A 72,089-nucleotide genomic window follows, 5' to 3' on the forward strand; every position below is an offset into this window, starting at 1 on the left:
ATGTGGAGGACACGGCCTAACACACGAGTGTGTGCCTTGGCCATGTGCCTTTAATTGGTTTATGACGTTAGAAACAGAATGTTATGGTTTTTGTACACGGGATAAGACACGAGTGTGTCATGGCCGTGTGAAAGACACGGACCATGGAAACAGATGTGTGCCAAGCCGTGTGAAAACCCCTATAGGATCGAATCAAAAAATAAACTTGCACGGGCTAAAGACACGAGCGTGTCTCGATATGTTCAGGCCATTTGAGTCACACGGGCCTTCAACATGGCCATGTTAAGAAGACACACGAGCGTGTCACCCTTCCACACGGGCGTGTGCACCTATTAGTTGGAAATTTTACAAAGTTTTTCTAAAGTGCACCAATTAATCCCAAATCAATTCCAAAGTGTGTTCGGGGCCTCGTAAGCCTATAGTAGGGACATTAAGATATTATGAAAATTTTTAATTTGGAGCGAAATTTCATATCTAGGAAATTTATGTTTGTATGTGTTTAAGTCAGAGAACACATTGTATCTTGTTCCGGCGTTGAACTCGGGTAAGGGGTGTTACATTTAGTGGTATCAAAGCTATGGTTTAGTCGATTCTCGGACTAACCTAGCATGAGTACGAGTCTAGCTATACATGCCATAAATATATTGTGATAGTGTGACGACTCCTGAAAAATGTAAATTGTGTTTTCATATAGTAAACGGATCCTGACGGAGCTATGGTGGATGATGTAGAAAGTAATGAGCTGGCTCTCACTGAAGGGACCATGCCAGTCGAAAGTGGGCCTATGACATTGAGTCAAGACGGAGGAGCTAGAGAAGCCTACCTCCATAAGATGGATGCTTGGTACTCAGAGTTCATTCGTACAAATCCGAACACTCCGCCTCCTCCACGTCTTTCGATTCCTCAGCCTACTCATATGGCTTCCAAAGAGTAGAAGTGGTTAAGAGAGAAAAACCTTCGGTAGATAGAATTCGTAAGCACAGGGCCGAGAAATTTCGGTCTAAAATTGATGATGACCCAGAGAGTGTAGAGTTCTGGTTTGAAAATACAATTAAGGTATTCGATGAATTGTCTCGCAACCCTGAGGAGTGCATGAAGTGTGTTGTGTCACTCCTACAAGACCCAGCCTACAAATGGTGGAACACCCTTGCGTCAGTTGTACCAAGGAAAATGATTACATGAGATTTTTTCCAAGAAGAATTCTGAAAAAAGTATATTAGTCAGAGGTTTATAGACCAGAAGAGGAAAGAATTTCTAGAATTGAAGCAAGGTCGAATGACGGTAACAGAGTATGAGCATGAGTTTGTGAGACTCAGCAAATACGCTAGGGAGTGCGTATGTACTGAAGCCACTATGTGCAGGAGGTTTGAGGATGGTTTGAACGAAGACATCCGATTGTTGGTTGGCATTTTAGAGTTAAGAAAATTTGTAGTACTTGTTGAGAGAGTGTGTAAGGCCGAAGAATTGGCCGAAGAGAAAAGGAGAGCTGATATTGAGTCACGTGGCTCCAAGAAAAGACAAATGGGAAGATCATTTCAGACCTCATCCAAGAAATCGAGGGAGTTTCCTACGCGAACAAATGCATCAACATGATTCTCGAGCAGAAATAAGAATAAGCAGTATTCGGCTTCTAAAGCTCAGACCACTTCCATTGCGAGCGTTGGAAGTGCTCGACCAAATAGACCGAAGTGTTCACAGTGTGGTAGACGACACTTCGGTGAGTGCCGAAGTAATGATAGAGGCTACGTCAAGTGTGGTTCACTAGACCACTTTATTCGAAACTGTCCTGAGATGGAGAAGAAAGGCAAAAAGGAAGATGTGAGAGCGAGTAATGCTCTCTCGAGGGGTAGACCATAGAAGAACCCTAGGAGTGGGGCTGGCAGTAGAGGTACGCTTAGAGATTTTACTGTAAGGTTCAAGGGTAGAGCGCCTGCAAGGACATACACCATTCGCGCCCGCGAAGATGCCGTGTCTCCCGATGTGATTACGAGTACCTTTTCTATCTATGATATTTCTGTAGTTGCTTTAATTGACCCGGGGTCTACCCACTTTTATATTTTCATAAAATTGGTACCTAGTATGAATATGCTTATGCTAGTGGAGTCTACTGAATTTGTGGTAGTTGACAAAGTGTGTAGAAAATGTCCTTTAATGATTAGAGGCCACTATTTTTCGGCTAACCTCATGCTACTACTGTTTGATGAATTTAACCTAATTCTTGGCATGGATTGGCTGACTGTTCATAACGTGTTAGTAAACTATGTAGTAAATTTATTAAATTGAGATGTGAAAATGGGGAAATTATTCAGGTTGAATCAGGTGAATCGGATAGTTTTCCTGTACTGATTTCTTCTATGACTACTGAGAAATATATGAGAAAAGGGTATGAGTCCTATCTTGCATTTGTGTTGAATACCCAAGAGTCGGGAGTAAAGATTGAGTCAGTGCCAGTGGTATGTGAGTACCCGGATGTGTTTCCGGAAGAGTTGCTCGGATTACCTCCAACTAGGAAAGTTGAGTTTGGTATCGAGTTAGTTCTGGGCACGGTACTTATCTCGATTGCTCCGTATAGGATGGCTCTGACGGAGTTAAAGGAGTTAAAAGTACAGTTACAAGAATTAACGGACAAGGGTTTTGCGAGATCGAGCTATTCCCCGTGGGGTGCTCCGGTACTTTTTGTGAAAAAGAAAGATGGGTCGATGAGATTATGTATAGACTACAGACAGCTCAATAAGGTGACGGTGAAGAACAAGTATCCCTTGCTGAGGATTGATGATTTGTTTGATCAATTAAAGGGAGCCACTGTGTTTTTTAAGATAAACTTGAGATCCGGCTATTAAGCTAAGAGTTAAAGAGCAAGATGCGCCGAAAATTGCGTTTCGAATGAGATACGAGCACTATGAGTTCCTTGTCATGCCCTTTGGCTTAACCAATGCTCCCGTCGTGTTTATGGACTTGATGAATTGTGTTTTCTAACTGTACTTGGATAAGTTCGTGGTTGTTTTTATCAATGATATATTAATTTATTCTTGTGATGAGAGTGAGCACACAGAGCATTTAAAAACCACTTTAAAGACATTACGAGATAAGCAACTATATGCCAAGTTTAGTAAAAGTGAGTTTTGGCTCCGAGAGGTTGGATTCTTGGGACACATCGTGTCGAGTGATGGGATTAGAGTTGACTCGAGTAAGATATCGGCTATTTTTGAGAGGAAACCACTGAGGAATGTATCGAAGATTAAAAGCTTTCTAGTCTTAGCGGGTTACTATAGAAGATTCGTTAAAGGATTTTCCACGATTGCTACTCTAATGACAAGATTGCTACAGAAGGATGTCAAGTTCGAGTGGAGGGAAAAATACCAACAAAGTTTTGAAAAACTTAAGGCATTGTTGACTGAAGCCCCAGTTTTAATGCAGCTAGAATCGGGAAAAGAATTCATAGTGTATAACGATGCATCCTTAAATAGATTAGGATGCATGCTCATGTAAGAAGCCAAGGTGATAGCATATGCCTCGAGACAACTGAAGTCGCATGAGAAAAATTTTTCGACTGACCACTTAGAGTTAGCAGCCATAGTGTTCGCATTGAAGATTTGGAAACACCACTTGTATGGTGAGAAATGTAGGGTATTCATTGACCATAAAAGCTTAAAATATTTGATGACTCAAAAGGACTTGAATTTAAGGCAACGAAGGTGGCTGGAGTTGATTAAAGATAACGAGTTAGTAATTGACTATCACTCGGGAAAGGCAAACATGGTCGCTGATGCATTAAGTAGGAAGTCATTGTTTGCCTTGAGAGCTATGAATACTCAATTGTTTGTAATCGAAGATGGTTCGATTCTAGCAAAGTTGAGAGCTAGAAATATGTTTCTCCAAGAGATTTGTGAGGCTCAGAAGAGTGATAAAGATTTGCAAGCCAAGATGACTCGGTGTGAGATAGTTGAAGATCCGAATTTTGGATTAGTACCGACGGTTGTTTGATGTTTCGAGATAGGGTCAGTGTACCTAGAAATGATAAGCTTATTGGGAAAACTCTTCATGAGGCACATAGTAGTTTTATGTCAATCCATCTGGGTAGTACTAAGATGTATAATGACTTGAAGAGATTGTCTTGGTGGTCGGGCATGAAAAGAGACATCTCAAAGTTTGTGTCGAAATGTTTAATTTGTCAGCAAGTGAAAGTCGAGGACCAAGTACCTTCGGGTTTACTTCAGCCTGTGATGGTTCCTGAGTGGAAATCGGATCGAATTACCATAGACTTGTGACAGGATTATTATTGTCACTGAGAAAGAAAGATGCGGTTTGGGTCGTAGTTGATTGATTAACGAAGTCGACTTATTTTATCCCAGTACGTACAGACTACTCACTTGATAAACTAGCTGAGTTGTATGTTTCCGAAATTGTAAGACTTCACGGAGTGCCCTTGTCGATTATTTCAGATAGGGATTCGAGGTTTACTTCACGGTTTTAGAAAAAGTTACAATAAGCTTTGGGGACAAAGTTGAATTTTAGCATGGCTTTCCATCCGTAAACCGACGGCCAATCGGAGAGAGTAATTTTAATTCTTGAGGACATGTTGCAGTGTTGTGTTCTTGAATACCAAGGTAGTTGGGAAAAGTATTTACCGTTGGTAGAGTTTGCCTACAACAATAGCTATTAGTCGAGTTAGAAAATGGCACCTTTTGAGGCTTTAAATGGGCGTAAATGCCGAATGCCCTTGTTTTGGACTGAACTCAGAGAAGATGAAATTCACGGGGTCGATTTAGTTAAAGACACCGAAGAGAAAGTTAAGGTAATTCGTGATTGTTTGAAGGCCGCTTCAGATAGACAAAAATCCTACGCTGATTTGAAACGAAAGAAAATTGAGTTTCAAGTCCTGATAAGGTGTTTTTAAAAGTATCCTCGTGGAAGAAAGTCCTCAGATTTGGTAAGAAAGGAAAATTAAGTCCACGTTTTATTGGGCCCTATGAGGTGACAGGGAGAATTGGATCGGCAGCTTACCGACTAGCCTTGCCATCCGAGTTAGAAAAGATCCATGATGTTTTCCATGTGTCGATGCTGCGACTATTCTGACCCTTCGCACGTTCTTTCGCCAACAGAGGTTGAGATTCAATCAGACATGACTTATGGCGAAGAACCGGTTAAGATCTTAGCCCGAGAGGTCAAACAATTGATAAATATAAGTATAACACTCGTGAAAGTACTATGGCATTGACATAGGGTTGAAAAGGACACATGGGAACCCGAGGAGACTATGAGAGATCAATACCCTAACCTTTTCACTGGTAAGAATTTTGGGGACGAAAATCCATAATAGGGAGAATTGTAACAACCCGATTTTGGGCCTAGTCAGAATAGTGGTTTCGAAAACACTAACCCAAGGTCAGAGAAATTATTTTTAATACTATTTTATGTGTTGTAGCATGATTATATGACTGCATGAAAATTTTGGTGAAATTATTTTAGCGATTGCATGCTCAATTGCGAAAAAGGACTAAATCGCATTAAGGGAAAAAGTTTTGTTTTTCTAACAAATGGTGTTAAATAGCTAAAGAATCATAATTTGGGGTCTTTAAGGGGCAAATAGACCCATTGCAATTGAATAAAAAAATAAAAAACAAAAAGGGGTCATCTTTCTTCTCTATCTTTTCCACCGAAAATTGAAGTGAAAAACCCCCATGGGAGCTTGAAAATTTTCAGCACAATAAACCCTTACATGTAAGTCATTTTGATGGTTATTTTTGTTGATTTTTGTACTTTTGGGACTCTTGTAGCTTAATTTAGCTAATGGAGAGACTATTTTACAAAATGGTTGAAAGTCTAAGGTTTTTCCATGAGAGTGTTCATGTTGTTTGCTGAATTTTTATGGAAGAAAATGAATCATGGTTGTTAAACAAACAACTTTTGTGAAGTAGTTTTCATGAAAACCCTAACTAAGGACCATTTTGCATAAGTTATAAATTATGGGGTAAATGTGTGAAATAATGGGAATTTTGAAGAATTCGACTAGGCTTGGTTAGTGTGAAAATTCGATAAAAATCAATTTACGAGTATATGGGTAAAATAGTAATTTTGTGAAAGTCTAAGTGCAAAATGGTCATTTTGCCAAAATACGAATTATAAAATGCATTGATTAATATGATAATTAAATTAGTGAATTTTTATCATTTTAGATCAAGAAATACAAAATTTGGACCTAGACCGGAGAAAGGCCAAACAAGTAAACTAAATCCAACTAGTCGCTCACTTTTTGTATACCGACGTAAGTTGTACGTAAGTAAGGTAACTTTATCATTATTATGTGTTGAATGATTAATTTTGCATAATATGGCTAAAATTTCTTATGAATAATGCATGATGAAATTCAATGTAGTAGAGTCCTAATTGAACCTAGGAATAGATTGGATATCCATGCTATGATATTTGGGTGATATGTGTGCTAATATAAGACCATGTCTAGGACATGGCGTCGGCCATGATATGAGAGCCAGTGTAAAACCATGTCTGGGACATGGCAACGGCATTGATATGTGTGCTAGGGTAAGACCATGTCTGGGACATGGCATCGGCCATATCATAAGAGCCAGTGTAAGATCATGTCTAGGACATGGTATCGCGTTGATATGTGCGCTAGTGTAAGACCATGTCTGGGACATGGCATTGACATTGAGACGAGAGCTAGTGTGAAACCATGTCTGGGACATGGCATCGACCTTGACATGTGAGGCAGTGTAAGACCATGTTTTGAACATGGCATCGGCAATTCACCCTCTTATGTAAAGCTTATCAGATATCCTTTAGTATTCCAAATGGTTTCATGGGTTATTTTAAAAGCTTATGACAATGATATGGAATGATATAATCATGTTGTGAGTGGTACATGTTCTTATTTGAAACTCATGAAATATGAGTCTAGTTATGTTTCCTTGATTGTAAGAATGACATGAGTAAGTTCTAGCTATGAAAATGATGTTGGGACAATATTGAAATCTTTGGTTCATACTTGCGATATATATAAGCATGTAATGATATTTAATTATGTTCACTCAAGAATGTTATGTGGATTTATGATATGCATGGTTGATGTAGTTACTTATTTATATGCAACTTACTAAGCTTTATGCTTACTCCCTCTCCTTTCCATTTTCTTATAGTGCCACCAAGCTAGTATCGGGGATCAAGGGACGCCGGAGGCATCGATCACACTATCACCTGAAGCTTTGGTATAGTTAGTTTAACATTTGATTTTGGCATGTATAGGGACTTGAATCTTTTGTTTAGTGTCTTGTTAGTTTAGCCACAAGGGTTGGCTCATATGATGGTTGTGATATTCATTTTGTATAGGTCATTAATGTTGGCTAATATTGATTATTATTAAATACATTTGATACAAATTTCTCATGGTTGTGGTTGATTTGGTTATATGTGTTATGCTTGGATTGGTTTTGGTTGATATTTTGTAGGTTGGTGCAAGTAAGGGTGGGAAAAATGCTTGGTAGATAGCCTTATTTTGTCCATACGGGCAGACACGCGGGCGTGTGTCTAAGTCGTGTGTGACATACGGTCTGCCCCACGGGCATGTAGTCTGGCTGTGTGTCCCCTGCGCCTTAAATTTATCCAGTTAATATGCATGGTAGTAAACACACGAGCAGAGACTGTAACGCCTCGTACCCGAGACCGTTTCCGGAGTCGAACACGAGGTGTTAATGGACTTAATTCATTACTTAAACAGCTCATACAATTCATTTTAAAATTTCCAGACAAGCTGGCTAATTGCATCACAGTCGCTTTAAAAATCATATCTCGAGTTCCGAAACTCAAAATCCAATTCCGTAAATTTTTCCTGAAACTAGACTCATATATCTATCTACTAATTGTTTTCTAGAATTTTTGGTTAGGCCAATTAGTACAGTTTATTAGTTAAAGTCTCCCCTGTTTCAGAGTTTGACTACTCTAACCTCTGTGTATTACGAATCAGATATCTCCTTGTACAGAGCTTCAATGACTATTCTTTTTGTCTCTAATAAAACTAGACTCAATAAGGAATCTGTACATATAAATCATGACTTCTAATTATCTTTTTAAAATTTATGGTAAATTTCCAAAGTCATAACAGGGGATCCAGAAATCGCTCTAGACCTGTTTCACAAAAATTTAAACATCTCATAAAATATAGCCATATACCTGTTTTTCTTCTTCCATATGAAAATAGACTCATCAAGCTTCGATTCCATAACTTATTCATTATTTAATTCTATTTCTACTATTTTTAGTAATTTTTCAAATTCACGTCACTATTGCTGTCTGAATCTATTTTATGGTCAATTTTACCTATTTCATGGTTTCCATGGATTAGCTAGCAATTTGACATACATAACACCAAATATGATCATGATTAGCCATTCCAATGGCTAATCATTACCAAGCATTTCCATACCACTCAATAACCATATCATAAGACCATATATACAAAATGATTATAATGCTATACATGCCATACTCAAAATATAAAAGCCATTATGCCAAGATGGTATACGGATAGTGTGAGCGAGCCTCCGACCGTTCCCGATTTCCGAGCTGGCTTGTCAAAACTCGTATACGAAAATGGCTACTTTTACCATTTCGTCCACAACTTGGTATTTTCCCCATTTTAGCCCGAATTTTAGTTTTCCTTGCTAATCGAGCTTGGAAGCTTGAAAAACCCTAGCCATGGTTTCTCCTTGCTATATTCGGCCATGGGGTTGAAGATGAGCAAAATTGGCTTTTAATTTTGTATTTTAATTCATTTTACCCTAAATGACCAAAATGCCCTTACTACTAAACTTTCCAAAAATTCCATCCATGTCCAATTTTTGTCCATAGACTTAGAAATTGGTAAAATTTCTATTTAAGACCTCCTAATTAATATTTCAAAACAATTTCATACTAGAAACTTCTAGAATGCAAGTTTTGCAAATTATTCGATTTAGTCCTTAATTTCAATTTAAGTACTTTATGCATAAAATTTCTTCACGAAATTTTCACACAATCATGCAATCATATCATAGACCTTAAAATAATCATAAAATAATTATTTCTATCTCGGATTTTGTGGTCACGAAACCACTATTCCGACTAGGCCCAAAATCAGGATATTACAACTCTCCCCTTTTAGGGATTTTCGTCCCCGAAAATCTTACCAGAAAAGTGGTCTTCACTTTTAATCTCATATTCGTGCCAAAGAACTTTCACTTAGACTGTACCTCCAATACATCTCTTTAATTTCTCATATGATCTCAAAGCTTACAGCCTCAACTCTCAACTGTTCTTAAATTTTCAACCCTTCTCGCTTCCCATGATATCATGACATAAAACCCGGATCTTAACTTGATTAATGGAGACCGAATTCCAAGAAATCCAACAATCAAAGAGACCTGAAATTCCATGAATCTGATAAGTAGGAATTCATTCAATATAGATATGATTTATAGATCTCGCCAAACATTTAGCAATAGGATACATCACATTTTCCTCTTTCCGCTATAGAAATAATTCTGATATGGCCTCAAGAATAATCCTTCTCATTTCCATCCCAATATCAACATTGACAAGGATAATTTTGATAGATCCCAATGCTCGGCTTTAACCCCTTTAACAACTCCAATTTTATGTAACATCGGATGCTCTAAACTATCACATTACTTCACTGTCTTGAAACACATCACAATTCATACAACAGTACATTACTGAAAGTCAGGAAGTCTTTACTCAATGTAGACTAGTCTAGTTCAGACGCTTCGGTTACCAATATTCTCATCTATCCGAACTCTGTCAACATGTAATAAACTTTTCAGCTTTCACAAGACGAAAACCTTATCATTCGTAGTAACTTTAACTAATATCAAACTCTTTCTAATAAATATACACTTCTCGTTCAGACTATTTACTCTTTTATTCGTACAAAATGAAATTCTATTATCGACTTGGGAAAATAATCACGAAATAATTGTCACATGAAATCTTTCAAATAGATAATTCACCATACCAACTGAAACTCGCTTTTATCACTTATGCCTTTATTGATGTCAAATCCTTACGTAAATTAGAAAAACCCCAATACTAAAATCACCACATTACCAAGATCAAATTAGAAGTATAGTCATATTTGACATGATTATCACGAGCTGAAGAACGCACTTCGAACACGAGTCAATAAGGAATCTGTACATATAAATCATGACTTCTAATTATCTTTGTAAAATTTATGGTGAATTTCCAAAGTCGTAACAGGGGATCCGAAATCGCCTGGACCTGTTTCACAAAAATTTAAACATCTCATAAAATATAGCTCATATACCTGTTTTGCTTCTTCCATATGAAAATAGACTCATCAAGATTCGATTCCATAACTTATTCATTATTTAATTCCATTTCTACTATTTTTAGTGATTTTTCAAATTCACGTCACTACTGCTGTCTGAATCTATTTTATGGTCAATTTTACCTATTTCATGGTTTCCATGGATTAGCTAGCAATTTGACATACAAAACACCAAATATGATCATGATTAGCCATTCCAATGGCTAATCATTACCAAGCATTTCCATACCACTCAATAACCATATCATAAGACCATATATACAAAATGATTATAATGCTATACATGCCATACTCAAAATATACAAGCCATTATGCCAAGATGGTATACGGATAGTATGAGCGAGCCTCCGAACGTTCCCGATTTCTGAGCTGGCTTGTCAAAACTCGTATACAAAAATGGCTACTTTTACCATTTCGTCCACAACTTGGTATTTTCCCCATTTTAGCCCGAATTTTAGTTTTCCTTGCTAATCGAGCTTGGAAGCTTGAAAAACCCTAGCCATGGTTTCTCCTTGCTATATTCGGCCATGGGGTTGAAGATGAGCAAAATTGGCTTTTAATTTTGTATTTTAATTCATTTTACCCCTAAATGACCAAAATGCCCTTACTACTAAACTTTCCAAAAATTCCATCCATGTCCAATTTTTGTCCATAGACTTAGAAATTGGTAAAATTTCTATTTAAGACCTCCTAATTAATATTTCAAAACAATTTCATACTAGAAACTTCTAGAATGCAAGTTTTGCAAATTATTCGATTTAGTCCCTAATTTCAATTTAAGTACTTTATGCATAAAATTTCTTCACGAAATTTTCACACAATCATGCAATCATATCATAGACCTTAAAATAATCATAAAATAATTATTTCTATCTCGAATTTTGTGGTCACGAAACCACTATTCCGACTAGGCCCAAAATCAGGATATTACAGAGACACGGCCGTGTGTCTCAGCCGTGTGGAGGACACGGCCTAACACATGGATGTGTGCCTTGGCTGTGTGCCCTTAATTGGTTGATGACGTCAGAAAAAAAATGTCAAGGTTTTTGTACACGGGCTAACACGGGCGTGTCATGGCTTTATGAAAGACACGAGCTATGGACACGGGCGTGTGCCAAGCCGCGTGAAAACCCTTGTAGGTTCGAATCGAAAAAAAGTCGTACGGGCTAAGGACACAGGCATGTCTCGATATGTTCAGGTCGTGTGAGTCACACGGGCCTTCAACATGGCCATGTTAAGAAGACACACGAGCATGTCGCCCTTCCACACTGGCGTGTACCCTTGTCAACTGGAAATTTTACAAAGTTTTTCTAGAGTGCAGTGATTAATCCCGAATCAATTGCAAAGTGTGTTCGGGGCCTCGTAAGCCTATAGTAGGGACATTAAGGTATTATGAAAAGTTTTAATTTGGAGCAAAATTTCATATCTAGGAAATGTATGTTTATATGTGTTTAAGTCCGGTAACACCTTGTATCCTGTTCCGACGTCCAACTCGGGTAAGGGGTGTTACAGCCTTTGTGGCGAACTCTGAAAGAATAGCCTGTGTGGCAAACTCTAAAAAAGAATGCCTTGGTGGCATACTCTATGTGGTTGCTTGTGTGGCATGTTATGTTTGGCCTATGTGGCGTAAATTGTCAAGGATGTCTAGTAAGATCTGAATCTGAATGTTTATCTTTATTGTAATGTATGAGTAAATTCTTTTACTTATGTAATAAGTAAAGTTAAGGTGAAGCATTGATATGTTCTGGGTTATAAGCGACTAAGTCTTAAGGGTTTTTCCGTGAAAAAAAGATGTGTATATCTATTTCAAGAAAGGTATCTGTTATGATGATCTATAAATATAGAAAGTGAGGGGTATTGTATCTTCTTCTAAAATTATTCTGAACTAGAGTTAATGTTATCTTGAATTATAGTATTTTGATATATTACGCCATGGAATTCGTCAGAGTGGCCTATGCAGTGAATTATCAGTATGGATATGTGTATATAACTGATTCAAGGTGTGTCTGAATGCGAACTAATAGTATGAAATTCTGTGTAAGTATCGGCCATATATATGTATTCTCCCAAGATAATGTCAGTGAATAATTGTTTGAAATAAAAGTATGAGTTAAGGTATGGAATGTTGGAAGTGGTTTCTAATGGTATGTTCTATTAAGTAAGTATTATGGGACAAGAGAATTTATGAAATGCTTGGAAAGACTCCTCAAATATCAAGATATGGAAGATTAAGTATGATTAAGGTATGATAACTGGCTTATAAAGGAATAACAACACTGTGATGGTATCAACTGAAGTAAATGGTGCAGAAAATGGTTGACTCATGGTAATTCATATAAGATTGCAAAGTATCCATAAAGGTATGGTTATAGTGAGTTCACTAAGTACTCGTGTACTTATAAGGTTTGTTATTGCCTTTCAGATATGTTGAGTAGAGGCTTCGCTTGGAGGGACAATGCCAAGAGTATGCCAGGTTGGTGCCAGAGTGGGTTACTATGCATACAATGGATTTGTCGCATAGTCTTGAATACACCCTTTGACTCTATCTTAAAATAATTTATAACTTGTAAATATATGTATCAAATCTAATATAACAAGTTATTTATCATATATTTTACTTTAAATTTCCAAATGTTAAGTTTTCTTTTGGAACTACAAATAATAGTTTTAAAATAATTGAGAAATTGTAAACTATTTTTGTTAAATGTTTTGTGTCGTGTAGTAACACCTAAATCCAAACCTGGTGAATCAAATCGGGTTGAGGGTGTTGCATTTACCTTTGAACGTCGATTCTTCTTCTCAAAGACACTCCTTTCTTAGGATTCAAAATTCAAGTGGTTGGATAGTTTTAAGGTTAAACATTGGTCCTTTTAAAGAGATTTAAAACTTGACGGGTCGTTTCTTTAGAAGACAAAACCCAATTGATTTTTTACAGTTATATTCTCATACCGCGTGGTATGAGGTATATAATAAGTCCTATACAAAAGGCGTATGCAGTAAGTTTCAATTCAAAGATCCCACGTTTCGCTTCTACAAGCTCTAAGAAGAGCCACTTTGTATCTCTTCTTTAACTAGACGGGGGACAAATTGTTATAGTGTTCCGTTGTTTCCCATTCTTGAACCGACTCGCTACCTGGCCAAGTTTAGCCCATCTCTTCTTACTTCAATAGGTATGTAGTTCGCTATCGTGTAGTTTGCCACTTTGGTTCGCTTATGCACTTCGCCACCATGCATGCGAACTCATACTAGGAGGATACGTGCTAATTCTAAGAAAGGATACAGTTAACATACATGGGGCCTATCTGATCTTAGTACATCACATCAAAGAACGGTACCTTAAAAATATAAAAATGGAATAGAAAAATAAAATAAACACTCAACAATGTAATATTAAAAAAAATATATATATATATTTAGGTTTAAAAAGTTTTCTTCTACCAAAACTCAACTTATTTGTTACACGCTTTCTTGCCAGAAAAAGAAACTCAATTCCTTTCAACTCTTTCAAATAAAAAAAAAAACAAACAAAACTCCAATTTCCAAAGGAATAATTTAGTAATGTATTTTATGAAGATTCCTAAGCTACCATGTATGATGGTTTTTCTGGATTCTATAGCATCTGATTCAACATGACCAATATAATATATCAACTTAGAAGAATTCAAAAGTCAATTGGTTATGTTCCAATAAATAAATAATTAAATGAATATATTGGCCATTTGGACTAAGTCCATGATTGAGATATGCAACTCAGAAGTTTCAACTTTTCTCAAGAGAGAAAATAATAAAGGAAAGTGAATGATGAATTCCCAAGCAAATTCAAAGAAAAAGTTAAAATGATGATAAGTTTGGTGTTATTTGATTGGGAAATGCTAGCTTGTAAGAAAGTCAAGACACCGTCAAAATGTAAGAAAAACTTGTCCAAAATCTAGTCTACTCTAAATTATTTTGACCGCAAATTTAATGTTCACCGCTTTATATCTAATTCAGTCCAAAGGTTTATGTGTCCGGTAAATTTAGATTGGAGTTAAAAAGTATTGTTAAATTTAAGTATGATATGAATATGTTTTATGTTTAGATTTAAAAATTTTAATTTTTTTTTAAATTTTAAGCGGGCATTCCAATTTTGATTGATAACTTGACCTTTGGATAAATTTTGACATAATTATAATGTGAATGAAAAAATTATATATTAAGTAACAAACAAATAAGGCTTTGTCGTAAAGTTATAATATTAATAGTTGTGTTTTAAGTTTAAATCTCATTATATATATTTTGTATAAAATATAAAATAATAAAAATATCCTCACAATAATGTTTATTTTTTTATAATAAAACTAGACTCACATATCCACAATGTGGATGAAAAATTGTATAACAAATATATTTACAAGAATTTCATATTTTTTAAGCTTTAAAAATTATGTTGGCTTGTGTCATATTTTATTACGTGCTAATTTAAATTTATAGATTTTATATAAAATATAAAAATAAAATATTTTTAAAATAATATTTAGGGTAAAATAAGAATAGTCACTTAACTATTCAATTCATTCTATTTTTGGTCATTCAACTAGTAACTTTTTTTTATTTTAGTCACTCAACTTTTTCAAAATTAAATATTGGGTAAACTATAAAAATAGTCATCTAATTATTAGCATGTTTCTGGTTTGGTCACTTAGGCTTAAAATTTCTACTTTAGTCTCTAATGTTGTTGGAATTTAATATTTTGCTCATGTAACACTCCCTAACCCCGAACCGTCGCCGGAATAGAGTTACGAGGCATTACCGGACGTACCAGACAACTTATGAATAATTCACAAATAAAATAACATTCATAGCATAATTTAATTACTAAATCCCTATATTGAACTCTCAAGTCTAAAACATACATTTAAGTGAAACGGGACTCGTTTAAGTACTCTAATTTTTTTTATTTTTCTTTATAAATTTCGACAGTATTTCTACTTATTTCTACATAAATCCCCCTGCAATTAAAACCATATCCATTTCAAGCATAACCAATTCAACCAATTTATTTCACACATTCATTTTCTATTCTAAATACCTTTTAATCAACTTAATCAATATAATATCAATTTAAATTTATCATTATACTAATTAAATTGAAATGGATAAACTTTTTCATTATAATTTTTAGACTTGTAATACTAATATTTTAAACCATTTATAGTCAAAACATAATAACCTTTATACACATCCTATTTACATGCCACATTACCAAAAGAAAATATACATCACCAAAAAGTTTATCAAGTCGGTCCGGCTTTGGATCTTTGGTTCAAGATTTGACTTTTACAACTGCAGACGGAAACAACCGTACGCTGAGTATGCATATACTCAGTGGTATCACTATAATTCAGTTTATAATTAAATACATTAAATCACACACATACTTTTACATTACAATTATCATCACTTAATGAACAATTCAATCTTTTTATGTTATCATTCGATTATATATATATCATTCTTATTTCTTTATTTCAATTCTCAATTTTCACATATGCTATATCATTCAAATTTAGTTTTATTAGTAGATTTATTTCATTTGTCCCTATTAACTTGACTCAGACTCAGCGGATACACGGATTCCAACCAACACACCAGTACGGCACAATGTACCTTAACGGTATACGATACCTAATCAAGAATCGATAATGGTAGCGATAGCGATAGCAAGAATAAGAATAAAGATTCAACACACAAAGTGCTGAATCTGTAATAATAACGGTAACAGTATTCAACATACAAAGTGTCGAATCGGTAACAATAATGGTAACAGTATTCAACATACAAAGTGTTGAATCGAATAATGATAATGGTAACGATAATAGTAGCCGTGACATAAGTGCTCGATCGAAGAAGCAAAAACCGTACTCTTCCATATCCTATGGCATACCAACTATATCCGACTAGCCCGACTAGTTAATAGAGTATTTAAATCATTTTTCAATATAATTTCCATTTCGATTCAATATTAATTATAATTTATTATTTTGATCAATTTTCACAGTAATACAGTAATTCACTTCATTAGAAATTTTACAGTTCAATGCAATATATGTAACATTATTCAGTAATTTTACAGTTCAATTCGGTATTCAAAACAATATTCAATATCCCATAATTCAGTTCAGTATCAATCTCAATTTTAATACCAAATCACAAATTTTATCAGTTCATTAAATACTTACCTTAAAATACTCACCACACATTCATATTAAATTAAACACATATTAATTACAAAGCTTGAGTTATAGTGATACAAACCAGAATTCTCTTCGGATTTAATCCTCGACGATATTTCCTTTTCCTTTTTGGGCCGATGCTTCAGGCTCGATATTAGCAATTAAACTTCAAGCTTTAAAACCTTAATTTTCCATTTCTTCTTTCTTTCCTTTTTCTTTCCTGCTCTGTTTCGAAATGTCCTCTGTTTCTTTTTTTTTTTACTTTGTTTTATTTCTTTATTTATTTCATTTCTTTTATTCTTTTATTTTATTAACTTTATAATAATAATAATAATAATAATAATAATAATAATAATAAATATCTTATTTAATAACAAATATATATATTACAATTGGACACACATATATTTTACACTTGCCTATTATCATCACCATCCAATTGTCCTTATTTTATTTGGTTTATATAATTTAATATTTAATATGATAAAATCTTTTTTTACTTAAATAAAAAGTAATTAAATAAATATATTACAAATGTATAAATATATGCATTACACTTGTATAATTTAATCACCATACATTTGTCTTTATTTTAATTTATTTTAATAATAATAATCATAATTTAATAATATAAATTATTATTTAATAGAATAATAATAAATAGTAAATATCTATATACTTAAATAAAGAGTAATTAATAATTAAATTATATATATTTACATAATTAAAATCTAAAAATATCTTAGATTTTAACATGTTTGTCGCCTCAACTTATGCTAAATGGCTTAATTCCCATTTTAGCCCTTTTTACTTTCTTTTAATCTATAATTAGAGTTTCACTCTTTATTCAATTTAATCTTTTTGCTAATTACTCTAAATTAAGCTAAATTTACTTAATTAAAACCTAATTAGACACACCACTAGGCTCATAAATATTTTTAATAATTATTTTCGAACTTATTTCACTAGGACGGAGGCCCAATAATACACTCTTTCCGGTGCCCACGAATTTTGGGTCTTTACATTTCTTTCCCCCTTAAAAAAAAATTAGTCCTCGAAATTTTACCTGAAAATAAGTGAGGATACTGTGATCTCATAGTTTCCTCCGGTTCCCATGTTGCTTCTTCTACACTATGGCTTCTCCACAATACTTTTAGCAGGGGGACTTGTTTGTTTCTTAATTCTTTCACTTCTCGAGCTAGTATTTGAACTGGCTCCTCTTCATATGACAAATCTGGTCTAATCTCAATGTTTTCAGTAGAGATAATATGAGATAGATCCGATCGATACCTTCGTAACATGGAAACATGAAAAACATCATGAATTTGTTGTAATTCCGGAGGTAAAGCCAATCTGTAAGCAACTAGTCCAACTCTCTCTATAACATCATATGGTCTGATAAACCGAGGACTTAGCTTTCCTTTTCGGCCAAATCTTAGTACTTTCTTCCAAGGAGAAACTTTGAGAAACACTTTATCCCCAACTGAGTATTCAATGTCTCGACGTTTCAGATCAGCATAAGATTTTTGTCTGTCAAAAGCTGCTTTTAATCTCTATTGAATCTTCTTGACTGTTTCTTCTGTTTCACGAATCAATTCAAGTCCAATTATCTTCTTTTCATTTAATTTTGTCCAACATACAAGTGATCGACATTTTCTACCATATAGAGCTTCATACGGAGCCATCTGAATACTGGACTGAAAACTGTTATTATAAATAATTCAGCTAACGGCAAGTAACGTTCCCAACCAGATTCAAAATCAATAACACAAGCTCGAAGCATGTCTTCCAAAATTTGAATTACTCGCTCAGATTGCCCATCAGTCTGTGGATGAAATGCTGTACTGAAATTAAGTTTAGTACCTAAAGACTCATGTAAGTGTTTCCAGAATCTCGATGTAAACCGAAGATCTCGATCAGAAATTATAGAAGCCGATATACCATGCAACCTTATAATTTCCTGAATATAGACCTCTGCAAGTTTCTGAAGTGACCAATCCGTTCTGACAACTATAAAATGAGCCGATTTTGTTAGTCGATCAACTACTACCCATATAGCATTTTTCTTACCTACAGACAATGGCAATCCCCTAATGAAATCTATCGTAACACGATCTCGTTTCCATCCTGGAATAGTAATCGGCTGTAATAATCCAGTAGGAACCTGATGCTCTGCTTTCACCCGCTGACAAACCAAGCATTTATTGACATATTCAATTATATCTTTTTTCATTCCTGGCCACCAGTACAATTCCCGTAAATCACTGTACATTTTTGTGCCTCCAGGGTGTAAAGCAAATGGACTGTCATGTGCTTCTCAGAGAATTAATTCTTTAATCTCTGAATTGATTGGAATACAAATCCGATCTCGGTATTTCAAACAATCATGCTTATCAATACTAAAATTCCCTGCTGTGTCGCTCTGAACCATTTGTTTTTTCTTCATTAGCTTATCATCTTCTAAATGAGCTGACTTGATTAGTTCAAACATCACTGGTTTAATTCTTAATTCAGCCAATAAACCTCCATCATCACTAATACTGAGCTGTGCAAACATCGCTCGCAATTCAATTGCTTCTTTCCTACTCAATGCATCAGCTACCACGTTAGCTTTACCTGGATGGTAATCAATAACACAATCATAATCTTTTAAAAGTTCTATCCATCGACGCTACCTCAAATTCAACTCTTTCTGTGATAGAAGATACTTGAGACTTTTATAATCTGTATAAATGTAACATTTTTCACCGTATAAATAATGTCTCCATATTTTCAAAGCAAAGATCACAGCTGCTAATTCCAGATCATGTGTTGGATAAGCTATCACTTTCCCATTTTGCATCAGTACACATCCGAGCCCATTTAAAGAAGCATCACTATACACAATAAAATCTTTTCCTAATTCTGGTAAAGTCAAAACTGGTGCCTCTGTCAACATCTGCTTCAATTTCATAAAGCTTTCTTGACATTGATCATTCCAGACAAACGGAACATTCTATAATTTTGTCATCGGTAAAGCTATTTTTGAAAATCCATTCACAAACCTTCGATAATACCCAGCTAATCCAAGAAAACTACGTACCTCTGACACATTTTTGAGAGTTTTCCACTAAACAATTGCTTCAATCTTCTTTGGATCCACTCTAATTCCATCTCCTGATACCACGTGACCAAGAAATATCACCTCTGATAACCAAAATTCGCATTTACTCAGTTTTCCATACAACTGTTTCTCTCGTAACGTTTGCAAAACAATTCGGAGATGCTGCTCGTGTTCAGATCCGTACCTTGAATATACCAAAATGTCATCAATAAAACTACCACGAACTGATCCAAGTACGGCTGAAAAATTCGATTCATAAGATCCATAAAAGCAGCTGGGGCATTTGTTAACCCAAATGGCATCACTAAGAACTCGTAATGACCATATCTTGTACGAAATGTTGTCTTCGGTACATCACTTTCTTTCACCTTTAACTGATAGTAGCCCGATCTTAAATCAATCTTTGAAAATACTGAAGCTCCTTTCAATTGATTAAATAAATCATCAATACGTGGTAATGGATATTTATTTTTGATTGTCACCTTGTTCAATTGTCGATAATCAATACACAATCGCATCGAACCATCTTTCTTTTTAACAAATAACACTGGAGCTCCCCACGATGAGGTACTAGGTCGTATAAAACCTAGTTCTAGTAAATCTTGCAGTTGTACCTTCAACTCCTTCAATTCAGTAGGTGACATACGATATGGAGGTATCGACACTGAATCTGTACCCTGGTATACTTCAATTGCAAATTCTAATTCTCTGTCAGGTGGTAATCCCGGTAACTCTTCAGGGAATACATCTGGAAATTCACATACAGTTCTAATCTGACTACACTGACTTCCAATTGAATCAGAATTAATAACATATGCCAGATATGCTGTACAACCCTGATGAAGCAACTTATTAACTTTAATTGCTGATATGATTCGAGCTAACCCACTGGTACGAATTCCATTTACCTCAACACTATCACCATCTTCAGTCTGAACGTTAAATTTCTTTTTATAATAGTACAAAATTACCCCATGTTCAGCTACCTAGTTCATACCCAGTATCATATCAAAATCCCCAAAAGGCATTATTAATAAATCCACCGGAAAAGTTTTATCATATATCATTAGCGGGTATCTCAGGCACACCTGATTAACTAATATTGTTTGCCCTAATGGACTTGATACTTCTATTGGGACTTTAGACATTTTCATTTTTAATTTCCCCGACTCTATTAATTTTGAATTAATATATGAGTGTAAAGATCCAAGATCAATCAAAGTATAAATAGGCTTAGAATACAGTAAAAATATACCTGTCACAACATCGTGAGCATTGCCTTCTTCCCGGGTTCTGACTACATAAGCTCTAGCTGGAGCTCTGACTTCAGATTGCTGTGTAGCTATATCACTGCTTCTACCAACTCCTCCTCTCCTCGAAACAGAACCTCCTCTGGACATTCCTCTACCTCTAGCAGTCGATACCGGTCTTTGAGATGTGGCAGGTGTACTACTTTGAGTTCTCGGACAATCTTTAACAAAGTGTTCAGTAGAGCCACAGCGGAAACATCCTCCGATTTTCTTCTAGCATTCACCAAAATGTCTTTTCCCACAATAATCGCATTCAAGATTTTCAATTTCTCGAGGCGAAGCTTTTACACTACCGGTAGAGATAGCAATCTATTTTTCTCTGCTTCTGGCACCCCTATCAGACCGAAAGCTTGATCTCCAACCACTTCTTGATTCTCTGAATCTCTTCGGTAATGGATTAGAATTGGTAGTTCCCATACATTTCCCAGCTGATTTACCAATTTCTAACTTTTTATCCCGGCCTAATACTTGTTCTATCATTTTTGCTCGCTCAACCAGATCAACAAGTTCAGTAATTCTTAGACTTACCAATTGAATCTTGATTTCATCTCGCAGTCCCCGTAGAAATCGTTTACAACTATCAGCCTCGGTTAGAACATATTCTAAAGCATACCTGCTTAGTCTAGAGAACTCTCGCTCATAATTCAGTACTGACATATTACCCTGTTTCAGCACTAAAAACTCTTACTTTTTCTCTTCGATGTACAATTCCCCAATATACTTCTTCCGAAATTCTTTTGAAACAAGTCCTGTGTTACTCGATCATCAAGCAAATGCCTAACCACGATTCCCACCGAGATACACTTCTCCTTGTACAGTTGATACAAAGACATATCAGACTCTCTCGGGGGTGCAATCTAATTGTTGCAAAACTCTTTTTGTTGTTTCCATCCAATTTTCAGCAACGGATGGATCAACTCCTTTTAATCCCTGAAATTTCGTGGCACCATATTTGTAGCTCTTTAATCGGGGCCCGTCTGACAGTAAGTACAGATGTAGTAGCAGGTATAGTTCCCGCTATATGCTGTAATGCATCGGCTATATCTCTTAATAGTTGTGAGGCATCTCTTTCACTTCCTACGTTAGGAGGTTGATTATCTAACGGATTCAAACTAGGTGTAGCAGATTCAGTTTCTTCAAATTCTCGACCCCAGTGTATATTTCCTGTTCAACGTTATCCATTCTTTCATCTGACATTTTATCTATAAAACAAAATCAAATAAATATGTTAGCATAAAAAAACCCGACTCAGTTTCGACTTAAATGTGGCATGTACTTCTAGACTCATTTACGAGCTTGATTTAGTTTGAGAATCAGCTAAACCTTAGCTCTGATACCAATAATTGTAACACCCCCTAATCCCGAACCGTTGCCGAAATAGAGTTACGAGGCATTACCGGACGTACCAAACAACTTATGAATAATTCACAAATAAAATAACATTCATAGCATAATTTAATTACTAAATCCCTATGTTGAACTCTCAAGTCTAAAACATACATTTAAGTGAAACGGGACTCGTTTAAGTACTCTAATTTTTTTTTATTTTTCTTTATAAATTTGGACAGCATTTCTGCTTATTTCTACATAAATCCCCCTGCAATTAAAACCATATCTATTTCAAGCATAACCAATTCAACCATTTATTTCACACATTCATTTTCTATTCTAAATACCTTCTAATCAACTTAATCAATATAATATCAATTTAAATTTATCATTGTACTAATTAAATTGAAATGGATAAACTTTTTCATTATAATTCTTAGACTTGTAATACTAATATTTTAAACCATTTATGTTCAAAACATAATAACCTTTATACACATCCTATGTACATGCCACATTACCAAAAGAAAATATACATCACCAAAAAGTTTACTGAAGTCGGGTCTAGCTTTGGATCTTTGGTTCAAGATTTGACTTCTACAACTCGCATTAACGGAAACAACCGTACGCTGAGTATGCATATACTCAGTGGTATCACTATAATTCAGTTTATAATTAAATACATTAAATCACACACATACTTTTACATTACAATTATCATCACTTAATGAACAATTCAATCTTTTTATGTTATCATTCGATTATATATATATATCATTCTTATTTCTTTATTTCAATTCTCAATTTTCACATATGCTATACCATTCAAATTTAGTTTTATCAGTAGATTTATTTCATTTGTCCCTATTAACTTGACTCGGACTTGGTGGATACACGGATTCCAACAAACACACCAGTACGGCACAATGTGCCTTAACGGTACATGAGACCTAACCAAGAATCGAGAATGGTAGCAATAGCGAGAATAAATAATAGTATTCAACACACAAAATGCTGAATCTGTAATAGTAACGGTAACAGTATTCAACATACAAAGTGTAACAGCCCTAATTTGACCCTAGTCGGGATGTGGTTTCGGGACCACAAAACCGAGTCATAAAATTTAGTTAAAATTTTATTTGCATACCTTATATATGTGGTAGTACTTGTATAAAAATTTGATGATTCAATTTTTATCTTAGGAATGTGAATCTTGCTCGAAAGGATTTAGTTGAGAGACTTAGAAAATTTGATAGGTAAATAAGTGAGGACCAAATAGTATGGAATTATGAAAAGTTGGGTTTGCATGTCAAAATGCCCCAAACTAAGTTGAGTGGCCGGCCAAGCATGGCTTCATCTTTCCAAGATCATGTTGTTATTATTATTTAATGTTGGTAAGATATTAAAATAGAGGAAATAAAGATTAATGATAAGAAAATGAACAAAAAAAAATAGGTGTTCATCCTTGCTACCCTTAGCGAAAAACCAAGTGAAAGAAAAGAGAAAAGCTTTGGAGAAGTCGGCCATACTAGTATCTAAGTTGAGGTATGTTGAAGTTATTCCTTTAAATTCGTGTATATTGTTGGTTGTTAGTTTGAATTCTATCTATCCCATGGTGGGATTTGGGGTTGTTGGAGAGTTGGAATTTGACAAGAAGCTTAAAAAAAAAAATTTTAGTAGATACCTTGATGCTATTGACATGTTAGTTGTGTGGATGAACTAAGTTGCTTGTTATGTTAGCATGAAAGTGAAGATGTTAAGTCATTTTGTTGGAGGTGCCAAAGTTGGGACTAAGAAGGGGAGGAGTATTCGGCTAACATAGTTGAAAGGGATGTTGCCGATATTTAGAATTGGGTTAGGGAGTGGCTATAATGGGCATAGAGATGTTGAACCTAAGAAATGTAGCAACATGCAAATTTATATGATATCGAAATGGAGGTGAAGCTATGCTAGATTGGGAAAAAGGTTGGTCAAGTGTGCATTAGAAGAATTTAGGTGTTTAGATGATGTTATAGATGACACTATACATATATATATATTCGGCCATCAAAGGGAGTATGTAGGTGATGTTGAGTCAAATTTTTGGTGCACAATCGGGTATGTATATATATATATATATAAGTATGCCCATTCATGATGTTACCTTTAATCATGTGTATAATCGACTAAATGAGTAATTAGTAAGAGGGGTTGCGAATATACAAATATACATATGCATGTGTAATTGAACTATAAATGTATAGCAAGATGATTGAACTAGTTTATTTATCTATTAAGCCCGAGAAGTTAAAGAAGGAGAAACAAGCAAGGGCAAAGCCAAGGACATCGAGTAGCCGGGTCGGAACCGTTATACTCAACGCAAGGTAAGTCCTTAAGCACTTGTTGTGAGAACTCCTTGGATAGATATTATTCGGAGTGATTCTCCTATTTATTAATATGACCATATGTACAATTTGAATTTAGTAAATTGCTTTACCATGATGAATTGACATAGGGCACAATGTGTGCAAAGATTATGTGGCACTATGTGTGCCGATTGGGAGGTTGAGGCATGAGGCTATCTCAAATGCACTATGTGTGCAATTTATTAATGCACTATGTGTGCGATTTACTATGGCACTATGTGTGCGATTTGCTATGGCACTATGTGTGCGAACATAATAAGCACTATGTGTGCCACATTCGGTTGTTGAAATAAATTGTGCATGAACGAGGTAAGTGATTGAGCTACTAACTAAATATCGAAATTGAGATTGTGCGGTGTATGCATAAAATTATCTAGTGCATCGTTGTTCCAACTTGAGGAAACGGATCCAAATCGATTGGGCTGACTTGGCATTTGATTTGGTTGAAGGACTTGGCATGAGATCGAACCAAAAATTTAAGAAATTCCAGCATAGTTTGTTATGGTTGGAAACATCGATTTTGTATTATTTGTTTATTCACTTATGATTGTTATTGTTGGATGGTAGAGTAGTGCTTACGACTTACTGAGTTATGTACTCATTTGGTGTGCTTATTTGTTGTTTATTTAGGTTCTTGATCCATTTTGCGTGCTCGGGACCGTCGTCGAAGTCATCACACCGACTAGCGACTTTTTGGTATCTTCTTCTTAGATGGTCTAAGAAAACATTTCGGCATGTATAGGCTATTATGTTTTGTTTGAACTTGGTATGTAAAATTTTGAATAGCCATGCGAAAATGGCTTATAAATGTTTTGAGAATAATGTTATAATCATTTGGTATGTATATGCTCATTAAGAGGCATGGAAATGTTTGGCAATGACCAGCCATTAGAATGGGTCATCATGATTATATTTTGGACTATATATGAAAAAGGGGTGGTTGAATCATAGAAACTATGTGTTAGAGAAAGTCTACCCTAGAAATAGATGCTGGCAGCAACAGTGACGTGGATGTGAAAAATCACTAAAAATAGTAGGAATGGAATTAAATAGTGAATAAATTATGTAAATTAACCTTGATGAATCTATTTTCATATGGAAGAAACGAAACGGTCATATGAGTTGTATGTTAAGAGATATTTGTGTTTTCGTGAAACAGGGCCAGAACGATTTCTGGATTCCCTGTTCCGACTTTGAAAATTCATTATAAATTAACCAGAGATAATTAGGAGTCATACCATATATGTATAAATTCCTCTTTGAGTCTAGTTTCTATAGAAACAAGAAACATCAGTATTGAACCCTGCACAGGGAGTTATTCGAGTTGTAACGCATGGAGGTCAGTGTAGTCGGCCCCTGTAACATGGGAGACTTTAACTAATAAACTGTACTAATTGGCTCGACCAAAAATTCTAGAAAAAAATATGTAGATGGAAATATGAGTCTAGTTTCAGGAAAAAATTACAAAACTGATTTTCGAGTTGTAAAACTCAAGTTATGATTTTTGAAGCGACTAGTACACAGATTGTCAGCTTGTCTGGAATTTCTCAATAAGTGGTTTGAAGTCTGTTAACACCTCGTGTTCGACTCCGGCGACGGTCTCGGGTTCGGGGTGCTACACAAAGTGTCGAATCGGTAACAATAACGGTAATAGTAACAGTAGTCTGCACATAAGTGCCTGATCAGTAAGCTGGCAAAAAGCCGTACTCTTCTATATCCTATGGCATGCCAACTATATCCGACTAGCCCGACTAGTTAATTGGTATTTAAATAATTTTTCAGTATAATTTCTATTTCGATTCAATATTAATTATAATTTATTATTTTGATCAATTTTCACTGTAATACAGTAATTCACTTCATTAGAAATTTTACAGTTCAATGCAATATACGTAACATTATTCAGTAATTTCACAGTTCAATTCGGTATTCAAAACAATATTCAATATCCCATAATTTAGTTCAGTATCAATCTCAATTTTAATACTCAATCACAAATTTTATCAGTTCATTAAATACTTACCTTAAAATACTTACCACACATTCATATTAAATTAAACACATATTAATTATAAAGCTTGAGTTATAGTGATACAAACCAGAATTTTCTTCGGATTTAATCCTCGACGATCTTTCCTTTTCTTTTTTAGGCCGATGCTTCAAGCTCGATATTAGTAATTAAACTTCAAGCTTTAAAACCTTAATTTTCCATTTCTTCTTTCTTTCCTTTTTCTTTCCTGCTTTGTTTCGAAATATCTTCTGTTTCTTTTTTTTTACTTTGTTTTATTTTTTATTTTATTTCATTTCTTTTGTTCTTTTATTTTATTAACTTTATAATAATAATAATAATAATAATAATAATTATTATTATTATTATTATTATTATTATTATTATTATAAATATCTTATTTAATAACAAATATATATATTACAATTGGACACACATATATTTTACACTTGCCTATTATCATCACCATCCAATTGTCCTTATTTTATTTGGTTTATATAATTTAATATTTTAATATGATAAAATCTTTTTTACTTAAATAAGAAGTAATTAAATAAATATATTACAAATATATAAATATATGCATTACACTTGTATAATTTAATCACCATACATTTGTCTTTATTTTAATTTATTTTTAATAATAATAATCATAATTTAATAATATAAATTATTATTTAATAGAATAATAATAATAAATAATAAATATCTATATACTTAAATAAAGAGTAATTAATAATTAAATTATATATATTTACATAATTAAAATCTAAAATATCTTAGATTTTAACATGTTTGCCGCCTCAACTTATGTTAAATAGCTTAATTTCCATTTTAGCCCTTTTTACTTTCTTTTAATCTATAATTAGAGTTTCACTCTTTATTCAATTTAATCCTTTTTGCTAATTACTCTAAATTAAGCTAAATTTACTTAATTAAAACCTAATTAGACACACCATAGGCTCATAAATATTTTTAATAATTATTTTGGAACTTATTTCACTAAGACAGAGGCCCGATAATACACTTTTTCCGGTGCCCACGGATTTTGGGTCGTTACAGCTCACTCCATTAAATCACTAACGATTGCCCTTTTTATTGGCATTATAACAAATTTAGCCCTCCAATATTTATATATACTATCAATTGATCCTAAATATAAAAAATTAACAAATTTAGCCCTCAACTTTACATATTCTGTCACTTTAGTCATGATTCTTAAAATTTTAAATTATTTAAAATTTATTTTTTAATAAAATACATAAAAATTATAAAAATATTTATAAATAAATGAATATTTTGTTTCATTTTCTAACACGAAATTTATTTATTAAAATAATAATTTTAAAAAATAAAATAAAATATTATAAATAAATCAATTTAAGGGGAAAAACCATGATGAAGACCTACGTAGATTCAACTTCTCTTTTTTCAACATTAAATACCATCATGTTCAGATTAGGTAAAAAACTACAGCCTAAGATCGAAAAGGGTAATGATCGGTATCTTTAGGTTGTTGCCCAAAAAGAGTTTATTGCGTTTAAGGTTGTGCTTGAAGGCGAGCATGATTGGGGATATATGGGTGAGGATAAGGTCTTGGATACCTAATAGGTTAAAGGCTATACTAGAAACTCCACAACCAATTCCTAGCTCGATGGCGTGATGATGGAAGATGTGGAAATTAGGGAGTTCAAAGTTAGGGTTATTGATGCCAATTGTTGTGGTTAAAGATGGTGCCTAATGCTTGAAAATTTTGACAAGGGCTAAGAAGAAATGTCAAATGTATAAAAAAAATATTATTTCTAAAATAATCTTAAAAAAAAAGAGAAAAGTTTGGATTTGGTTTAAGTGTTGTTTGTGGGTTTTAAAATATATATATATATATATATATATATATATATTATTTATAATAGTATTGTTTTAATAAATAAATTTTATGTAAAGAACAAGAAAAATGAATATTCATTTATTTATAATTTTGTATGTATTTTATAAATTCTTATTTATTTTATTGAAAAAATTAAAAAATTAATTTTTTTTATTTTTTATTTCTATTTTGAATTTTAAGAAACAAGACTAAATTGACAAAATGTGTAAAGTTAAAGGCTAAAATTGTTGAATTTTTAGAATTAGTTGAATTTTTAGAATTAGGACTAAATTGATAGAATTTGTAAATATTGAAGGGCTAAATTTATTATCATGCCAATAAAAAATTTAAAAGAGGAGTCTAACATGAGTTTTGTTTTATTAGCCTAATAACCAATTTAGCTCTTCAATATTTACACATTCTATCAATTTGAACTTATATCTAAAAAATTCAACAAATTTAGCTCACAATGTTAAGAAGATTTGTAAATTTAGTCCTAATTATAAATATATTTAAAATATTTTAAAAATAATAAATGTTGAATATTAAAAATTTTAAAAGTAAATATAAAAATATTTTAAAATATTTATACCAAAAATGACTTTCAGACCAAAAGTTTTAAAAACTGAATTCGTTGATTAAACTGATCATACTATCAATTTTTGATTCAACCAGTTCAACCACATATCCAACAAGTTTTAATATTTAAATAAATAAAATTATGAAATTAATAGAAAATTATAAATATTAAAGTGGAAACTGGGAAGTTTGGAACGTTCAATCTTTTATTCCTTTATATTTTAATCTATAAAAAAATGCAGTACAACTTGCTCTTGTGACTTTTCGATTATGCTAATAAATTTATTTTATCGGGAATAATAAATTTATTAGCTGTACAACTCTTTTCCAAAATCTCCCATTTAAATGTTCATTTTCCACCATTAGGTGTTTTTTCCTCGAACCTTTCAAACTTCAAATCTCATACTCATTTTTTTCAAACCATTCGATTCTTTTTTCTACTCGTTTCTTCGCTTCTCATCTGTTCATCATTCAAACAAAGAAGAAGCCAAAGGAATCACATTAGAAATTGTTTGGTGTTTCTAGTTTCTGTCAGATTAGTTTTTATTTTATTTTATTTTGATGGCTCCGTTGGTTGATATTTTGTAATGGCTGTTTTTTTTTTCGGCTTGATAAAATTTGGCCCAAAACTCATTATAACTGATTGAATCGATTTTTTACCAGGTCACACTTGATGGTCCAATAATAGTTTAAAATGGTTCTCGATAAAAAACGGTTTAATTACTATTTTCGAACTAGTGTCAGCTGATTTAAACAACATTGCTTTCAACAATATCTTCCATTTTCTTTTTTCTTTTATTCAATTAGACGAAGTTGAAAATATAAAATATATGGCCTTGATTTGAAAGATCTCCATAATGCTTGAGTTAGAAATAAAAAAGACATGTTAATACTAGACTCTGAAATTAGTACTATCTCTGCAGCAAAGAATAAAGTAATAAAGACATGTTAATGCTTGAGTTAGAATAAAGTCGTCAACCCAACCATTGTTTTGGGTTTATTAATTTGTAAGTTTTTCTCATGTTTGATTGATGAGAAAATTATTACTGTTGACAAGAAAAAATAAATATAAATTTTAAATTTTAGAAATTTAACATAAAAATGTTTTATAATATTTTGAATTAAAATAAAATAAAAATTTTATAAACATTGAGCGTTAAATTTGTTAATTTTTTACATTTAGAATAAAATTAATAGAATATGATAATATTAGAGAGCTAAATTTGTTATTAGGCTAATAAAAAAACTCACGTTAGGCTTTCATTATTAAATTAATTGCAAAAGTTATTACAATATTTTATTTCAAAAATTAAGTAATTAAATAGAAAAATTAATAATTGAGTAATTAAAATAAAACGAACTAAATAATTGAGTGATTAATCTTGTACTTTACCTAATATTTATTACTTTTTTTTAGGTAAATCAAATTGGGTTTTTTATATAAAGGAAAATAAGAACATGACAAACACCAAGTCCAACAGTAGCCAAACACAAAACAGCCAACGACCCAAATATGGGCCCAAAACCTATCCAAAACTAATAACAGAAAAGAAAAATAAAGAAATACTAAATAGTGTGCACCACCGTTTCGTTGCCCAATCAAAAAACTTCTAGATGCTTATCCTAACAACAATCAATCACTCTCCATTTCCAGACGGTTCCATTCTCAGAAAAAGCCTCTATCTTCCCCAAAAGTACACAGAATACAACTTTCCTCCCAAAAGACTTCCAAAACAGTTCGCCCTTCCTTAATCTGCTTCCCTCGTCTTCTCCGCAACAAAATGACTTCTTGCAAAGGACTGAACACTCCCCACTAGGTAAAACTCCTCACTCCTTTTCAAAGATTCTATTGCAAAAGTATGGGCTAGTCCATTAGTCGATCTAGGAACATGTTTGAAAGTGATTGCCTGGAAACATCCTTTTAGCTGATGAATATTCTAAATGTAAGCCCCTATATGTGATTTATCTTGATATTGGGATTGATATTTTTGAATAATGGTTAATTCTTCTCCATTGACTGCTACCTCCGACCATCCGTTCTCTAACCCCAATCACACAGCTCGATGACTAACGATGGCTTCAGCAGCGAAAGTTGAGGGAACCCCCTCGTGATTCTCTGACTTTAAAACCAGTACTTCCCTCTCAGCATCTCTCGCAACAATACATGAGGCCGACCTATCCCTCTGTCTGTTATAAGCTCCGTCGAAATTAATTTTGATGATAGTTCCCATGGGTTTCTTCCATTCTACTGCCTCAGACTCATTTAATTCAGAAATGTAACTGACAACCAACCTGGCTATAGCTTTCTCAGGTACAATCTTTCTTTCATGGACTCTGGTATTTCTATCACGCCAAATTACCCAAAGTGCACAACAAAGAAGACACCGTTGCGGAGTACAGCTCACCCCAAAAGCTCGAGTAAGCCATTGATCGAACGCCAGATCCAAATTATTTGAGAATATGCAAAAGTATAAACTCTGACCAAACCTCCACTGAAACAACACTCATTCGAAAGAGGTGATCAATATTTTCTTCTGCCCATCCACAACGAGGACAACAAGCTGTATTAATCAATTTTTTTGTATTTCATATTAGCCAGAATAGGTAGATAGTTCCAAGAGCACCTCTAAATTGTAATTTTAATTTCCCCAGTAAGGTTAAGGCCCCATAGCTTTCTTTAGAAATCACTAGTTTCGAATTGTAAAACAAAAGCATTAGGTTCCATAGGATTCCCCGGCTTCCCCACCCCACGCAAGCATATCCTCTTGGGCCTTAGTCGCCAATGGGGTATAAAGAATTCTTTGGGCGTCCACCGACAAGAAGGTATTAAGTATCTGTCCCCTTTTCCATGTTCTTTGATTTGCATCAATTAAATCTGACACCTTCAAATTATGCATACTATGAATATCGAAAAGTAACCTATAATTAACACTCCCTGGTATTCAGGCATCATCGGTAATAGATATCTTCTCCCCCCAAACCCACCCTCCAACAGTTTCCCATATTTAAAACACCTCTCGTAACCCATAAACTTTTTCCAAGTGTAAGGTCTAGCAACCCATTTTCAGTGAATCCATTTTTAGTGAAATTAAAAATGGTTTTCGGACCACAAATCTAAAAATATTTATTTTATTATTATTTTAATGTCTACAGAATATTAGTACGGTCGAAATTTTATCGTTTGCATGTTTAATTTGGTAAAAAGGACTAAATAGTAAAAAGTGTAAAACTTGAATTTTATAAGTTAAAGGTACCAAATGATTATGAAATTAAATGATTAAGGGATTTAAATGGTAGTTAGACCATTTTTATATTGAGTTTACATTTATGGAATCTAAATAGGTGTTTTGAAAGGTTAATAATAAGGTTAAATAAGTAATTAAATAAATATATCATAATTAAAGTAAGAAAAGGTTGTATCATCTTAAACCTTGGTTTGGTTCGCTAAGCATTTGGTTCAATCTCTATCTTGTATGTAAGTGATTTTTGTCTCTTTTTTAATGATTTGTATGCTTTTTAAGTCATTGTAACTTAATCTAGTTAGCTCAAGGATTAATTTGAAAAAAATTTAAAAGGTTAGGGTTTCTCTATGAATGTATACATGAATGTATACATGTGGTTTTTGATGTCTTATGAAAGAAAATGAATCCTAGTTGATTAATAAATAATTTTTATAAAGTGATTTTTGTTGAAAATGTCAATTAGGAATTTATTTATAAAATGTGTAAAATACAAGGTGAAATTGTGAAATAATGAATTGTATGAGTTGCCATGAGTGTATATGGAATTTGGCTAGCTTTGTATGAGGATGAAATTGCATGAATTGAAATTTACGGGCTTAAGGACTAAATTGTAAGGGAATTAAAATAATAGGGGCAAAAGCATAAGTTTGAAAAGTATAATTTTTGGATTGAATTGAATAGAATGAATATTGAATGGATTGAATTTGATTATTTAAATCAAGTTAAGCCTCGTATGGACTTAGTCGAGGGAAAGATAAAAGTATGGACTTAGTCGAGGGAAAGATAAAGTGTCGGACTAATCGGTTTTATTTCATCGTTTTTGTGATTGAGGTAAGTTCATAAGTTTAAATAACTTTAATGTATTTGATTTAAATGCTATTTTGTTATTTACCATATTATGTTTTGACGAAAAATCCAATGATGTTACGACGAATATTGGGCCTCGTTTGAACCTTAGGAATATATAGGATACAAATGACATGTCATTAGGGTTATTATGTTTCATGTGCTCATTCTGAACGTCTTATAATAGTTGAGTTTTGGCATTTGTTGCAGATACTCATCAACTTGTGTTAACGGCATCGTGTAGCTACATTCCGACCGTTAGCTTGTGTAAGCAGGCTCATTTATGGCTCATATGAGCGATTATGTAAAGGAAAATGAAAGGAACGATTTTGACCATGTATTAGCACATTTTGTGTGAGCTTCTTGTGTATCTAATATTATTCTAAATGGTTCAATGGGCATGTAAAGGGACGAACCGATAAAGATTCCGAATGATTTACACTATGAAATTATAGAAATATATGAAGTATTGGTAATCAAAGTATGTATAGCCATTTTATGAAAAGTATGAATTAATATGTATTATGATTATGAGATTTATCTTACCATGTGATGAATTTGACTAAGTTATGTGATTAAGCATTAATTTGTATTGTTGGTGATGCTTAGGATTGTGTCAAGCTTGTGTTGTATTGATTCATGTCGATGTTTAGGATTATGCATTGAAATGGTAAGTATTGTTCATGATTTACGAATTTACTAAGTATTATAAGCTTACGTCGTTTTCATTTTTATGTTTTATAGATTATCGGAAGACTGATCAGTTTGGAAGTTCGTCGAAGACCTATCATACTATCCAACAACTATATCGGTAGCTTTTGATGTTTTGAGTCATGGTTATAATGACATGTATAGATGAATTATGTTTAATGAGATGGTCATTATGTTTGGCTTGTAAATGTGGTATTATGGTTGATAAACTTTTGGCCTTTTAATACGTTGATGGTTGTGTTGAAATGGTCAAGTGAATTTATGTTTTGAATGACCAATTTGGTATATTGAGTTGTGGTTTGACATATGGTCAATTGTGCTATGTCTTGATATGAAAATAGGTAGTTGTGTGTGGTTGATTTATGCCCAAATATGTTTATGTTTTGGTTGATTTGATGATTTGCGATTGAGGTGCCTTTAGCATGTTGGTTGTATGGATAAATGGTGTAATGATTTAGTCATTGTTGTACATGTTTAAGGTATGTTTTCAAGGTTTGAATGTATGTGTAATTGGTTTATAGGATCATGCTTGATTAGGGTGAAGGGAATGGCTTGAAATTGGCCTATTTCTTGTTCAAACGGCCAAAGACATAGGCGTGTGTCTCAACCATGTGTGACACACAACCATGCAACATGGCAATGTGTCCCTTGTAGGTTTTAAAAGGTTACAAGTTAGGCAGTTACACGGCTTAACACATAACCTGACACACGGGCATGTGAGCCAATTTCGAAAGTTACATGGCTTGGCACACGGGTGTGTGGCTTAGTCGTGTGACCCAAGTCAGGGAGTTACACGAGTACAGACATGAGTTGGGACACGGCCGTGTGACCCCTGCAGTGTAAAATTTTCTATCTTTTTTTATAAAATTCTAAATGTTTCTGATTTAGTCCCGAATTGTTTTTAAAGTGTTTCTAAGGCCTCTAGGGCTCGAATAAGGGACAATAATCATGTGTTTGAATTATTTATGCTATGATTTATGAAGAGTTTTAAAATTTGATGATTTTAAGTTAAGTTCTTATGATAATGCTTTGTAACCCTATTCTGGTGACGAATATGGGTTAGGAGTGTTACAGAAGGATTATTACCTAATTGAACATTAAGAAAATTAAAATTTGATAAATACTTTGCTTTGAGAACTCGAGCAAGCAACGAATCTGGGTTTGATAAAAGCCTCTTACATTATTTGGCCAATAGAGCAGTGTTAAATTTATCCATATCATGAAACCCATGCCCCAATTTCTTTTAATTGACACAAGTTACTTCAAGCGCACCATTGTATTCCCCTCCTTTCCTTTCTTTTTTGCCACCAATATCTTACCAAAATACTCTCAATCTCCCTACAAAAAAACTTTGGTAATAAGAAGCATGGCATTGCATACGTAGGGATAGCCTGAAGCACAGATTTAATAAAGATCTCCTCACCTCCTTGTGACAACATTTTAGTACTCCAACTTTCTATACGTGATTTGATCCTACCCTTTATATTCTAGAAAGATGCATTTTTCCTTCTCCCCACCATGTTAGGTAAACCTAGATATTTCTTAAGATTGTTAGAAAATTGCATTCCTAAAATTCCCGAGACATTTTTCTTTTCCCCCTCGCTTGTATTTGAGCTAAAAAAGACTATAGACTTGCTAAAATTCACACACTAACCAAAACACCTTTCATATTCGTTTAAAATCTCCTTCAACTCCTCTGAAATTTGTCTTGCCAAAAAGAATACTGTCATCCACAAAGAGTAAATGTGAAATTTCTGGACCATGTCTACTAACCTTTGCCTCTCGCAACAAACCTTCCTCCATTACCAGTTGCATTAAAGCCGATAAACCCTCATTACAAATAAGGAAAAAAAAAGGACTAAGGGGATACCTAGTAGGCTTAAACATCCTTCCCCTACAACCATTAACAATTACCAAGTAGGAATCGAAGAAATACATCTAATTATAAGCTTCACCAAATCCTCAATAAATCCCATTCAACTCTATCATAGGACTCATATCAAGTTTTAAAGCTATATAACTTTTTTTACCCATTCACTTTTATCTAAAATCGTGCAATAATTCATAAGATAATAACACATTATCTGAACTTAACCGTCTAGGCACAAATGCACTCTGGGCACTATCTACACATCTCCCTATAACACCTTGAAGTCGATTCGCCACAATTTTTACCATAATTTTATAAAGGATAAAACACAAATTGATAGGTTTGAAATTTGTTAAGTTCGTAGGTTTTGGAACTTTTAGAATAAGTAAAAAATCAGTGGTATTAGCGGGAATAGGTACCTTACCTTCATTTAAAATGCCCAAGCAGTACGCTAAAACGTTATTCCCTACTATAGGCCAGTACCGTTGAAAGAACAAAGTCGAAAATCCATCAAACCCTGATTTTTAGTGGGTCCCATTTCTTTCAAAGCCACATAAACCTCTTCCTCCAAATGCCTAGGCAAAAGAAAACGATTATCATCAAGGGAAATAGTAACAGCAATTCCTAATAATAAATGCGTCAAGTTTCCTCCTCCACCCGATGTAAATAAATGCTGAAAGAAATTAGTAGCTATTTCCCCTATTTCTTCCTTACTACTTGCCTCTGTTCCATCCATATGTTCCAACTTATTAACCAAATTCATCTTCCTACGAGCCGAAGCATACCTATGAAAGAAAGTTGTGTTCTTATTGTCTAAACGTAACCAGCTGACACGAGCTTTTTGTTCCCAAAAACCTCCTCCTTGTCAATCTTTAAATTGAGTTGAGCCTTAATGTCAATAAGCTCGGCCATGTGATCACCAGTGCGTTTCGACCCCAACAAATCTTTCAATTTTTTATTCAACTCATTTTTCAACCCATTCCTGCTTCTCTTTACCAATTTCAGCCAGACCATCAAACCATGTCCCAACCGTTCCAACTTTTCAAAAATAGAGTCAGTGGAAGTTTCCCAAATTCCCTTGATCTCCCATTTTAAAGATTCCCCCATCGTCTTCTAAGCCTTAAAGCTGAATCTCGCCACCCTCCTCTTTCCTTTTTTCTGGATCATTTCTAATAAGAAATGGGCAATGGTCTAAAAAGGAATACGGTAAATGCTTAATACAAGTATTTGGGAACAGTTTCAACCAACCTTCATTTGCAACCTCCTATCCAAATTCTCCCTTATGTTTATTTTAGGAAGATTACCCCCTTTCCCACGGCAACCACACCCCAGAATATCTAATGTCCATTAGGTTACACTCTTCAAGTACATTCTGAAAAGCTTCCATTCTGCTTTTTTCCCTGAGCACCCCACATTCCTTCTCAAAAGAGTATAGAATCTCATTAAAATCCCCACCCACCAACCATGAGAAATTCTAATAATGCCCAAGCCATCTTAATAAACTCCAAGTACTATTTATTTTATTGGAAAAAAGGGCTCCATAAAACTCGATAAATCTCCAAGATCTATCCTCGTTTTCCTCACTAACTAAAACATCAATATGGTGCTTTAAGAAACTACGGAGGCTGACTAGATTATCTGTTTTCCATGCCAAACTTTACCCCTACGTGAACCCTTAGCCTTATCGTCAATCCTATACGTAAAACCACATCTCTTTCTTACCTTCTCCATATATTGACCATCAATTTTAGTCTCCTTTAAGAAAACCAATCAGGGATTAAATAACTTCAGTGTATGCTGAGGTCTTCTGATAGTCCATGGACTTCCCAATCCACGGACATTCCAGTACAATGTTTTCATTGCTCCCGATTGACAAGCATACTGGTCGCCGTCGATTCAAAATAAGAATGAGTAGACTCATACCCCAAAGAAACCAACCTTGAATCGCTTAAAACTATACCATTAGTGGCCTTACCCTCATATTTTATCTTTTTATTTAAATTCCCAACAAACTCGCTTGAAGTCATCTCGTCAGATTCAAATGGGCCCATTTTCTGTTTACCTGCGTCAATTACGCCATTATACTTGTCGGACATTAAACCTTGTGTAAGTCTTTTCCAATTAGACTTCTTTAGAATTTGGGGCTTACCCTCAAGTGGATTAGCAAGACCAGCTAGAGATTCTCCTTTATCCACATTTGCTTAATCTATTATCTCAAAACTTCCTGTAAATCATCAACTTTTTCAGCATTTTCTATAATCAAAGGGTCCACATCAATTCCTAAAACCCCTTGATTTTGCCAAAATTTCTTTAGATTCCCCATCTGATTGGAACTTTATCGCTTCTATTCAATCCACTTCTTGTAGACCCTCTAGTGGATTTTATTTAGATGAATCTATGACCTCCTTCCTTTCCACGGCTTCACTGACCAATTTCAGTCCTGCCGATATAATAGCATTGTTTTATAGATTTTTTATGAGAAACCAAATTTCAAACATTTTTTTCTATCATTAGCGATTCAAATTTTAACGTAATCGAATAAGGCAACTCATCCTCCCCTTTCTCTCGATCACCATGAGGAATCCCTTCACATTTCTTCACTCCATGACCCATTTTACCACATCCAAAACAAAAAGTTAGAAGATTTTCATACTTAAAAGCAAGCCAAATCCTCGCTTGAATATCTATCGAAAGAAAGATAACCCCGAATGTTGGATAGTTCCAAGGCATCGTTGCAACTATCTAAACTCGTAGCTGACAATACTCTCATTTTTCTTTTGATCTAATCACACCCCTGAATGTCAATCCTACGGCATGCACTAGATCCTTTTTGTCGCATTCTGGCAGACAAGGTCCAAATTTTAGCCAATAAGAGGATAACACCAAATGAATTAGATTCCTTTCAAGTAAACTCACCAAATGCTCGAAAATAATAAGTTATCGTCTAAATAACCATGGCCTCCCCTCCAATATCATCTCCAAATCATCCTCACTATCAAATGTAATAAAAAATAAGTTCTACCCTACCTCTTGTATCTCAAACTTCCTTTTGGTCTTCCATATACTCTTCAATTGGGCACGAAAACTATCAGGGTTATATGATTTCCTCGTCCAATCAGTGTAAATAATGTCAAACTCCCACTCAAAATAATGTTTGAACTTCTCATCGTTAACTGAACAAGCTCTTAGTCTAAGAGGAGACCTCGTCCCTCTCCATGCTATTAACAAAAAATTAGTCACCACACTCTTTCAACCCAACCACAACACTCACTATTTCTCTGGGATACTCAGAGAGAGCACTCTCGACTTTATATTTATTACTTCATAAAATGAGCGAGTTTCTTATATAAAAAAACGGTAAACTACAACTAATGTTACTTAACCATAAGTAAATTAAGATTTTGGTAACTAAACTTCAAAAAGTTACAAAATGGTTAATAAACTATTTAAAAGTTTGCATTTAAGTAACTAGACTATTAAAATCGTTACAATATTGCATTCTCTATTAGCACAACCTACACTAATTGAAGGCTCTCATTCCCTTTCTAATTTACAGTTCCAATTTTTTCATTAAACAACTTTGAATGTCACGAACTTACGAACCAAAATTGAAACAATTTTCTTCTCTGATCTTTAACAGTGATTGTTAGATCAATTTGGATCTAAGGTATGTTTTTCTACTTATCGATGGGTATTGATCCACGTATTGATCATTGAACCACCGCTTAGAACTCACTAACCAAACTTTAAAAAAAAAAAAACTTAAAAGCCTAGTAACTTAAATAAGAACTTTCGAATAGTGCAATAGCTATTTTATAAATTTTTTAAATTAAGTGATTAAAACTTAAAATTACTAATAGTTTAATGATCTTGCATATATTTTATCCAAATAAAAAAGTGAAAGTGAAAGAGAAAAGAAAAAAAAATTACATATTCCATCTCATGGTTTTATGAAGATGAAAATGTGAAAATATAATTCCCACTTCTTTCTCATTTTTTATTTTGTCATTTTTATTCCATTATTGCAAATCCAAAAATGAAATAAACCCAGTCATGCAAAGATAGCAAAACTCTGAATGTCCATTATTTTCAGGGGTCCACAAAACAATGATTCTTTTTTTTTTTTTAATTTTGAGAATTCCATTTAGAGACTTTAACATCAGTTGAATTTGTTTTGGTTAGTTAAATCAATTTGCAGCTGAATTTCAATATCTATCATTAAATGAATATACACTCTTAACTCTCAACTCTCTAAGAAAACATTAATTACAAAATTATAACTAAAATCAAATTCCATAAATACCTAGAAATTTTACTTCATCAACAATTTTAACTAGTATGAAGTATCTATCATATTCATCAAAGGTGGGGCAATGTTTGTCGATAGTGGAAATGTGGGTTGGGCTGCTCTTGTAAGGAATGACTTGGGTCAATTTGTTCGCAGTATTTCTAGCTTTATGGCAAACAATTTTAATCCTTATATGGTTGAACTTATGACAGCTTGGGAGGATCTTTCATGGCTTAAATCTTGGCATGTGGGTGTTATTATTTTGAAAATCAATGATTAATGATTCTAGATAGAGGTGAGTAATCGATTGACTTATTTCAGAAAACTTAGAAATCGACCAATTTGACTTTCATTTTTTTGAAAATCGAAATCGATTTGAAGTCCTTCCTAAACCCATGGAATCGAACTAATATTTTTTGGTTGGTTTAGTTTCCAAAACGACCAAACTGAATTTCCAAACAATAATTTTCAATGTTTCAGGGTTTTCACATTGCCATTTAAGTAAATTTTCTCACCAAATTTTCTCAAAAATAAATTGTTATTACCCACTATTATAAAGCTTATGTCCTATTTTTATTTGTTGGAAATATACTACTGCAAAACAAAATCATTAGCGCTCACAAGAAACCAAATTGAGTGCAAATAAGTAGCAATCACTGTGTCCTAGACAAACCACTGGCTTAGAAGCAAATTCAGCATAATCAGTGTAATCGTGTAGTGGACGTTGCCCCCCAAGGTTAACACAATACTTTAATATTCGTACACCCGAATAAAGAAGGTGGAACAAAATTGACATTGCTTTTCTCTAAAGGAATGGAAACCGAAAAACAAAAGTAGTTGATCAGAAATCTAATCAGAAAATAAATTGGAAGAAACAGGTGAAACCACACTAAGTTCAATTCCTAGGAAATATTGGAGGGGTTCCTAGATGGTCTTGCTTAAAACCCAATCTTTTAGACAAAATTTCTCTCTTATGAAATTTTGCAGAACCCTAGAATTCAAAGAAAAGAAAGATGAATGAAGTTGTTTTTCTTTATTTTCTTCTTGTTGTGTTCTGTCCAAAATAAGGAGAATGACCTCCTATTTATACAGTTTCCTAAAGGGCTAAGTAGTAAAATACATAGGGAAAATATGTAAAACTAGCAAAAATAATTTCCCAAAACTCTGCAACAGTTAAATAAAAATATTTTTTTATTGACCTTTTTTTTTGCAATAGATTTTCAGAATCTAAAAAAATTATTTTCTGAAAAATAATACAAAATTTTTACCCAAAAATAAACTCTTGTTGTATGTTTCATAGACACGTGTTAACATGGACATGGATTGGGCGGTAGCGTCAACAGACGTGCGTTAGGCCTTTAGCCTATGCCTCTCTATATAAACCCACTTAGAAGCTTATGCCTAACCAATGTGAGATTGCTCTTTTTTTTTGAATTACCAACATTCCCCCACTAATGCAAAAGAATCAGGAAAATTTTGTAAACATAAGAAAAAGGTAAAACACGAGAAGAGTTATAGCAAAATTAGCCGCTTAAGCACTAGTATCTTGTGGATTGGAGCTAGTACATGGTGAAATGAGTGATTTTTCTCTATAACAAGTGAACGAACTTGAACTTTTTAATATAAGGGTTAACTTATGACACACACTAATTTCAGAACTAATTGATGTTTCATGATAGATCAACAAGTTTTAGCCAATACACCTCGGGATGTCGGTAAGTGCTTTAGATAGATTGCCAAACGTCTTTCATAAAAGGTTGTTATAGTTCGTGACACTTATGTAGATGATTTCATCAAGTCTATCTTAATATAGACCACCCGAATCAAGACTATGAAATCGTTAAGAGCATTTATTAAGTTTAGCCTCTCAAATTTAAATTTGGTGAATTCATCAAGTTTGTCTCAATAGGACCACCCAAATCCAAGGATATGAATTCATTAATATTGATAACTCAGCCTTATGCATGTACATTGTTTACTAAAAGGATAGGTAGAATGTACACTATGATTCTTTCCACAGTTTCATTTAACCACATTAAACTTAAAGAACTAAGTTGGGAATCCACCATGAATTCCTCAACCATTAGACTTAAGTCCCATCCCCCTCGATGAATTAAGAACCATTTTCTACTTTACCCTTTGATTAGTGGATCAATTAGGTTCCTTTCACACCTTACGTGCTTTAAAGCAAGTACTCCATTTTCTGATGAAGCAATCTTTGCGACTATATCCCTAAGCCACTCAACCTTTTCTCTGACTCAACCAAGAGTTATAAACTCAGATTCCATCTTGGAGCAAGCAATACACGTCTGTTTAATAAACTTTCAAGAAATAACTGCTCCACCCAAAGTGAAGACATATCCACTTGTAAAGTTAACTTTATTAGTTACCCAGTTTGTATCATAGCATCCCTCTAGGATTGCAGGGTATCCGACAAATTCTAATTTCCAAGTTATTGTACTTTAATTTCACTCAAGACCATTTGGGGAAAGCTCAACCTTGATAACTAAATTATGGACCATGACACTCCCCCACTTACTATGTCGATGCCCTCAATGACATGAAGCCACAGTTTTAGTAACCTTGTTGCACCTAGTTGGTATTTTGGTTTCAAGTCCATCTTAGGCCTTCAAGGCATAAGGTTATGATCCATTCAACACATATTGAATATAGACTCAAACTTGGTCTCATTTCAATCGTTGGTGTAGCTTTGTCTATGCCTATCCTTCACTGAACTTTTAGACTAAATTCCAAAACACATAACCATTAAGTTACAACCTTGAGGAACCTTTAATGATATGACCCTTTTTCGACTGAATATTACTATCTCTTTGATACTCAAAAGACATCCCTTTAGATGTGGCACTAGCCACACTTTTGCGACATCCCGTTGGATGTATCCCTTTGGACATGATTTATGCCAACCATCACTTGTGGCACCAAAAGTACTTAACATGGAAAATTTAAACACATTAACCATTCCCAACTAAAGCCCTCTTAACCCTTCCAAGGACGGTGCCATTGGGTGTGACCATTATGACCAATCGAAACACATGCGACACCATTGAAGTAGGTTGATCTCAAAGTCAATTTTGGATTTTAATGCTCATTCAGGTTAAGTCTGGAACGCCACTCCCTTTTCGCACAATCTCATAGGTTACTTGAACAAGACATTCCGCACTAGTTCTCTTGTTCAAGCTCTCAGACTTGATAATCCTCCAGTCTACTTTGGTTAGAAAGTCAGTTATGCTTGGACTCGTTCCACAAATCTCATGTATTATTAGCTTATCACAGATAAGGGTATTGTAAGCCCTATCCCAGACACAAGGATCTAGTAAATAGCTCATGGTTTTCTGACCAACTCAAACTCAAGGGTCCTCTGACCAATTTAAACTCAAGAGACCTCCGACCAGCTAAAATAGGAGGATAATATGCATCAGTGCACTCGAACTCACGTCATCCTATATTGCCAACAAGGCCCATGCCAATCGAGCTAAGATACCTTCAAACTGATTGCCTCAATAGGATATTACACTTGCTTTAACGATCCTTAAGTATACTCTAGCTCATTACTTGTAGGTGGATTGATTGGTTCCAACAACGAGAAGTAGAAATGAGTCTCATTTTTAAATAGTAGTATTCTTTGCTTCTAAATTGTTGGAGATATACTACTGCAAAACAAAACTACTAGCACTGATAGCAAACTAAATAGAGTGTAAATAAAGTAGCAATCATTGTGTCGTGAAAGAACCACTTCCTTATAAGCAAATTCACCCTGATCGAGTAATTGGGTTAGTGGACGTTGCCCCCTAAGGTTAACATAATACTTAAATATTTGTACACACGATTAAAGAAGGTGCAACACAATTAACATTGCTTTTCTCGAAAAGAATGAAAATAAAAAAACAAAATAGTTGATCAGAAAATAAGCTGGAAGAAATCGGTGAAATCACACTAGGGTTTAATTCTCAGAAAAGATTGGAGGGCTCTTGGACGGTCTCGTTTAAAACCCAAGCTCTTAGACAGAATTTCTCTCTCATGTAATTCTACAGAACACCAAAATTTAGAGAATAGAAAGATGAGAGAAGTTTTTCTCTCTGCTTTCCTCTTGTTGTATTCTGTCTAAAATAAGGAGAATGACTTCTTATTTAGATAGTTTCCTGAAGGGTAAATTAGTAAAATACATAGGAAAAAAAAGGTAAAACTAGCAAAAAATAATTTTCTAAAACTCTACAATAGTCAAATAAAAATATTTTTATTGACCAGATTTTTTTGCAACAGATTTTTGGAATCCAAAAAATTTATTTTCTGACAAATAATACAAAAGTTTTACCCAAAAATAAACACGCGTGGTACATTTCGTAGACACTTGTTAACATGGACACGGATCGAGTGGCGACGATGACAAGTGTGCGTTAGGCCTTTAGCTCTAATTACTCGATGAGGGAAAGAGACAAGTCTATATATAAACCCTCTTAGAAGCTTATGCTTAACCAATGTGGATTGCCCTTTTCATTAGAATTACCAATATTCCCCCACTAATAGAAAAGAATCAGGAAAAAATTGTAAACATGAGAAAAAAGTAAAACAAAATAAGAGCAATAGCAAAATTGGCCACTTGAGCACTAGTATCTTGTGGATTTGAACTAGTACATAATAAAATCAATGATTTTTCTCTTTAACAAGTGAATAAATATTGAACTTGTTAAAATAACGGTTAACCTATGACACTCGACTAATCTCAGAATTAATTGATGTTCCACGATAAATCAACAAGTTTTAGCCAATACACCTCGGGATGTTGGTAAGTGCTCTAGAAAGATTGTCCAATGTCTTTCATAGAATGTGGTTAGTTATTTACAATTATGTAGGTAATTTCATCAAGTCTATCTCAATATGGACCACCCAAATCAAGACTATGAAATCATTAACAACATTTATTAAGTTCATCCTCTCAAATTTAAATTTGGCTAATTCATCAAGTCTGTCTTAATAGAACAACCCAAACTTTCAAGCCCATTTTGATTACAATGGCCTACAGGCCAACACAGATGGATCTTACAACTGCTCAAATGCTACTTAGGCATACTCTTACACTACTCAGGTGCCCTCAAACCTATTGCCTCAATAGGACACTACACTTGCTCCAACAATCCTCAAGTGTACTTTAGCATGCTGTTCCAACAGTTGGAAATAGAAACGAGTTTCATCTTTAAACAGTAGTATACTTTTCTTCTAAATTGTTGGAGATATACTATTGTAAAATAAAACTGTTAACACTGATAGAAAATTGAACTGGGTGTAAATAAAGTAACAATCACTGTGTCATGGAAGAACCTCTTTCTTAGAAGCAAATTCGCCCTGATCGATGCAATCAGGTAGTGGACATTGCCCTCAAGGTTAACACAATACTTCAATATTCATACACTCGATTAAAAAATGTGGAACATAATTGACATTGCTCTTCTCGAAAGGAATGAAAATTGAAAAATAAAAGTAGTTGATCGAAAATATGATCGAAAAATAAACTAGGAGAAACTAATGAAACCACACTAGATTTAATTTCTAAGAAACATTAGAGGGGTCATAGACAGTATTGCTTAAAACCCAATCTCCTAGACAGAATTTCCTTCTCGTGTAATTCTGCAAAACACTAGAATTTAAATAATAGAAGGATGAGAGAAGTTGTTTTTCTCTTTGTTTTCCTCTTGTTGTGTTCTGTCTAAAAAAAGAGAATGCCCTCCTATTTATATAGTTTCCTAAAGGGTAAACTAGTAAAATATGTAGGGCAAAAAGGTTAAACTGGCAAAAACAATTTCCTAAAACTCTGCAACAGTCAAGTAAATATTTTTATTGACTATTTTTTTCTGCAACAGATTTTTGGAATCTAAAAACTTTATTTTCTGAAAAATAATACAAAAGTTTTACGCAAAAATAAACACGTACGGTTTGTGTCGTAGACACGTGTTAACAAGAACATTAATTGGGCAGTGGCAGCGACAGGTGCGTGTTAGGCCTTTAGCTCTAATTACTCAATAAAGGAAAGAGGCAAGTCTATATATAAACCCTCTTAGAAGCTTATGCCTAACCAATTTGGGGTTGCCCTTTTCTTTTGAATTACCAACATTCCCCCAGTAATGCAAAAAAATTAGGAAAATTTTGCAAACATGAGAAAAAGGTAAAACTTGAAAAGAGCAATAGCAAAACTAGCTGCTTGAGCATTAGTATCTTGTGGATTGGAAATGGTACATAGTGAAATGAGTATTTTTCTTTTTAATAAGTGAACGAATCTTGAACTTGTTAAGATAAGGGTTAACCTATGGCACACGACTAATCTCAGAACTAATTGATGTTCCACAATAGATCAACAAGTTTTAGCCAATACATCTCGGGATGCCGGTAAGTGCTTTAGATAGATTGCCAAATGTCTTTCATAAAAGGTTGTTATAGTTCGTGACACTTATGTAGATGATTTCATCAAGTCTATCTCAATATAGACCACCCGAATCAAGACTATGAAATCGTTAAGAGCATTTCTTAAGTTTAGCCTCTCAAATTTAAATTTGGCGAATTCATTAAGTTTGTCTCAATAAGACCATCCAAACTTTGGGATATGAACTCATTAAGAGTAATAAACTCAAACTCACATCTCAGTGAATTATGCATGTACATCGTTCGTTATAAGGATAGGTAGAATGTACACTATGATTCTTTTTGCGGTTTCGTTTAACCATATTGAACTTAAAGAACTAAGTTAGGTATCCACCATGAATTTCTCAACCATTGAGCTTAATACCCATCCTCTTTGGCAAATAAAAAATCATTTTCCTACTTAACCCTTTGGTTAGTAGATCAGCTAGGTTCCTTTCAGTCCTCATGTATTTCAAATCAAGTACTCCATTCTTATATGAAAAAATCTCTGCGAGTAGATTCTTAAGCTACTCAGCCTCTTTCCCGACTCAACCAAGAGTTATAAACTTAGGTTCCATCGTAGAGGAAGCAATACACGTCTATTTAATAGACTTCCAAGAAATAGTTGCTTCACTCAAAGTGAAGACATATCCACTTGTAAAGCTAACTTTAGCAGTTAACCAGTTTGCATCACTGCATTCCTCTAGGACTGTAGGGTATCCGAAAAATTCTGACTTTCCAAGTTATTATACTTTAATTTCACTCAAGACCGTTTGGGGAAAGTTTAACCTGATAACTAAATTGCAGACCATGACACTCCCCTACTTACTATGTCAATGCCCTCAATGACATGAAGCTTATAGGTGCCTTCATTGGTCTAGCAACAGGAAACAGAAATGATTCTCATGTTTAAATAGTAGTATACTTTGCTTCTAAAAAATTGCAAATATAGTACTACAAAATAAAATCGTTAGTGCTGATAGAAAACCAAACTAAATGTAAATAAAGTAGCAGTCATTATGCCGTGGAAGAGTCTAATAGTTCAATATTCATACATCCGAATAAAGAAGGTGGAATAGAATTGAGATTGCTCTTCTCAAAAGGAATGAAAATAGAAAAAAAAAGTAGTTGATCGAAAATCTGATTGAAAAATAAATTGAAAGAAATAAGAGAAACCACACTGGGTTCAATTCCTAGGATAGATTGGAGGGGTCACAGACGATCCCGCTTAAAACCAAATCTCCTAGACAAAATTTTCTTCTCGTGTAACTTCGCAGAACACAGAAATTTAAAGAACAGAAGGATGAGAAAAGCTAGTTTTCTCTCTATTTTCCTCTTGTTGTGATCTGTCTAAAATGAGGAGAATGACCTCCTATTTATACAGTTTCCTGAATGGAAAAGTAGTAAATACGTAGGGCAAAAAGGCCAAATTGAAAAAAGTAGTTTCCTAAAAATCTGCAACAGTCAAATAAAAATATTTTCTACAACAGATTTTCAAAATCTAAACAAATTTATTTTTTGAAAAATAATACAAAAATTTTACCCAAAAATAAAAACGTACACATATATGGATCGAGCGACAGTAAGCACGTATTAGGCCTTTAACTCCAATTACTCAATGAGGGAAAGAGACAAGTCTATATATAAACTCTCTTGGAAGCTTATGCCTAACTGAATTGCCCTTTTCTTTTGCATTAATAAAACTTATATCCTATTGTTATCTAAATAAACCTTAAAATCAAATTAATCACTGTTGAGAATTAGAGAGACTTACATATTTGAAGTTGAGAGTCGCAACTAAAATTGAAAGAAACTAGAGAGGTTGACTTGTTGAATGAAAAGCTCGGTTGAGAAAAACGAGAGGGTGAGTAAGAGTAGCGGCTAAAACTGAGATGGACGAGAAAGGCTGAGTGATGGATGAGACAAGACGAAAGTGGCTGAGTGAAGGCATCTGTGTGAACGCATAGGTTAAGAGATGGGAGGTGTGCAACTGTAGCGATAATAGTTTAGGAAAGGAAAGGGAGAAATGGCAAAAAGTTAAAATGAGTCTTTTTAGGGTTTACTTTAAGATGGTAAAAAATTTAATTGGGTTGTATTTTCTTCTTAATTTTTGTTTGGCTTAAGATAAATGATATTGTTTAGATTTGGATAAATAATATTTGTTGGGTAAAACTATTGAGTTTAGTATATATTATATTTATATTTGATATGTAAACTAATGTCAATTTCGTCGAATAAAATGATTTTAAAATCTAAAATTGAAACTGAATTGACATCACACAACTTAACTAACCTAAAATCAGAAACGACCAAATCAAACCAAAAAATTGAATTGGGTCGACTTAGGTGGTTTCCACCGGATTTTGCACACCCCTACTTTACACTACTCTTTTTCATGGAAACTTGAATTTTTCAGATGCAAGTTGTTGATTCAAGATTGTATTCATCTTAATTCTTTTTTGGGTTCTTTGTCCTTCCGTTGGACTTGGAGATGCTAATAAAGCTGCTAATACTTTGGCAACGGTGACTTTATTTCATGCGGACTACTTCGAGTTTGTTAGTTAAAATCTTGATGTCTGATTGTGCTTCTAGTCTGGATGAAAACAAGAGGAATTAAGATTGGATATACCAGATAAGCATATTGGCTTGGTTTAGTTTTCTCCTCTTTTCTCTAGTTTCAGTTCTTGTTTTAATGAAATCTCTTTTTCTCTAAAAAAAAAATTTATTCATCCTTTAAAACTCTTCATCCTTAAAAACTCATCAATCTTTGCAAATCAAACAAAGTTATATGTATATATATATGTATGTATGTATACGGATCGATATTTAGCTTCTAGCTAATTAAGGAATAAATACAGTCTGAACTTGATTCATCACACAAGCCAGGGATCGACACAGGAAGAAACCCAATGAAGATTTTGATATACCCTCTGCCATCTGCCATGGAGTTTCCAAGTAAAAGTATAATAAATAAAAACCCCAACATGAGACGAAAAAGATTATATATTTAGTAGTTTACAAAAGAAAAAAAAAAGTTGAAACCTTCATGTTCTATTGTCTTCTATTAACTAAAGTCGTCGGGGCTAATCTTCCTTGATACTCTCCAATGAAGGTCGCCAAGAATGATGTTTATTTCCACATCTTGCTTTCTTTATTTCCTCTAAAAGATCCCCTAATCTCTTCCCTCCACCATGATTCTTCTTCAGCTTCACCATAAATAACTCTAGCTCCTCTTTCGTCAACACTACCTTCACTTTCACTCTGGATTTCCCAGTACTGTTTTCCTTCTTTATTTCTTCTTCTTCTTCTTCTTCTTCCTTCATCTGTCTTTTATTTGAAGCCTCCATGCAATTCCCCATTATTATTTTTTTTCTCAATTGAGTTTATTGTTTGGTGCTGACTGTGAAAAAAAAGCGAGCTCCTATAGAGGTATTTATAGACAAAGGTATTAAACATTTTAGTATTGTTTTTTTCTCCTTCACGAGACTTGATTTTTTTTCTACATGCTTAAGTGACAAATTGAAGTCGACGTAAAACTATAAAACTAGACTATTATTTAATTGAAAAAAGAAACAAATATATAATTGTAATGCTAATTATTAATGAGGAATTAAAATCAAGTCTCAACCTATTACAACTTTAGCAAAGGACAAATATCTTTTAGCAAATCTAGCTATCCAGCTATTCTATCGTTGGGATTTGAATATGTTTCGGTATTACCATTTTCATACACTGTGTATCATATTTTTAATTAGGTTAATGATCTCATCACAACCAACAATTGAGGTGCTTTTTTATAATTATAATGATTTGTTACAATTTATATACTATTGAATAATTAAAGTTATCGAAATTTGATCTATCAAGTACTATTACAACAAATTTATTTAAAGTTTGGAAATATATATATATATATATATATATATATATATAAGTATTTAGAAAATATAAAAAAATCCGAAAGTTAAACTCAGCATCATTCACAAGCATCAACAACAACTCTAGGAAAAATGCATGAAAAACAATTATAAGGTAGACAGCATAATTATCGGCTTTTGAAAATTTTATGTGTGAATACGATCTTTACCATTCTATTCATATAAGCAACACTTTTTTTTTTTTCTTTTTCTTTTTTCCTTTACAGTTCTTAAGCTTATCCATTATCAACTTTCGATCCCACCCATCTTTTGATTTATGAATTGTGGGTCATTTTGGTTGATGGAAAAAAGCATTGACCAAATTACTGCTGCTTAATTTTAAGTTAATTTCGAATTGCTTGAAAAGATAAAAATATGAGAAAATCACCTCTTTTTTTATAATTTTGTTTTCATTAGCAGCCGCTAGGTACCACGAATGAATTTTCTGGAAAATGTGAGGAAGCAAAATTATAGGACATTCTGATATGATTCAGGCACAACCAAGCTTAATTTATATAATAAACTCTAATACCCCCACAAGGTCACGGGCAGAAACGTGTTCAATTCGTTTAAAAGAAAAAAAAAAAGAAAAGAAATCTCTGAGTTGTACCCAGCGTGGCAAAAAAAAAAAACTGGGTTTATAAATTAATTTTAGAAACACCGACGAGTTTTAATATTTATTACCAGAAACAATATTATGTTATCTTATATAAAATGCTAAGTATGCTTAGGGTTTGCAGAAAATTTAAATATATATTTATTTACTTTAAAAAGAAATATTTTGCAGAATCAAGGGATTCATGTTTGGTAAAGTTAATTTTCTGATGAAGACAAAACAAAATTGATATCCTCCAATCTTCATGCATTTTTTTTTGTCTTTTCATAATCAAAATAATATCATTTTGAGCTTTGTCTGCTTGAAAATAAAGTAGATGAATTTTACCTACTATTTTCCTATATTAGAGAAACATGCGAATTTACTTTAAAATTTAAATCCATTTATTGCGCGTGTTATAATACTACTATCCGAATATGAATAAAAAATTAATTAATTTAACAAATATCTGAATCTACTTTTAATAAGTATAAAATAAACTTTTTAAAGTACTATAAATAAGGCGTTATTTATAAAAGTAAAAATAGATCGAGATATTTATTATTTGACTATATATTTATTATCAGCAAAAATAAAATGAATATAGGAAATAGATATCTACAAATAAAATATTTTCATTTGTTGCGAATGATAATTTAAATATTATTTAAAAATAGAAAAAAAGAAGTAAATCAAGCATCTGTAAATATTCGAATCAGCGCGTTCTCCATGGCAATCTTGATTCTTGTTCGAAAGTTCATCATCTTTTCCTTTTTCATTTTTCCAAGTTTTCAATATAACTTTTTTTTAGCATCTTCTTCATCCCATGGATGAAAAAATGTTAGAAATTTAGTAAGTTAAAAGAAAATCTTTAAAGTTGGAATAAAAATGTCATTGAAGATTCATGAGTTCATTTTTCACATTCGAATTATATTTTTTTTTCTCTCTATTTTTTATCCGTCCAGTTTTCATCTTTTCAAAAAAAATTTCACAAAAATCTAAGGTTTTACTGAAGTTAATTATTAATTTATGAATGTATATTTTTTAATATTTAATGCAATTTATAAGCATAATCTGAATACGAGGTGGAAGATGGCATATCCAATCACGGTTTTTGTGCTCAACATACCGCAATCTATGCATTGGAAAGGCTTATGGGCAATGCTCAGGTACCATGGAGAGGTGAGAGATGTTTTTATTCTAGCGAAAAAGAATAAGGAAGGAAAAAAGTTTGGATTTGAGAGATTCAGCAACATGACAGATGCAAAAAGGGCTATAAGTAGACTAAATGGAATTGTGATTATGGGAAAAAGGTTAATGGTGGATGTTGCAAAATTTAATGGAAGAAGGCAGATTTAGAAGAAGAAGAGTAGGAGTGATGTTGGTACTGTTATGGGAATGAAAGGAAGAATTGAAAGAAAGAATATGAGAAGTCGGGATTTTTAGGTGGATTGGAAAGAGGAGAAAGCTCTTCGACAAGTCAGTTTGCTTCAAAGAGGTTAGATTTTATAGATAATAAAACAAAGAAACCTTGTGTTACAGTTCAAGAGTATGTAGATGAATAACAATTATAGAAACTACAACGTTGCGTGGTGGGAGAAACAGCAACCTGTTGTGACATTAAGGATTTGCAAAAGAGAGTTATAAATGGGGGTCTAAGGGAGATCACTGTAAAAAGAATTCATGGCAGATTTTTCTTGATTGAAATTCTAGATGAGAAATTGTATAGGATATTGAGTCAGAACAACTGGGCGTACTTGAGAGATTTCTTTATTTCCATAGAACCTTGATCGGATAAGATAAATGTGGAAGAAAGGGTGAAATGGGTTGAGGTCTTTGGAATACCACTTCATTGTTAGAATTATGAATCCTTTAAAAAAATAGGGGGTTTGGGGGAGTTGATTTCGTTGAGAAAAAATCTGAGCAATGTGAGATGTTTTGGCTCCATGACAATTCTGGTGAGTATCAAACAACAGGTAAAGGTTGATGGGATGATTGCTTTTGAGGTTAGAAATTCATGTTTTCCAATTAGTGTGGTGGAAAAGGGTCTGACTGAAGATGGGGATGACTGTCGATAAAGATTGAAAGTAAACGACAAGGATGGGTAATCTTTTGTTCAGAGCAAGGAGGAGTCAGTGGCGTCAGAAGATGAATCGGTGATAGGGGCAGGATTAGAGAATATGCTAGGTAGAAGATCAGATTGGGAAATGGAAGCATTAAATGCAATGCTTCTGGAGAAGTCAAACGACAGAGGTGAAAGTCAGAATTTGTCTCAGCAAGTTTGTAGATTGGATAGAATTTCTAGGTGGAAATAAGGCTGAAAGTAGGGAGGTGATATTGTAGGTTACAAGTGGGTAAAAAAATAAGGCTAAAGAGGATGTCGTAAATATGAGCCTATCTATCGAAGAAATTGATGTGGATAATGGGGTGGAAGATCAAACAATTTTAATCAATAATTTTGGTATTAGGGGAGGGATAGGCTTGGAGGATAATGGCCTTTTAGATGGGGTGGCTTTTAATAAAAATAAAAGGCAATTATAGCAGTTTTTCAAGAAGAAAATTCAAATAAGGCAAGCAGGGGGAACGATCCAGCCGAAGAGGGTAGTGCTACAACAATAATTCAGTTAGTGTCTCAAAATCGCAAGAAAGTTCTCAAAACAGTAAGAAAGTTAATTCAAATGGCAGGAAGGTTCGATCAATGTTTGACATTCAGGATAAATCTCTTTCGCTAAATGAGAAGAGGAAGATAGACAGGGTGATAAAGAAACATAGAGGAAAAGGTATTGGAGATAAGGAAAACGAGGTAATGAATGCTTTGCTATCATATTCAGACATTATCAACAGGAAACGGGTCATTCTTAAGGAGGCAATGAAAGCGTGGGAGGTTGGTAAAAAGCTTAGTATTAGTATGAAGGGCGATGAGCGAGAACTGGTGGAGGACTTAATGAGATTAGAAGGGAAATAAGGTTAGTTCACTTTAAGCAAAGAAAGGCACTTCGATGTGAGGATAAGGTGAGCAGTGCTTTTATTTTATAAATTTTCTTGTTATGAGATTTTGGTAGAATATTGTGACTAAAATAGATGAGGATATTATCTTGGAATATTTGAGGCTTGTCTTCAGATTTGAAGTAAAGCTACTTGAAAAATGTGGTTGGTAAATTTAGAGCTGAAGTATGTTTTGTGTAAGAATCAGATTTAGAGGGTGTTTGAAAGTAATAATTAGAAAGATTTAGGGGAATATATTTTTGATTTTTGATTTTCGGCAGCAGAAGGAAATTCAGGAGGGATAATAACAGTATGGGATAAAAGTAAGTTCGAGGTGAAAAGTGATTTTTGCTCAAAATATTATGTGGTTATAGAAAGGAAGTGGGTAGAGGAGGATATGGCAGCAACATTAATAAACATATATGCTCGAAATGGCTATTCATATCAAAAGATGATTTGGGAGGAGATATGCGGGTTGAAGGAATCGTTCCCTAGCCCTTGAATCTTGGGAGGTGATTTCAACTCAATTTGTAACAAGAGTGAAAGAAGCAACTATGTAGGATTACTGATTAGTTCGAAGGCCTTTAATAGTTTTATTTGGATCTACCGCTTACAGGGAAGAGATTTACGTGGTTTTGTTCGAACAATAAAATGAGCAGGTTGGATAGATTCCTTGTTGATGATTATTGGTTGGTTTGCTTTAATGATCTTGTCCAATATGGATATGATAGATCAGTGTCTAATCATATCCCGATTCTATTATATAATTCTTCGGTCGATTGGGGCCTGAGGCCTTTTAAATTGTTTAATGGATGGCTCGATCAAAAAGATTGTAAGAAAGTAATTGAATATGTTTGGGATGGAATGAGGGGGGAGAACACAAAGATGGCTAGTAAGCTGAGAAGGTTGAAGACAGCTTTGAAGAATTGGAATGGTGAAACAGGTGGGAAAATAGCGGAGTGGGATGACACAAGGAGTAGTAGAAACTTAAATGAGGTTGAATTTGAGGAGGTGAGACGATTGAATGTGGAGCTTTAGGATACAACAAGGGTTAGGGAATCAGTGTGGGGCCAGAATTCTAGAGCACTATGGTTAAAGGAAGGTGAAGCAATACGAATTTTTTTCACAAAGTAGTGAAATTAAGAGCAAAAAAAAAAAAGTTGATTCATGGCCTTAGATTTTGATCAAATTGGTGCAAGGATCCTAAGGATTTAAAGAAAAAAGTTTGAGTATTTTAGTAATCATTTTAGTTGTTCTCGAAGATATTGGGGCATGATTTTAAACTTGGACTTCAGAAGAATTTCTGAGAAGGAAAGGCTGTGGCTTGAACAGCTTTTTACAATAGAAGAAATTAGAGATGCGGTGTGGAGCTGCAATGATGTTAAGGTGCCTGGACCAGATAGTTTTAGTATGTATTTTTTTAAGAAGAATTAGCATTTGGTGAGGGAGGATTTAGTAGGTATGATGTCAAAATTTTTCCTTTCGGGGAAGTTAGAGAAGATTATTAACTCCTCTTCCATTACCTTTATCCCTAAAACGGAGAGTTCGATTGAGATTTTCAATTTTTGACCAATAAGTTTGGTAGGTTCCTTGCATAAAATAATGGCAAAGATTTTATCTAGAAGATTGAGCGAGTTATAGATGGGGTTGTGAACGATACTCAATGCGCTTTTGTAAGGGCAAAACAGATTTTTGATGGGATTCTTGTGGCTAATAAAGTAATTCACTAGATTAAGAAAAGGTCGTTTGAAGACAACAATTTGATTCTGAAATTGGACTTCTCGAAAGCATATGGCTACATTAGGTGGGATTTTTTTAAATCTGGTAATGTTTTATATGGGTTTTGGGAAGAAATGGAGAAATTGGATTATAGAATGTGTTTCTACTGTAAGAGCAGCAGTGCTTGTAAATGGTTCGGCGACAAATGAGTTCAAACTTTGTAGAGGGTTACGGTAAGGGGATCCGCTCTCTCCGTACTTGTTTATTCTAGTTACGGAGGCATTACACTTGTTGCTTGTAAAGGTAGAAGTGGCGAGGCTGATATATGGGATCCTTAATATAATTACGGATCAATTTTTCTCTCATCTTCAATTTACGGATGAGACTATTCTCTTTTTGAAGGCTGAGGAGGAGACAGTTAATAATGTGAAACATATTCTATGTTATTTTGAGTCATTTTCAAGGACTAAGTATCAATGTTCAAAAATCCTATCTTGTGGGTTTTGGGACAAATGTTGAACTGCTTTGGCATTTGGCAGCTCTATATAGATGCAAGACTGGGAAGCTTCTTTTAAAATATCTTTGAATTCCGTTTGGCGCTGATCCGAGAAAAGTAGCTACTTGGTACCCATTGTGGAGAAGTTCAGAAAAAGGTTAGCGGAGTGGAACTGTAGAACGATGTCATTTGTTGCTAGAGTGGTTTTAATTAATTCAGTTCTGTCTGTACTTCCTATGTACTTTATGTCTCTATTTCAGGTGCCATCCACGGTGATAAATATTATTGACAGAATTATAAGGCAGTTTCTATGGGGTGCTTTGAATTGTAAGAGGAAAATGGCAAGTGTAGGTTGGGAGTGAGTGTGCTTGCCAAGAAATATGGGAGGTGCTGGTGTAGTAAATCTGAAGGTTAAGAACAGTGCCTTTATGGCAAAATGGGGGTAGAGGTTTGCAACCAAAATGAATGTACTATGGAGGAAAGTGATTTGTTCTAAGTATGGATCATCTTTACAAGGATGGAGGTTTAAAATGTCCAAGCTTAAGGAAATGTCTGTGGTATGGCAGGGTATTGTAGAAATTTCCAAAAGCGAAAAGGTGTCAAAATGGTTAAGACCGGAATCTTATAAATGGGTGATCAGAAATGGACTTTCGGTTTTATTTTTGGAAGATGTGTGGTGCGAGAGTAGATCCTTTAAGGCAGAATTTCTGAGACTTCATAGATTGGCCATAGTTAGGAATAGTTTGGTGAAGGACGTGGCTTTAAACAATAGTTTTGAAGGAATAATTTGGGAGAATGTTTTCTCGAGAAAGTTGTTGGATAGAGAATGTTGCATGGTGGACAAATTGAAGACGATGTTGGGGATTTGTGAGCTGAATGATGAGATAGAGGATCGTATAGTGTGGATTCACGACAAATGAGGGGTATTCTTAGTTAAAAAGTTGTCGCAATTGCCGGCTTATGATGGAATGGAAGTTGTTGAATTCCCGTTTGATAGAATTTGAAGTCTGAAATATCCTCCAAGGGTGTGTAACTTCTTGTGGATGTTGGCGATTAATCGCATTCCAACAAAAGATTTTTTGATAAGTTGTGAGATACAAATTGATTCATCAAACAAGAGCTACCCATAGTGTGATGGAGTTTCGAGAAATACTAACCATTTGTTTTTTAAATGTCTTTTATCAAAAGCTTCTGGTCTTGCATTTTTAGCTAGTGGGATTTAATTTGGAAGGATGTGGCAAATATTGATGAATTCTATTCTGTGTGTTGGAGTATGAAGTTGACAGGTATTGCAATTTCATGCTAAACAATATGACTAGCTCGAAACGAGAAGGTGTTTAAAAGGTCAGTGGCTACAATTGATTCTTTAATATTTCAATAAAAAGTGAGATCGTTGATGTGGGCTAGACCAGTACATGATGATTGTATATTTTCGAAGGTTGATTGGTGGGGACGAACTAAGGATTGCAGGTCGGATAGAAATTTGGGGAGGGATAGGGATTGTGTTTAGGATCCTCCTCCTACGAGTTGGTTGAAATTGAACGTGGCTAGAGTAGTTGTGGAGAAGGTTGCAGGCTGTGGAAGGGTGTTGAAGGACGAAAAAGGAGTGGTCTCTACTCTTTTTTTTGGTAAATGTGGTGCGTGTGCAGTGGAGCAAGCGGTAGTAATGGTTATTAAAGTTGCAAATGAGGTTTTTATTGATTTGATCCGGAAGGTAAATGTTCCTCTGATTGTAGAGTTTGAATTGAGTAGTGTTTTGATTGGCTGAAGTATAGGCGTTTACGACCATAGTTGGTGAGAAAATTATTTGCAGATATTGAAGGAGGATTACGGTATTTGGTGGAGATAAAGTTTGTGGTCACAAATAGTCAAAAGAATGGTATGACTAATTCATTGGCAAATGTTAGACTGTCCAGGAATCACTTTTTTAAAGCTTATTGGTAATCTGTTGTTTCTTGGTGATTTGTATTAGTGCAGTCTGCTTGCTGTTATATTTCTTTGTAAGTTGTACTGTTGTTTTTTGCAGCTCTGTTGATCAGACATGAGCTGGGAGTTTTTATTACTCCATTTTACTTGTAATCAATTGATTAAGCTGAAGAAATATTTAATGCAATTTTTTAATTTAAAAATATTTAATTATTATTTTATGAATACAAATTTTTATTTTTATTAGCGAAAAAATCCGCACCGTTTCTTTACATACTAGTCTTTGTAATTAGATAACTTTAAAAAATTATTTTTAATTAGAGAAGCAACACTAATATTTCTTTTATTATGGAAAGAAACTATATATAATCATGTCTTTAATTGATATTTAAAAGATAAAAAAATAAAGAAACGAAACACATAAGATTGTGGAGTTTTTTTTTTTTAAAAGCTACACCAATAATATATCAAATAGTAATTCCACATTTGATACTCATCTTTTCTAGTATATGGTTTTATATGGTAGAAATTATTAGGTAAGCTCTTCTTAATGTCTCATCCAATCATATAACGTTATATAAAATTATTTTACACGTTTTTTTAATTAATAAATATTAACAAAAAAAATTATCCTAAAATTTTACCTTTTCATCTAATTCAAATTCGGATTGATCATCTTCCCACAATCATAGTTTTTCTCCATCCTCCCTCTGTTTTCGCCATGCTGCAGAGCTTGCAGCCATCTATAATCATCGTTGTCGTTGCTACTAAGAGCTGGTTCAATGCCAAAAGCTACTTGACCTATTTGATTCAGTAAAACCCTAATGTCATGGCATAAATTGATGAAACCTCAATTAGAAAACCTAAAATTCAAAAAGAGTTCAAATAAAAAACAGCATGTCGAGCCAGCTAGAATGAGACTTGCATATTCCATGCGAGGGGAAGTTTTTGAGTTTTGGCTTCGGTGATTATTATTATTATTATTATTATTATTATTATTATCTCTTAAAAGCAATGAATATTAAAGTTGATACCAAAAGTCCAGAATAAAGAAGCTTTAATTTTTCTTTATAAAGAAATAATATGTGTGCTAACAAATTAGCAATGTATACGGGAAGGAAAACTTTAATAAGCAAAAACTAAAAATCTCAAAATTATACATAAATTTTGGTTTAATATATAATTGTATATATGAATTTTAATTTAATATAATTATAGATATGAAATTTTGATTGTGTTTCAAATGTATAATTGAAATTTTAATTTTGATTCAATCATACACATTTAAAAAATAAATGGATCAATATAAAATGATGTTATATCAATAATTGTATTAATAATTTATGAAAGTTAAATTAAACCGAAATTTCATATATAAAATTATATAAAATTAAAATTCATATATATATAATTACACCTTAAATTAAAATTAATTTATAATTTTAAAATTTATCCCAAACAAAAAAATAAATTGATTAACACAGTATAGACTTTTTTCACATCTTCAAGAAGATAAAAGAATAAAGAAAATAAAAGAAAAGAAAACCTAGATATATATTCGTGAAAATTATATTAATTTTTATCATTATAAACTTCTCTGTTTGAGCGTATTCACATAGTAAAAATTAGTTAGGTAATTATGATTTAATTGCTGTTAGAGTTATAATTGATGTCGAAAATTACGGTTTTAAAATGTTTTTCTATAAATCATGTTCTTAAATATTAAATATTAATATTTATCGAGTTAGTAGAGAAATATTTTAAAATTTGATCTATTAATTTTTTAATTGATAATTAATTAATGTACAAGTGTAATGATTCTAAAATCAATGGTATCCAACAATACAATTTTGGGACCCATTTCGTAAAAATATATATTTACTGAATTACCATATAAGTGAATTGAATTTTGATTAGGTAAATTTGCGAATTAGTGACTAACTAAGGTATAAAGACTAGATCATAAAAATAGTAAAAATTAAATTACTGTAATTTTTATTGCTTAAGGACTTATATAGCAATTAAACTAAGGTCCAAAATGACAAAAATACCAAAATATAGTGGACGGTTGGTGCAAGATTTGTTAAAATATCATTAAAATTTTAATATTAAAATAATTTAATAATTGTTTATAACATAAAATTTAAAAAAACAAAGTCACATTTCTTTTCATCTTCTTTCTTCTCCATGGAACACCTAAAGAAAACCAAAAATTCATTTTCTTTGCTTTAAAGCATTTCGTTGTTGGAAAAATCTTAGTTTAAAAACAATTTTTTTGCATAGGGAAAATTAAAATTGAAAAGCGATTCGGTTTGTGATATTTATAGTAATAAACTCTAACCAAATTCATACATGCGTTTTTGACTTAATGAATGCTCATTGTTCTCGGCTTTCAACCAAACAATCTTCTCTGCTATTCTTGTACCACGAACTGTTTCGAATGTGAGCTCAAACCAATTGAATCGAAACACATAACTAGAAAAAGTTTTCTCTCTTTTATTTGGGGTGAAAATGAAAATTCTCTCTTCTTAATAGAAACCGTTACAATTGTTATTCTAAAAAAATATATTTGATAGTTAAAAATAAATTCTCTTTATTTTTCTACAGAGTAACAATCTCTTTAAGTTGTGTTAATAGTTCTACTGATGCCATCTATTTATAGGAAGAGAAGGTAAAACCCTTGTTGAGTTGTAGTTGTTTATTTCAAATAGAAAAACAACTTCCTACTTAAAGTAGGAGTGGGGTGGACAGCACACCCTAGTTTACTAGGGTTCCCACCCCTGCATATTATATGAGGGCTTTTGGGTCTTTCTTACATCGGGTCCAATTACGAGTACTTCTTGAATCTTTTGACCCAGTATTCTATAATGTGATCCAACCCGATTTAATTTTTCTATTTCCCAAAATGAACTTTAATATTCTATATTAACAATTTTCTCATCCTTATTTTACCACCAGTAAATTTTTGATAATTTTACCGCCGGTAAAATTTTGAGAAAATATGTTCAATATTTCATAACTCAACATGTTCACTGTGGCCGAATAGTTTATTTTCATTTTAGGGCTTCAAAACAACTCAAAAACATAAACTCATTCTTCCAATAATTTTTAAATGGTCCATATAAAATTGTAAATGGATCATTTGCATTTCCATTTTTCCATTTCGGAAAAAACCATAATCATTTTTGAATATTTTCCATTTCTCTTTTCCTATTCATTATGTTCATTTCTATTTAAACTCGCAATTCATTTTTAGTTTTGACAAGCTAGCGAAAGGACCGATTGGACATATGTAATTAGGGCTCAAGTGATTTATAATTAAGTTTTGAATTTTCACTTATTAATTATAAACTCATTCAGTCATGAGTTCATTCCACTATAGTATCATGACTAAGTTCTCTCCAATGACATACCATTACGAAAGTAACTACACAGTACTCGTCCAATGACTTTATCATAAGTGTGTTACCCTAATAGGATATCTTTGATCTCTTTAAGATAATATCCATTCTTCCAATACGGTCTTATTTTATCACATGGTAACCGTTACATCTTCCTTCATGAAAAAAACAATTACTATCGAATAGTAATTAATTCATTCATCACAAAGACAAAAGATCGATGACCATATTTACTTTTCATCAACCATGTAATGCCAATGAGAGGATATCATTTACCCATGTCTCAGGCTATGAATTCCACTATTGTGAGTGACGCTACGTACTGCAGAAGTAGTACACCCAACTTATCGGCTTTCGGTTCCTTATCTATTTGAATTTAATCTTTTACTTATATCAAAGTGTATGAGTCATGCATACATAGTCCGCCATCTACTAAAGATTTAGGTATGTTACACTATGAACGTCATAAATGGATAGATCTATAAACGAATTCAAGATCTATTCTACTTAGTTCCAGTCTAATGTACTGCCAGTCTAGTCAGTCATATCATGTTTCTATCTTCTGGGAGTTATCCACTCTGATGCCCAAGACGAAGCATCTCCCCAATTGTACTTGATAGATGATATATTAGTCTTTCAATCGGTTTGCTCATTTCCGATTAGACTAAGGACATGTTTAGGTTCGTCTACTAATTCAAGTTGTCTTTCTGTAATACGACTTGACCACGTAATACCACTAAATATTAGTTAAAAAATAAAAAACCAGTGAGCAACATTTACTTCCATTTTGCGTTGTGTGCAAAAACCATGTGAGGACTATATATAAAGTATTAATGTAATTCATGAATAGTTTTATTAACCAATCTATTCGAAAAATTATAAGTATACTTAGACAAAAATACTACACTTAAGGCACCAGATCCAACATCGACCCTCTTGCATGGTAAGATAATTTATACATGTTTTTTCATAAATTTTATATTTTTGTGATCGTAGGAGCTCAATATAGCTAACACAATTGTTATTTCTCAAAACTGTTAAAGTTTTAAAATGTTGTCATTTATGAATGCTTGAAGTTTTTGATGTTATTTGGTTAGATATGAAAAAACACTAGTTTTTAAAGTAAAAATTATTGATTTTGAACATAGGGACTAAAGTTTAAGGGACGATTGTAACTACCCCATATTCCGGAAAGATAATGAATACCGTGTTGTAAGGTTTTAGCGTGGGTTCATTTCTCACAATTTTCGATCAGAATGATAACCGACCTAAAGTTAACAGAGATTATTTGAGCTTGAAATTAATCATATTTGATTGGATTATAAGAGTGGATTTTAATGAAAGATAATAAGTGAAGAATGGAGGGGACAAAAGGGCAATTATACCAAAATTTAAAAAGAGAAGAAATGACAGAATGCTCAAATGCTACTAACGCAGGAATGCGCTAATTGCCTTCTAAATTCAAGTGTGTCTTAAAGCCAAAATTATAAGTCTTTATATACACATCTCAAAGAACTAATTTAATATGATTTATGCCTAAAATTGTAACAGCCCATTTTCAGTGGAATTGAAATAGTCATTTTAGGACCATAAATTCGACGTCAAAAAAATATTTATTAGTATTTTAATGTTTACAGCATTTTAGTAAGATCGTGTAAAAATTTCGTGAAGAATTTTTATAGTTTGCATGCTTAATTTGATATAAAGGACTAAATCGCGTAAAGTGCAAAATTTAAGTTCTATTAGAAAAAGGTGTCAATTTGCTATGAAATTAAAACATGAATGGACTTAAATGGTAATTATACCATAATTATTTTTGGTGGCCAAATTTGGACATTAATTAAGCATTATAAAGGATTATAAGTAATGTTATTATGGTAATTAATAAAATAAACTAAAATTAAATTAAGAAAAAGAAAGATATCATCTTTCTTCTTCATTTTGCCAACCTAATATTAGCTTGGGAAGCCATTAAAGACCATCCAAACATTCATCCATCCTTAGTTCTCATGCATGTGAGTATTTTTCGTCCCGTTTTTAATGATTTCTATGTTTCTAGAGTCATTGTAGCTTAATCTAGCTAGCCTGGGGACTAATTTGCAAAAAATTAAAAGTATAGGGTTTTACCATGAATGTTATTAGTTGTTTTTGATGTTTGATGAATGAAAATGAATATTGGATGATAGTTGAACAACTTTTGTTAAAGAATTTTTGATGAATTTGTCATTTTAAGATTAAATTGAAAATAAGAAAATGTCCATGGTGAAAATGTGAAATAATTGAAATGTATGGCTTGCTAAGGGCTTAGATGATATTCGGCTAGCATGAGTTGGGACTAAATTGCATGGATTTTCATTTTTATGAGCTAGGGACTATATTATATTGAATTTAAAATTTAAAGGGCAAAAGCATAATTTTCCCAAAATATGATTTATTTTGAATTAAATTGAATAGAATGAAATTTGAATAAACTAAATTTTATTATATAGTTCAAGAAAACCAACGTACAGATTTAGATAGGGGAAAAGAAAAAGTATTGGATTAATTGATTGCATTTCTTCGTTCGTGTTTGAGGTAAATTCATTAATTTAAATAACATTAAATTATGTTTGATTTAATTGTTTCATGTTATGTATATTGAAATTACGACTCTACATAAATATCCAACGAAGTTTCGGCGACTTTCGGATCCCGTTTGAACCTTAGGAATATATAATATACAAATGACATGTCATTAGGGGTTACTGTATTTAAGGTGCTGGTCTTGTACGTCCTACCAGTGGTTGAGTTTTTGGCATATGTTGTGGTTATTTGACAGCTTGTGTAAGCAGCACTGTGTAGCTACGTCCTGGCTGACAGTTTGTGTAAGCAGACCTATTTATGGCTCGAGAGAGAGCATTGATACGAGATATGAGATAGTAGTGGTTTCGACCAGATGATGGCACATAGTGTGCGAGATTCCCGCTTATTCGATATTATTCTAGTGGTTCAATAGGTATGAAAAAGGGAAGGTTCGGCAAATGCTTCAATAAGTGTTGCTATGAAAGTATGAAAATGTATGAGTTGATGATTTGAAATATGCTTAGCCATATGCTTGAAATATGAATGCTTATAAGTAGTGTGTACAAAAGCTATGATGTTTTGAAATGATTTGCTAAGCTATGTGATTGTCTAATTTGAAAGGTTGTTGTTGCTTAAGCTAATGCCAAGTCATGTTGGATTATCTCAAATTGTTTTTATGATTATAAATTGAAATGGTAAGCTTTGTTTATGAATTACGAACTTACTAAGCATTGTATACTTACTTTGTGTTATTTCCTTTGTTTTTCTAGATAATTGAAAGCTCATTCGGATTGGAAGTTATCGGAGATCCATCACACTATCCATCAATTATATCAGTATATTTTGACTATTTTGAGTTATGGTTATAATGGCATGTATAGGCATTTTGTTTAATGATTTTAGCCATTATGCATGGCTTTTATATGTGTTATTTTGGTTGATGAACTAGTTAGTATGATATTAAGATTATATGGTATTATGTGTGGATGTTAATTTGATGTTTGTGTTAGTTAAGTTGATGATAATAAAATGTTGATGGGAATGGTATGGTAACTTTGAATGTAGTTGGTTTTGGTCTAATTGTTAAGATGTGTGAAAGGTATGCAAATAATTATAATGGTACTTATTGTGTATGTATTTTGGTGTATGAACAATATGGCAGATGTGCCTTTATGGTTGTTCAATTGGTATGATTTGAACATGAATGAATTGGATAGTTGTTTAGGTAAATTTGATTATGGAAGTTGAGGTGTCATTTTGGCGTAGTGGCTGTATGGATAGTTTTAGGTTGTTTAAGCTTGAATTTTGCATATCTTAGGTGAGTTTTTGATGCTTGATTATAGGTGTTTTTGGCTTATAGAAGTGGTATGAATTTGGGTGAGAAAAATGGCTTGAAAATAGCCTATTTTTCGTCCACACGGGCGTGTGTTTCAGCCATATGTGACACACGGCCAGGTTACATGACCGTGTGTCCCCTATAGCTTTCAAAGGGTTACAAGTCAGGCTGTTACGCGGACTGGCACACGGGCATGTGAGGTTATTTCAAATGGTACACGGGCTGGGACACGACCATATGTCCCTATTTCGAATGCCCACACGGCCTACGACACAAGCGTGTCTCTTGGCCGTGTGACCCTTGCAGGTTGAAAAGTTTTGACTTTTTTCAAAAAATTTTATATGTTTCTGATTTAGTCCTGATTCGTTTCTAATGTCTTTTTAGGGCCTCAATGGCTGGTAAAAGGGACCGTATGTATGATTTTTTATTGATGTTGCTATGATTTATGTAATGAATTGTTAATGCTAACTAAATGTTCATTGTATGATGTTATGCTCCAGTAACACTCTGTAGCCCTAATCCGGCGACAGATACGGACTATGGGTGTTACAAAAACCATGCTTAACAACCATCCACTAAATTAGAATTTTCTAAATATAGAATTTGTCAAAGTTAAAAGCCTGATATTTTTATCAGCTCAAAAATAATTCTGCAATTTTTAATTTATCTCGATTTTTTACTTTTTTTTAACTTTGGCACTCCAATTTTTTCCTTAATAAAATTTAAGTAATAAATCACAAGCTTAGTAGCATTCTATTCAAAAATTAACCCAAATTAGGTACATTAAACATATAAAATTCACTTGCTATCACTTATATAAATAAAACTTGTATTTACTTAAGTATGTTTAAGAAATGATTTTTTTTATTTAGTCACATTAATTGTATAATTTAGTCGCTAATTATTCGTAGTTGATTCAGCAATGAATGTGACATACTATAGCTCAGACCCGACGAGCAAGTCGATTATGGGGTGTTTCAAGAGTTCTGTTGCAAATAATTATAATTTCCTTTAACTTACAATTGAAATAATTTTAAAGATCAATTAAGTTTTTAACACCTATTACTTCTACTAGTTTCTACCACCTATATGTAAATAAATAGCTTTCCTTTAAAAAGGAATATTGGAGATGAGTTCAATAAATGAATACTCTATGTTTTTTATCTACTCTTTGGTTTCCTTTGAAATTGTGTTTGTCTTATTTAAATTAGAGATATGATCTTCACAAATCTATCATGGTATCAGAGTTATTGTGATTTCTCATGATGGATTATGGTTGGTTGTTGATTGATGTTGTGTAGATTATGAGCTAATAATATTTTTACTAGTAAAAGATTAGTTTAAATTGTTAAGATTAGTTTAAATTGTTATGTGTTCTTATTCTTGCAAAGTATTTTCATGTTGTTGGATTTTCATCTCTTATTGTTGCTAACATTTCTTTGGTGAGATCTAAGTAGTTTGTTTTAGATATCTTAATGTGAGCTTATGTAGAGGTGTTAGATCGATTGATTATTTTAATTTGTGATATGGTATATGTGTTAGCATCTTTGATTGTGATTCTATTAGATCTTCCTTTGTTGAAGTTGTTCACTTTGATTGTGGTTTCTTGAAGCTCTTAAGTAACTAAAATGAAACCTTTTTGACAAGTTTTATTTAAAGTAAGTGTGAAAAGACAATTAGTCAAAAATAAGAATAGAATAAACATGCAAATTTTATGACAACTTTTTGGTAATATTTATTAATTACAAATGGTTTGTAAAATAATCATATGTAACGTTACACAATTGGATAAGATTATAGTTGATCTAATAGAAAAAGACCACCTACTATTTCTATTTTATAGGCATCTTTATTTTAAGACAAAATTATAATAGTAGGTTTGCATGTTTACAAATAAACAATATCTTACATATATCTTAGTAACATGAATTGTTAAATTGTGGTTTTCATCTCTCTCTTTTTTGTTGCAATTTGTGCATTTAATTTTATATGTTTTTTATATTATTTCTTAGCCTAAATTATTAACACTATTAAAAGAATTAACTTTAAAAGGATAGTGCTAAAATTTTCATTAGTTAACTAATGTGAAATTAAGAAAAAAATGAGGTTCAATTATAGATTGTTTTTTAACATGATAAAATAGTGAAAATAGATACCATAAAAATAATTAGTTGGTTAATGTAGAATTAAAAAAATGATGTTAAACTAGAAATTCTTTGTTTCAATTATAATCAATTATCACAAGTACTAAATTAATAACTAATTCAACTCAAACTAATTAATCATGATAGATTTGAAGGAAATCTATACATAAATTATGCACAATGTAACTCAAACTCGAGTACTCAAGGCCCTAAAACCTCATCCTTATAAGAAAAAAAACCAAAGTATTGTCATTTTGATAGTGATAATCTCACCTTTAAATGATATAGGAAAATTCAATTTTAGAATATAATTTTATTTATGCATTATATTGATTGATCTTAATTGTAGTCATTCGAATATATTAATTATAATTTTAATTGAAATAATAATGTAATAATAATAGTGTGAAGACTTGTAACACCCTATACCCGACCTAGACGCTAAGACCAAGTCTAGAGAGCTACATCAAACCATCAAAAAAATCTAATTCTAATTGTCCAAATTTTAACAATCGAAAATCATTTATATAGATAAACCAATGTATGAATCAAAATTATAAACTGAAATATGGAACAAACACACAAAAGTATAAGTCTAGGTAAAACGTTAGGTAACAAGAAAAGAGATAATCGAGCTCCTACCACACCAACCCGCCTAAGTCTGTAGGTTACCTGTAATCTAAACAAACAGACAAAATGAGTTTACAACTCAATGCATAACTTACATTCTCAATTAAACAATAACATAACAAATATAATTACAATTCCTTATTAATCAATCAATTCTCAAAATTAGATATAGAAACAAAAAAAAAGGATATCAGATATAGTTTCAAAACATTTCATATATAGATGCAATTTCCTACCCCAACTGCTACACACTATCTCTATCCATCCCTGCACACCACATAGGGTATCAAGTACCCATCCGTCACTACACATCAGATAGTAACTATGTGTTACGTTTCAAAATGATTGCAGTCAAGTTGCCAAATCACAATACAATAATTCACCTGAATCATATATAAATATATGGCTTAGCCATTAAGTTTGACATATTATTAAACTGCCCACACTTCCTCCTTTTCACAATCCCAACCCAGTGTAGATGTAGAGATAACAAATATCAGATTTGCATATACAGAAATACGAATTCAGATCATACTCATGTAATGCTATCACAACTTACTTATCAGATTCCATATTGAACACATATATACAAAAAGAACAAATTACTTAGTAACATATCATCAAATAATAGTTTCATTGTCTAATTCAGCTCATACAAACCCTACAGTAGGTCTACATTTGATTCGAATGATGATTATGACCTTAGGGAAAATTTTTTAGTTTTGGCCCATACGCTTGTTTGGAGTCACACGGCATGGATGGCTGGCCCGTGTGGCTTAAAACAATGAGTTACATGGTCTGGCATATGGCCAAGCACACACTCATGTGTCTCACAACCCCTCACACGACCTGGACACATGCCCGTGTCCCTGGTCCATGTGGCCCTGAATCCAAAACAACGAGTTACACAACCTGGACACATGCCCGTGCCCTTAGCCCGTATGCCTCCAACTCGAAAATAAAGAGTTACACAGTTTACCACATGGTCGTGTGGCTCACACGGCCTACCACACTGCCGTATGGATTGACAACCATGTTTTCCGACGTTCGTGAATTGCAAAAAATTGGGTTCTCGTTATGCACCTGGTATAGTTTCGTAAAAGCAACACAAAAGAATCTGGAACCTAAAACGACTATCAATTGGGTGATTAAAAAACTAAATTGAACCCAAAGGCTAAAGTTAACATCCATAACTCACATGTGTTGAAAGCTTCGACACAAAACCTCGAAGCAAAATTATTCACTCACCAACAATCTAACAACAACCAATCAAAGCTAAACTGTTGGAGGGCTAGTCCTTTCGAGATCTTCACCTGAAAATGAAGCAATTTGTACAATCATTAGAGAGTTTGTAATATTTCATTTTTCAGTGGTGTCAGAAACAGTGATTTTGGGACCACAACTTCGATATGTAAAGTATTTTATTATTTAATTAATGCTTATAGAGTTACATGAGGGTCATATTAAAATATGAATAAGAAATTTTAATGTTTAGATAGTTAATTAAGTAAAAGGATTAAATCATAAAAGTGGTGAAAGTTAGTTGTTATAAGTAATTTGAGTTTTATAGCTATAGAAACTTAGTTGGTGGCCTTAAATGGTAATTAAACCATTGCTAATTATGACAGACAATTAGGGGTAAGCATATTTGATATTTTATAAGTTTAATTAAAAGGCATTATGGTAATTTAATAAAATTAATAAATGAAACAAAAAGATGATAAACTATCATCTTCTTCAATTGTTCTCTTCCACCACCAAAACACCATGCTTATGTAAGGTTAGGGCTCAGCCAAGCTTTGGATGCATACATATATCGATTTTTGTAATTTTTGTGTTTTTCATATCGTTACAACTAGGTCCAAATAACTTGTACATCCATTTTTAAAATTACCAAAGAATTTAAATGAAGCCATTGAAGAAACCTTGTTAATTTGAATGTTATTTGATGGAGTGGAAATTATAGGTGTTAATTTGAATTAGTTTTTTTTACTAATTTTGTTACTTTTTTATTAAAGGATTGAATTGAGTAAATGTTAGAATTCATGGGTAAATTTTTTGAATTTAGAATATATTTGGGCTGTAAATAAGAGGATAAATATTCAGCTAGCATGAATAAATGGAAAATTTTGCTAAAATTGGAGATTTTAAGTTTAGGGACTAAATTTTAAAAAATGTAAAAGTTTAAGGAAAATGTGTAATTAATGAAAAGTTAAGGGTCATATGTATTGAATTGAATGTAAATTTAATAGGTTGTATTTAATTACTATATAGATTGAGATTTGAATAAAAAAGACAATAACCAAAGAAAAGGAAAAATTGCGGAGTTGTCCATGTGTTTAAACCGGAAGTGATTTAGAGGTAAGTTCATAGTTATTGCTATTTAATGTGTTTCACTTGTAATTTCTATGATTCTTATCTTGTTAGTTGATCTGTTTGTATGTACATATGAATATAAATTAGTTAATTATATAATTATTAGAAAGGCAAGTATTACATCTAAATATATATATGAAATTGAGAAATGGTTATTAGTAGTATTTCTTGCATATGATATGAATTGTATGAGCCTGTAATGAGTTCTAATATGTATACGGACGTTTTCAAGTGCCTTCATTTCACCTTGGTACCCCTGTAAACACTTCAGTGTCCTTGTTTGCACAACTATGCCCCTGAATGCACTCCGGTGCCCCTAATTGCACAATTGTGCTCTTGATTGCACTTTGATGCTCCTATTTTCCATTTATAATACCCCTAAAGATGATTGAGGTTCGAGTATGTGAACTGGATAATGATGAACTTAAATGATATGAAAATTTACATCGAGTTAACATATTATAGTTATGATCAATTCTTGAAAACTTATAGACAAAGCAATTGAGAATTTTAGTTATAATGTTATAATTTTTAAGTGATTCCTTTACTAAAAGCAAGTCAAGTAGAATTTACACTATGATCTTACTAAGCCATTAAAGCTTAATGATCTTTCTCATGTCATTTTGTAGTTAATGATTATAGATGGCTCGAAGGATCGACATCAAAGCTCACACTACCCATTTACTTTTGACAGCTTTTACATCTCTTTTTAGGTTGTGGCATGTATATAGGTTTTTTTTTGTAAGAAAGTTAACATTAGAAGTTTGAAAGATATGAAAAGTTACTTAGTATTTGTGATTATGTTATGTAATGTTGAATGGAAAACTTTTTTAGTATGTTTAGAAGATAATAGTATGGTTGGTTATGAATGTTGAATTGAGGTATGTTAATGGATAAATTTTGGTGTAATGTTTGGTTATAATTGAGGTACCTATGGATGGTATATTAGTTAGAAGTTTTGGTTACTAACTTTGATATGTTTTAAGTGTAGGTTTTGTTTGTTTGGTCATGGGATGGTTGTGCTTTGGTGTACCTTATTCGACAAGTTTTGGCTTGATTTTAGCTTGTTTAAGGAGTTAATTTGGAAGCACACAGTCATGTGCCACACATGGTCACACCACATGGCCGCATGTCTCAATTCAGTTACACAGGCTAGCAAATGGCCTATGACACAACTGTGCTAGCCAAGTCAGTAAGTTACATGGTTTGATCTGTGTCACACGGCCTGATCACATGACCATGTGACCCCTGTTTATCAAATTGTCAAATTTTTTCCTAAAATTTATATTTTGATTCATTTTGATCCCTAGTTGCTCTCAAACTAATTTTAGGGCCTCGTAAACCTGAATTAAGGCCCATGTGCATATTTATTCTATGAAATGATATATGTTTATAAATTAATTGAATGCTTGTTTTGAATTAAGATAAATTGTTTTGTTTGGTTCTGTAAAACTCCAA

At 33.0% G+C, this 72,089-nt stretch overlaps 1 protein-coding gene and 1 long non-coding RNA gene across 3 annotated transcripts; one reads left to right on the forward strand and one right to left on the reverse strand.

The window, feature by feature from the left end:
* The first annotated feature begins 30,740 nt into the window (after positions 1 to 30,740).
* LOC108483395 (uncharacterized) lies at positions 30,741 to 34,221 on the forward strand. 2 transcript variants are annotated; one of them, XR_001871049.2, is made up of 4 exons: positions 30,741 to 30,993; positions 31,479 to 31,999; positions 33,475 to 33,531; positions 34,009 to 34,221. It is a non-coding gene; the product is annotated as an uncharacterized LOC108483395 (long non-coding RNA). The 2 variants fall into 2 exon arrangements; XR_001871047.2 differs by having other exon boundaries at positions 33,475 to 34,221.
* A 15,025-nt stretch (positions 34,222 to 49,246) lies between these two features.
* On the reverse strand, positions 49,247 to 50,045 carry LOC108482631 (uncharacterized). The gene has a single exon (XM_017785754.2). It carries the CDS (start codon positions 49,901 to 49,903, stop codon positions 49,628 to 49,630), a length of 276 nt encoding a protein of 91 aa, XP_017641243.1. The 5' UTR covers positions 49,904 to 50,045; the 3' UTR covers positions 49,247 to 49,627.
* Between the last annotated feature and the right edge of the window lie 22,044 nt (positions 50,046 to 72,089).

The sequence above is a fragment of the Gossypium arboreum genome, chromosome 1, assembly GCF_025698485.1.
Source record: "Gossypium arboreum isolate Shixiya-1 chromosome 1, ASM2569848v2, whole genome shotgun sequence".
In the NCBI taxonomy this organism is placed as follows: Eukaryota; Viridiplantae; Streptophyta; class Magnoliopsida; order Malvales; family Malvaceae; genus Gossypium; species Gossypium arboreum.

What these genes read in the sequence shown, in the direction of transcription:
- LOC108482631 (XM_017785754.2), bottom strand. Translation starts at nt 49,903, where the DNA reads ATGGGGAATTGCATGGAGGCTTCAAATAAAAGACAGATGAAGGAAGAA.